General features: G+C 31.9%; 7 protein-coding genes and 1 pseudogene across 20 annotated transcripts; 4 read left to right on the top strand and 4 right to left on the bottom strand.

The window, feature by feature from the left end:
• Positions 1-5,136: 5,136 nt before the first annotated feature.
• Positions 5,137-13,837, top strand: LOC111292122 (COP1-interacting protein 7-like). Of its 4 annotated transcripts, XM_089745140.1 has the most exons (15): positions 5,346-5,545; positions 5,649-5,760; positions 5,899-5,986; positions 6,213-6,392; positions 6,627-6,747; positions 6,815-6,854; positions 7,151-7,203; positions 7,282-7,337; positions 8,273-8,425; positions 8,631-8,854; positions 9,594-11,179; positions 11,310-12,251; positions 12,765-13,182; positions 13,390-13,455; positions 13,588-13,837. In XM_089745140.1, exons 3-15 carry the CDS (start codon positions 5,928-5,930, stop codon positions 13,653-13,655), a joined length of 3,966 nt encoding a protein of 1,321 aa, XP_089601266.1. In that variant the 5' UTR covers positions 5,346-5,545; positions 5,649-5,760; positions 5,899-5,927; the 3' UTR covers positions 13,656-13,837. The 4 variants fall into 4 exon arrangements, with proteins under 4 accessions (XP_022740087.2, XP_089601265.1, XP_089601266.1 ...); XM_022884352.2 differs by having other exon boundaries at positions 5,137-5,760; XM_089745139.1 differs by having other exon boundaries at positions 5,137-5,986.
• Positions 13,838-13,962: 125 nt separating this feature from the next.
• On the bottom strand, positions 13,963-16,341 carry LOC111298547 (putative protein phosphatase 2C-like protein 44). Of its 3 annotated transcripts, none has more exons than XM_089745142.1 (5): positions 16,085-16,341; positions 15,290-15,577; positions 14,896-15,154; positions 14,568-14,689; positions 13,963-14,160 (listed from the first exon to the last, which is right to left on the bottom strand). In XM_089745142.1, the coding sequence occupies exons 1-5, from the start codon at positions 16,115-16,117 to the stop codon at positions 14,023-14,025; spliced, it is 840 nt and encodes a 279-aa protein (XP_089601268.1). In that variant the 5' UTR covers positions 16,118-16,341; the 3' UTR covers positions 13,963-14,022. The 3 variants fall into 3 exon arrangements, with proteins under 3 accessions (XP_089601268.1, XP_089601269.1, XP_089601270.1); XM_089745143.1 differs by having other exon boundaries at positions 14,568-14,668; positions 16,085-16,340; XM_089745144.1 differs by having other exon boundaries at positions 14,568-14,665; positions 16,085-16,340.
• Positions 16,342-18,233: 1,892 nt separating this feature from the next.
• On the bottom strand, positions 18,234-20,224 carry LOC111292129 (large ribosomal subunit protein eL14z-like). The gene is made up of 5 exons (XM_022884362.2): positions 20,096-20,224; positions 19,909-20,010; positions 18,807-18,936; positions 18,611-18,723; positions 18,234-18,499 (listed from the first exon to the last, which is right to left on the bottom strand). The coding sequence occupies exons 1-5, from the start codon at positions 20,096-20,098 to the stop codon at positions 18,443-18,445; spliced, it is 405 nt and encodes a 134-aa protein (XP_022740097.1). The 5' UTR covers positions 20,099-20,224; the 3' UTR covers positions 18,234-18,442.
• A 1,307-nt stretch (positions 20,225-21,531) lies between these two features.
• LOC111298548 (glycolipid transfer protein 1-like) lies at positions 21,532-24,841 on the top strand. Its single transcript, XM_022893265.2, has 7 exons — positions 21,532-21,578; positions 21,951-22,094; positions 22,662-22,717; positions 23,015-23,145; positions 23,279-23,414; positions 23,861-23,992; positions 24,492-24,841. Exons 2-7 carry the CDS (start codon positions 21,977-21,979, stop codon positions 24,522-24,524), a joined length of 606 nt encoding a protein of 201 aa, XP_022749000.1. The 5' UTR covers positions 21,532-21,578; positions 21,951-21,976; the 3' UTR covers positions 24,525-24,841.
• A 1,749-nt stretch (positions 24,842-26,590) lies between these two features.
• Positions 26,591-28,117, top strand: RIC5 (ROP-interactive CRIB motif-containing protein 5). The gene is made up of 4 exons (XM_022893067.2): positions 26,591-26,843; positions 26,973-27,070; positions 27,196-27,274; positions 27,421-28,117. Exons 1-4 carry the CDS (start codon positions 26,798-26,800, stop codon positions 27,807-27,809), a joined length of 612 nt encoding a protein of 203 aa, XP_022748802.2. The 5' UTR covers positions 26,591-26,797; the 3' UTR covers positions 27,810-28,117.
• Positions 28,118-28,244: 127 nt separating this feature from the next.
• FIB4 (Plastid-lipid associated protein PAP / fibrillin family protein) lies at positions 28,245-30,674 on the bottom strand. Of its 2 annotated transcripts, none has more exons than XM_022893266.2 (4): positions 30,300-30,674; positions 29,357-29,593; positions 28,822-28,963; positions 28,245-28,695 (listed from the first exon to the last, which is right to left on the bottom strand). In XM_022893266.2, the coding sequence occupies exons 1-4, from the start codon at positions 30,534-30,536 to the stop codon at positions 28,481-28,483; spliced, it is 831 nt and encodes a 276-aa protein (XP_022749001.2). In that variant the 5' UTR covers positions 30,537-30,674; the 3' UTR covers positions 28,245-28,480. The 2 variants fall into 2 exon arrangements, with proteins under 2 accessions (XP_022749001.2, XP_022749002.2); XM_022893267.2 differs by having other exon boundaries at positions 30,375-30,645.
• A 2,270-nt stretch (positions 30,675-32,944) lies between these two features.
• On the top strand, positions 32,945-37,241 carry LOC111298282 (KIN14B-interacting protein At4g14310-like; annotated as a pseudogene). Its single transcript, XR_016328856.1, has 4 exons — positions 32,945-34,469; positions 34,881-35,231; positions 35,932-36,192; positions 36,492-37,241. The product of XR_016328856.1 is annotated as a KIN14B-interacting protein At4g14310-like (transcript).
• A 973-nt stretch (positions 37,242-38,214) lies between these two features.
• On the bottom strand, positions 38,215-46,694 carry LOC111292138 (phosphate transporter PHO1-like). Of its 7 annotated transcripts, none has more exons than XM_022884374.2 (15): positions 46,335-46,694; positions 44,991-45,080; positions 44,545-44,764; positions 43,571-43,919; positions 42,890-42,941; positions 42,694-42,765; positions 41,892-42,021; positions 41,502-41,622; positions 40,763-41,012; positions 40,580-40,684; positions 40,428-40,472; positions 39,776-39,928; positions 39,367-39,645; positions 38,870-39,006; positions 38,215-38,786 (listed from the first exon to the last, which is right to left on the bottom strand). In XM_022884374.2, exons 1-15 carry the CDS (start codon positions 46,572-46,574, stop codon positions 38,696-38,698), a joined length of 2,334 nt encoding a protein of 777 aa, XP_022740109.1. In that variant the 5' UTR covers positions 46,575-46,694; the 3' UTR covers positions 38,215-38,695. The 7 variants fall into 7 exon arrangements, with proteins under 7 accessions (XP_022740109.1, XP_022740115.1, XP_022740133.1 ...); XM_022884380.2 differs by having other exon boundaries at positions 42,890-42,938; XM_022884398.2 differs by lacking the exon at positions 39,367-39,645.
• Between the last annotated feature and the right edge of the window lie 19,140 nt (positions 46,695-65,834).

Here is a 65,834-nt window from a genome sequence, read left to right as displayed (position 1 = left end):
CTTGGTAAACATGTAATGAAGTCTCAACACCTTAAAGACAAGTTTCAAATCTAAGACATATTCCTAGAGAGTAGTGCTATAAACCAATATATCATTAAAAAATACTAACATAAACTTTTTTAAATATTTAAAAAATACATTATTCATCAATGATTGAAAAGTAACAGGTACATTAGTAAGTCCAAGTGGCATTACTTTGAACTCATAGTGTCCTTGATGAGTCTTGAAGGCTATTTTAGGGATGTCTTCGGTTTTGACTTTGATTTGCCAATATCCTGATCGTAAATCAGTATTGAAAAAGTACTTAACATCTTTTAGTTCATCTAACAAGTTTTCTACTACTGGAATTGAAAACTGACTTTTATTGTTATTGCATTAAGTTGCCTGTAATTAATACACAACCTTCATGTACCATCTTTTTTCCTTACCAATAGACAAGGTGAAGCAAATGGACTCTTGTTAGTCTAAATAATAGATGAAGACAACATTTATGAAATCTATCTTTCTATTTCAATTTTCTAGTGATGAGAGAACCTATATGGCTTTAAATTTACAAATTAAAACCCTTCTTTAAGGGATATACTATAATCATGGGATGGGCCTGATGATAGTCCTGTTGGTTCCTTAAAGATGTCAGAATAAATAGTGAGCAATTCTTATAGTTCAAAAGGAGTCTTTTTTTTCATACAATCTACAATGATCATATAAAGCTTTCTATTTATGTTTGGGTCCTTACTAGCCATTTTTTATAATTTTTTACTTGGAATGAGCCTAACATCTTATTGCTTTTTACTTTCTTTTAATGCCACTTGTTGACCTTCTTTTTGAAAAGTCATAGATAGTTCATTAAAATCAAACATCAAAAGACTATACCTTTTCATCTAATCAACCTTAAGAACCATGTCACTACTTTTCATTGATAGATCTCACAAATCATATGAGAAAATATGTCTCTACATTAACTAGATTAACTTTTTACATCTAGCACTATTGTATAATATCTTTTCATCAGTTACTGTTATAACTAAAAGATTAGTAAGCTCGAGCTCCACTCCTTCTTGAGCCCACTTAAGAGTAACAAAACTATGAGTACTGTCATTGTTGATGAGGATATAAAATGGTTTCCTTTTTATCATTCCTTTAATCCTAAGAGTGTTGTACCCAACATTACCAATAAAAGTATTAATGAAAATCTATAAGTTTTCTAGACTGTCTTGTTCCTCAACTCATTTTGGTTTTCCATTAACATCCTACATGTTGTCATTTTTTTATTGGATTCATTAGCAGTAATGGCATTAAGTTGTTTTGTTTTACATACATGGCCTGGCATAAACTTCTCGTCATATTTAAAACACAACTTTAGTTACAAAAGGGAGGGTAATGTGATGAAGTTAGAAGTTGACAAGGATACCAATAAGGGGCTAAAGAAAAATGGTAATAAAGATGATGCAGAAGAGTTGAGAATGAAGTTATTTGGTGCAAGTTGTCAAGACAATGATTAAGTAGTTATAAGAATAATAGTTATTAAAATAACAACTGTTTGTATTGTGGGTTGTAATTCATGAATTATAAACTATTATGTATATGCACATTTTAAGGCATGAATGAAAAACCCAATTTTCTTACTCTTATATCTTTTTTTTTTATCTTAATCTTCTTCTTTTTTGATTTATTTCTTTCTTTTCTTATTTAGATTAACTCTTAATTAATTCAATAGCATCATTTAATTACAAATTTGGTATAAGAACCCATTAGATCTGCTTTTAATCTAGGAAAATCTAAAAAACAGCAAAGTATAACTGACGAAGTAAAATTGGATGCTCTACAAAAGTAATTTTAGGTGATGCAAAGGCGGTTTAAGATTCTAATGACTACTGAATCAATAATTCTAAGGTGATGAAAAGAACAAAGAAAGCTTATTGAGTCTCAGCTTACTGAAAATTGTGAACGCATAAAAAAATGCTTGAATTTTTAGATCCAATAAAAGCAATTGAAACTCGACCAAAATTAGAAGGGATGACCAGCAACCAACCATCTATTCTTATTTTTTAGTCTAAAAGGAGGGGTAAAGCACCTGTCAAAATCACAGAAATAGATGATCATGAAAAATATGCTTATAAGCTGAAGTAGGATTATTAGCTAGTAAACAACATAAAATCAATGGCAATACTTTTCAATTTAATACTAAACAATCTAAACATGTTAATTTCATATATGGTAGTAGTTCTTTAACTGTTATGAATGCATTTGCACCTAGACCTAATATTGAGTTGTTGGTGTTTGATGGAAGCAATCTTAGCGGTTGGCTTAAAAATGCTAATATACTTTGCCATATTTTCAATTTATGATCATTAAAAATTAGAGATAGCAGCTATGTACTTATCAAAAAAAGGTGAGGTATGGTTTGATGGATATCTTAACCAAAAAAAAAAGGGTGACATGGTTAGAGTTTACTAATAACTTGTGCCAAAAGTTTTTGTGACAAAACCTATTCTGACATAATAGAGAAGTTCAACAAACTGGCCTAAAAGATTACTGTAGATGAATATCAAGAAAGATTTGAAGAGTTAAGCCCTTATATGTTACAATATAACCTATACGTGATTGAAAGGTACTTTGTTTCTAGCTTTATAAGTAGATTTAAGGGTGATATCAAGCCTAAAGTAAAGGCTAATAAACCTGAAACCCTTACTGCTACTTACGGACAAGCCAAACTGCATGAACTATCACTTGAATTTGAAAATAAGAGAAACAAATAGACTATCAAACCTATGTTTACCTTTAATATGGCCCTTATCCTAAATCTATTCACATTCAACCAAAACCAAATCCATCAACCAATTCTATACCAAATGAACAGTAGCTTATTAAGCAAAGAGAGCTGTAAAATATGTGTTTTAAGTGTGGTGAGAAGTTTATGTTAAGCCATATATGTAGAATAAAATAACTTAATGCCATTACTGTTGATGAATCCAATGAGGAAAAAGACAACATGTAAGATGGTAATGGAAAATCAAAAGGAGTTAAGAAACAAGACAGTCCTGAAAACTTATAAATTTCCATCAATGTTTTTATAGTTAGTGTTGGGTATAGCACTCTTAAGATTAAAGGAACGATAAAAGGGAAACCACTTTATATCCTTATTGACAGTGGTAGCACTCATAGTTTTGTTACTTCTAAGTGGGCTCGAAGGGGAGTGAAGCTAGAGTGGACTAATTCTTAAGCTATAACAATAGCTAATAGAGAGAGATTATATAGCAGTGCTAAATGTAAGGAGTTAACTCGGTTAATATAAAAACATATTTTCTCATATGATTTGAAAAGTACTATCAATGTGGGGTAGTAACATGGTTCTTGGGGTTGATTGGATGAAAATGTATAGTCTCTTAATGTTTGATTTTAATGAGTTATTTATGACTTTTCAAAAAAAAGTCAATAAGTGACATTGAAAGGAAGTAGAAAACAACTAGGTGTTAAGCTCAATATTAGTAAAAAATTACAAAAAATGGCTAGTAAGGACCCAGACATAAATGAAGAGCATTATATGATCAGTTTAGATTATATGAAAGAAGTGACTCCTTTTGAACTACAAGAATTGCTCACTACTTATTTTGATATCTTTAAAGAACCAATTGCACTACCACTAGCTCAATCACATGACAATAGTATACCCTTTAAGGAAGGGTCTCAACTTATAAATTTGAGGCCATATAGGTTTCTTTACCACCAGAAAACTAAAATGGAAAGACAGATTTCAAAAATGTTGTTTTCATCTATTATTTAGACTAGCAAAGTCTATTTGCTTCACCTTGTCTATTGGTAAGGGAGAAAAATGGTACATGAAGGTTGTGTATTAATTATAGGTAACTTAATATAGACAATTGTTATTTTAGTAACCACTATTCCTATAACCAACTAATCATTGGCTTGATAGCTTGCACCAAATAACATCATTCTCAACTTCTCTGCATCATCTTTATTGTTAGTTTCCCTTAACCCCTTATTGGTATCCTTGTCAGCTTCTAACTTTATCACATTATCCTTAAGTCCATTTATAATGCTAGAAACAAATTACCCTTCAATCAAGTATGGGTTATATTGCAACATATAAAGTCTTAACTTTACAAATCTTTTTTTATATTCATCTACAATAGTCTTTTGGGCCAGTTTGTTGAACTTCTTTATTATGTCAGGACATGTTTTGTCACAAACCCTTTGGCACAAGTTATTAGAACTTTGACCATGTCACATTTTCCTTTTGCATAAGATATCCATCAAACCATACCTCTACCTTTCCTGCTAAGTGTATAGCAGCTATCTATAATTTCTGGTGATTAGAGATTAAAAATATGACAAAGTATTTTTGGTATTTTTTAAGCCAACCCCTAGGATTGCTTTTATCAAACATGGACAACTCAATCTTAGATCTAGATGCAAATGCATTTATAACAATTGAAAAACTATTATAAAAAATGAAATCAGCATGTTTAGACTATTTTGTATTAATTGAGAGGTACTGCCATTGATTTCATGTTATTTATTGGCTAACAGTTCTTCTCCACTAGACTTATAAGCATATTTTTCGTGATCATCTATTACTGTGATTTCGATAAGCACTTTACTTCCCCTTTTAGACTGAGAAATAGGAAAAGTTAGTTGGTTGTTAGTCATCCTTCTGATTCTGGTTGAGTTTCAATTGTCTTTCTTGGATCCAATAGTTCAAGCACTTGACTTATACGATTTTTAGTAAGATAAAACTCAATAATCTTCATTTGTTCTTCCCACCACCTTGAAACTATTGAATCAATAGTCCATAGAGTCTCGAGCTGCCATTGCATCACTTGGAACTTCTCTTGTAGAGTATCCGGTTTCACTTATGGTTTGTTGTTTCTTAGGTTTTCCTAGATTTAAGGTAGATCTAACCTGGCTGTGATACCAAATTTATAATAGAATGATGTTATTTAATTAATCAATAGTTAATTTAAATAAGAGAATAATTAAATAGACCAAAAGATAAAAAGATTAAGACTGGAAAAGAGATATGAGAGCAAGGAAATTGAGTTTCTCATTCATGCCCCAAAATGTAAATATACATGACAATTTATAATCGATGAATTACAACTCACAATACAGATAATTGTTATTTTAATAACTACTACTTTTATAATCGATAAATCATTGGCTTGATACTTGCACCAGATAATTTCATTCTCAACTCCTTTGCATCATCTTTAATGCTAGTTTCCTTTATGCCTTTATTGATATCATTATCAGCTTTTATCTTCGTTATATTATCTCTGATTTTATGCTTTTTATCTGGGTGAAATTTTTTTTGAATTTGATTTGATTGAATTTAAAATGATTGAAAGAGAGAGAAAAGAGATAGGTGTAAGAGAAAGAAAGATGGAATGATTGAGTTTTCGATGAATTTATGTTTTATGTGTGGGATGTATTGAGTAAAAAAATAGTGTTAAAGCTATGTGATGTGATTAGTAATTGTTACGGTGTGAATAACAGTCCTCTTCTCCTATTGTCGTCACTTCACGTAACTTTCTCATTCTATGCCTTAACGTTTTCTGTTTTTACTCCAACAAAAATTTCCGACCGAAGTTCGATCAAACAAGTAAATATGTTGTGTTTTTATGCAGTTTTCACTTCCTCAACATCCCAAGACTTCAACAAATCAGTCTTTGGATCCTTTGTCTTTCTCTCTCTAGAAAGAGACATTTTCTATTTTATGAGAACTTTCCTTTTTTCGAGGTCTTTCTGATTCTCTACAAACTTTTTTTTCTGTTACTTAACTGAGCTATCTTCAGAACCCAAATGTCAAATTTTTTTCTTTTTTGGAATTATTATGAAAATTGTTGCTTTTTATTTGATAACAAAGTTATTTCACAGTCAAAGATCTGTCTTTTGAGGGAGTAACAATGAAGTCCTCTACTCAGCTTGATTCAGTTGTGTTCCAACTCACACCAACTCGAACCAGGTAATAGTTTTCTTTGATTGGTAGTTAATACTTAGCGTGATAGAGGTATTAACTATTAATCATGCTTATATTTTTTAGTATTTGGATAAATTTTTTTTCTTATAGTTTTATTTATTTATTTATAGATGGTATGCTTTATCAGCTTGAATTTGGTATAGAACTACGTTTGTGTTTGCATATAATCTTTGTAGATATAATTTATTATAGTTTGATTTACTTTCATCAGGTGTGATTTGGTCATATCCGCAAATGGAAAGACAGAGAAAATGGCATCAGGTTTGCTTAATCCATTTGTTGCCCATTTGAAGTCTGCACAAGAGCAGATGGCCAAGGGTGGTTATTCAATTATCCTTCAACCAGACCCCAGCATTGATGCAACTTGGTTCACAAAAGGAACAGTGGAAATGTTAGTAATCCTATTTTGTGCTTCTTACGATTGGATGAGTCTTCTCAGTTGTTTGACAAAGGCCATTTAGTTGTTAATCCAGAAAGAAAAAATTAGCATTGGAGCACTGTTTTTGTGCTTTGAAGGTTGAATCTGTCATATCTACCAAGCTTGTTGTCAAAAATGGCTCTACCATAAATCTTTTCTTTCCCTTTGAAATTGGCATGAGTTACTATTTTGTTTTGGTTTTGGCAGGTTTGTTCGATTTGTGAGTACTCCAGAGATTTTGGAACGGGTGTATACTGTCGAATCTGAAATTTTGCAGATTGAAGAGGCTATTGCAATTCAAAGCAATAACAAGATAGGATTGAGTGCTGTAAGTATCTTTGGGAGTTCTATTATATGTATACCATAGAGAATAATTATAGTATTTTTTTTGACAGGTAGAAGACCCTCAAGTAAAACCTTTGGAAAGTATAGAAGGTAACTTTTGCCAATGTTCTTCACTTCTAACTTCATCTGGATTAGTGCCATTTTTAATATAATTATGGATGAAGTCGTGGATTAAAAAGATATACTATTTCATATTTTCCAGTCATCTCATATCTTTGTTTTCCTTTATACATTCTGGAGTTACTATCATGCTAAGAAAGCTTCTTAGAGCAGTGTAATGCTTGTTCCAGTCTTTCATTCACAATTTTTCATCTGTAGTTCTGAAAAGTTTTGCTTTGATTTTTATTTTTTTTTGTTCTTGTATTACACCTGATGGCTTTGGATAGGCAAAAGGGCCACATCAGATTCCAACGAGAAGAAAGCCATCGTCCTTTACACAGTGAGTATACAGTAAATAATTCTTAGCATGCATTGAATCTTTTCATAAGTTTGTTTAACTCTTTTTTTCTTTTGGCAGCCTGGTGCACAGCCCCCTGAAGCAAATGGGTCTGCTGTACAGGAAGGAAATTCTAAGTATGTTGTGCTGCGGCTGCATGGATAATTTTTAAGGATGTTGAATTGCATTATATCTATAGTTTTTAGCGGTCACTTTGAATTTTGCATAGGTTGATGTATTTTTCCATCCATCTAGTTTCCTAGAAAGCCTTCACTTTAGTGAGTGAATCAGGGATGTAATGAATGCAATAACCTTATGGTAAATACCATTATAGGTCAGCATGTAAAATATCGAGGGGTAGTGCTGTGATACTCACACTGATCTGACAGACAAAACAATTATCCTTTTCATGTTCCTTGGTTGCTTTACCTTCCAACTGTATAAGGTGTACGTTCTTGAACTTGGCTCACTCGACTATCTATGCTACTTAAGCTCAAACTCGACTGAACAGTGAATGAGTTGAGTCTGAGTATTCTTGGAGACTGGAGTCAAGCCCAAGTAGCTTGTGAGTAGGGTTGACTTGGTTACACCCTTATCTGAGAGGATCTTTCCTTGGGGGACAAAGGAATATCGGGGAAGGACAAAAACCATGACGACTTTTGGGGAGAGGGTGTGGAAGAGAGGCATATTAGATTCTTTGCATATTATTCCATTGTTTTGCATAACTTTCTGTTAACTTTTTGTCTCTTTTGATTAACTTTCTGTTTGATTTTTTTTCTCTTGCACTGTATGAATACTCTAAATTTTTTATAGTAAGGGGTAAGAATTCAAAAAGTGATTAAAATGTTTGTAGTTAATTAGCTAACTACCTAGGACAGTGGACGCTTCATAATTTACAGAATCAAAGATTGTTCCTTTTTTTAAGAAGAAAAGGCAAATAAAATGAGACAGGTATCACATTATGTTATGTTAACAACAAAGAACACTGTTGAGTATCATCTCTTTTTATATGTTTAATTTGTTGGAATAATCTTAAGGCCATGCATAACATATTGTTTTGACTTTTTACTAGAGTTCAACTTTTGAAAGTACTGGAGACAAGGAAGACAGTGCTGCAGAAAGAGCAAGGAATGGCCTTTGCACGTGCTGTAGCTGCTGGTTTTAACGTTGTCCACATGGCACCTTTGATGTCATTTGCTGAAAGTTTTGGAGCCTCTCGTTTGAGGTATGTGGAATTTTCAAACAAGCAACTTAGTTCTATGCAACCATATATTGTTATGGGTGATCACATGCTCATATATCGATTGGGTGTTTCTCCTTGGTCAAATGATGTCAGTTTTCCACCACTGAGACCCATGGAAGAATAATTTGCGCACCTATGAATAGTCTCTTAAATTAAGTTTTTATTTATTTATTTATTTTTATTGCAGGGATGCTTGTGTAAAATTTACTGAATTATGGAAAAGAAAGCACGAAACTGGCCAATGGCTTGAAATTGAAGCAGCTGAAGCAATGTCTAGTGGATATGATTTCTCTGCTATGAATGGATCTGGGATTGTTTTTTCCAATATGATCAATAAGCAGAAAGAGCTGAAGGAAGCATGCCCTGAAATTTCAGAAAACAATGGAAAAGCTGGTTTGGAGTCAAGTACAGGTATGTGTTTAGAGGTATCCTCTAGATAAAATGTTAGTTCTTCCTCTTTTCTTTATGACAGGACACCTTACTCTGATATTCTCTAAGTAACTCATCAATTTCCTTCTCAAAGCAAAAGGAGATTTTGTTGTCTTCTACAGGCCACAGTCTAATTTGGTATTATTGCTATTTTCATAGAATGTGAATAGAAATTTCTCTTTGCTGGTGATTTCTTGATATATCTGTTGGCGTGTTCGGCGTATGTGTAATTATGTGCATTAATGTTTTCTCTGTCTGGCCTTGCTCACAGTGTATGAGATAGTCCTAATTTCCAGCAGTTGTAGCAGTGCTTGTTGCTCTATAATTTAAAAGGAACCACTTCAGTTTTTTAATGTAAAAAACATACCATTGTTTACACTTTAAGGAACGCCACTACTATTGTCTGGTTTTGTTTTGTTTTTTTATTTTCTATAATTTGGTTGGGTTATTTAACTAGAGGTAAGTTTTTCCTGTTGACTTTTCTACACCCTCCGTTTGCTTGGACTTGATCCCAGGACTTGCAAACTCCTACCGTCACTAGACTCTTGTGTCATTACTTTGCTGGTTACATGATAACTTATCTTGGTTGAAATATTCTTGCTTTTTGGCATTCATCCATTTGCTTTTCACATCTCATTGGTATGCTTGACAAATATTTTATTCATGCTTGCTACTTTCTCCTAATTATGAATTGAAATAAATAAAATTCTGATATGGCCAGATGAGAAGCATACCATGGATCAACAGACCCCTGGCCATCAAGAATATTACCAGCCACAGCTGCCGCATCCTGTGTTTCCTCCCTGGCCTATCCATTCTCCACCAGGTAGTATGCCAACCTTTCAAGGATATCCTATGCAAGGCATGCCATATTACCCAAACTATCCAGGAAGTATCCCATTCTTTCAGCAACCATATCCATCAATGGAGGATCCAAGACTGAATGCTGGTCAAAGAATACAGAAACGGCATTCAATGGATAGCAGAGATGGTCATAATGGATCGGATACCTGGGAGATAGAGGGAGCAAAATCTCAAGATGAGGAGGATTTGAAGAATGAAACTTTACGAAGTCCAAAACCAAGAAAGAAGAGTAGTAGGTCAGGTAAAAAGCAGTCAGGAAAGGTGGTCATTCGGAACATCAATTATATCACTTCAAAGAGGCAAAACTCTTCATGTAGTGATTCACAGTCGCATTCTGGCTCTGAAATGGATGAGGAAGGTGGAAATTCGGAGCATAAGAACTCTCTGAGATCCTCAAAGGGGAATGGAAGTCGAACAAAGTCTGTTGATGCATTGAATTCATTTGATAGGGAAGAATCAGTTCCAGGGAAGGAGACAGATGGTGGACACTGGCAAGCATTTCAAAATTATTTACTTAGAGATGCTGAAGAGGAAGAACATATAACTGACCAAGGCATGTTTTCAATGGAAAAGGAGGTTCAAGGAAAGAGAAGGCCAAATAGAGTGGGTGAAGACCCTTTAGTTTTTGGTGGACGAGAAATGGGTCAATTCGAAGAAGGGAATACAACTGACATGCATAAAATTAGTGCAAGTAGCTCTCGCTTGCCTAAAGCATCGAATGATCAGTCTTTGATTTCTAGGAGTGGTCACTCTGCTAATGGTACAATTTTCATGGATGGTCAAATGGATTTACATTCTGCAGAAATAGATGGCAGGAGGGTGTATAGGAGGACCACAAATGATGACTATATAATAGGTAAACAACAGAATCTGTCAGATTTTATGAATTCTCCATCAGATCACCTGGCTTTTAATGGGTATGAACGTTCATCCAACAGTTTGGAAAGAAGATTATCAAATAATATAGATGATGATTCCTACATCGTTCCATCGAGGTCAACTTCAGTCACTCAAGTTGGAACTGATCGCAATGTTATCAATATGGATTCTGAGTTCTCGTTGTCACTTCAGAAAGCAGAAAATATATCTAATAGGGTTGGAAGCCAGGTCAACTATGGACCAGATGGTTTGAATTTGATGCCTGAGCGTGGAACGGAAATGAGGCCAATTGGTTATGATCCTGCTTTGGATTATGAAATGCAGGTTCACGCTGAAGATGGTACTTCACTGGATAAGAAAAATAAAGAGGGCTTGCAGGGGTCTAAAAAGTCAAACAAGGACCGAAAATTGAAACTTACTGCTGATACTTCAGATAAAAAGAAGGCTGTAGGGCCAATAAGGAAAGGAAAGCCTTCAAAACTGAGTCCTTTGGATGAAGCAAAAGCCCGGGCTGAAAGGCTAAGAACCTATAAAGCTGATCTTCAGAAAATGAAGAAGGAGAAGGTATGCTGTTTTTTGGTGCACACTGAATACTTTGAATGCTTATAGTACAACCTCAGCTCTCTTAACAGTTAGCTCATGCGGTTTATCAAATGCATTGTTTATTCCTTAATTCATTTTTAACACTTTTCAGGAAGAGACAGAGATTAGACGACTGGAGGCTTTGAAGATTGAGAGACAAAAGAGAATCGCTGCTAGAGGCAGTTCTGTTCCTGCTCAGTCATCTGTGCCCACTCAAGGCCGGAGACGAGTGCCATCAAAACTTTCCCCAAGCTCTCATAAGGGATCAAAGTTTACTGATGCTTCGCCTGGATTATCATCACCACTACAGAGAACCGTCAGGACTGCTTCTGTGGGATCAACTGATTCTCACAAAGCCTCCAAACCTAGCAAATTGAACACAGGAACCCACTCCAGTGGAAAGAGATTAAGCCGGTCAGTTTCAGCACTTCCTGAACTGAAGAAAGACTTCAGTGGTGTAACTCCTAATGCAAAGGCATCTATGGCTAGGATTAGGAGATTATCAGAGCTGAAAACAAGTAGCAGCCCATATGTTTCTTCAGTGAAGTCACAGAACTCTGAACCATCATCTAAAAGAAAAGTATCTGGAGGTCCTGAAAGGAAAAAAATATCAGCAATTATGAACCATGATAAAGGTATGATTACATCTCTTCGACGGCTCAAAATTAAAACAACTAAAGCCCCTAATGTTACCCACAGCAAATCAGGAGGAAATGAAATGACTCAGAAGGTGAATGGAAGTATTTCTTCTACCACGGATGTTACTGAATCAAATAGGAACAAGAACAAAATTTCACTTCATACTGATGGGGATGACAGTACAGTAATTGATAAAACTGTTGTGATGCTTGAACTTGAGAAGCCCTCCGTTCCCACAGTAAACTCATCAGAAGGAACTACAGCAGTACAGAAGGAATATGATGGCATCTTTAAAATAAAAAGGAAAACTGAGATGGTGTCAGATCATGCTGCAATTCGTGCACCAGTTTCTTCACTGAATGTTAATGCATTTGATAAGGAACACCGGATACAACAAAGACCACAAGCTTATGAGGTAGGGTTCTTAAGAACTTGATTGACAAGGGGGAACCTTTTTTTTTTGGTTAATGTAGCACAGAGTTTCTTAGTTCTATATTGACAGGAATATTGGCAGCAAATCAACCGATGCTGATATATTCCTTATTATCATTACTGGTTTGTTGCAAGAGCAGGCCGCTTAATTGTATTTTTTCCTCAACAAATTTAGAATTATATTGCTAATTCAAACATTTTAGTTCATCTTTTATCATTTAATCACAGCAGACCACCAGTAGAAGACTGGCCATCCTTGTAGAGAGCTCATTGAAACCTTATTTTAGTAGTTTTTGCTCAAATAAGCCCATAGCAGTTCCCGTATTTAATTGCATCCTTATTCTCAATTGCTTCCATTGTGATTTCCGTTCAATGCCAAATTGATGAAACTATCTGGTTTAATGAATTTTCTTTTGCATCTTAACCAGAGAATAAATATTTCATGTGCTTCTTCTGAACGTGAGTCTTCTTGATAATATGATGTACAAATTTCCAGGTTCGAAAGGGAAATTTTAGTAACACTGAGAAGGGATCATCAAAATTTAGGAGCTCTAGTGTTACTGAGAAACCTTACGAAGCCCCTTTTGCTCGGGTCTCTTCTTTGGAAGATCCATGTACCGAAATTCCAGAGTATGGCAAAGCAACTCCAACTAGCATGCTGGCTGCAGAAACAGAGTCAGTGAATGTTAGAGCTCTTGTAGCCGATTCTAAGAACTTGAAACTAGAAAAGATTCCTGAAATGTTGGATAAGCCTCAGGTAAAGGAGTCATCTAAAGGGTTTCAACGGCTGTTGAAGTTTGGAAGAAAGAATCATAGCTCAGCTACGAGTGAAGGTAGTATCAAATCAGATAGTGTCAGTTTTAATGGGTCTGAGGCTAATGAGTTGGTTGCAAACACTGCCTCTTCTAGTGAAGGTAATTGCCTTCTAGTTCATCCATTGTGCACTTTGATGGATAGTGAGATACAAAATGCATGACTCTCTCAGGATCTGATACACTATTTGTTGCCTGTTTTTGAAATTAGTGTTATTTGGATTAAATGAGTTATTGGTACTCTTAAGTTTTGGGAAATTTCCAATTGTATTTGTTCCTGAAGCCGACAAATTTTCTGGTTGTTGTCAGTTCATACGTTAAAGAATCTTATCTCTCAGCATGAGACCACAACAGCCAGCAATACTCCACAAAAGTGTAAGTAGTTATTACTGCTCATTGGACCATACTTATGCTTTGATTCCTTTTCTCCCTCAATGTTCACAAATATCAGTATTTTACGTCATTAAGATGAATAATATCTGACATGAAGTACTTGTAATCATGCAGCTTCTCGCTCGTTTTCCCTGTTGTCACCATTCAGAAGCAAGACTAGTGAAAAGAAGTTTACAGCTTGATGATGAAGGTGAAGACTGAAGAAGCAAATTTGTCTTCTTTTCCGTGGATTTGACTGTGAATTGTTACATTCCTTACTGCAATGTAACAAAATAGGTACCATTAAGAATATTTTTGTTAAAAAGTTCTTTCTGCAGCCACTTTTATTGGTTGTTCTGTTTGATAAGAAAAAGAATTTATTTCATCTGCCGCTCGTATCAGATTGTTGCCATTTCCATTTTATTACCACGCAAGATCAACAAAAAAAAAAAAAAAGAGGAATTTCTGAAAGTTCAAAAGGGAAAAAAAGAAAAAAAACACCTTTCACTTGCAATTCCAGGTTCATCAATACATAAACGGACGCCCAACTGTAGATGAAAACACATAGTACTAATCAAAATGGATGATGACACAAGATATACTGCTCTTGCTCATTCTTGATAAAGCCTCCTTCGTTAGGCACTCAGCAGCTTCTTGTGGATCCTCCAGATGCCTGACGAGATTCACAGCTTCTTGATTTTTCATCACCTGGAACAAATGGATGACAGTAAATTAGTTAATTAAAAATCAAATGAAGGATTTATGATGCTTTTGGTGCTGCTATTGGGATAAATTTAATGAGGTTAATGTTATTGCCGGTTCGGGGGTAGGAAGTGCGGAAGTAAACAACTGACAAGCTGTTTTCTTTTTTTTTATTTTTTATTTTTTTCAAAAGGGGCCACAGTTTGAGAACAAGAAAATGAGTTGCAATAATTAGAATTCGAACTCTAAACTTGTTAAATGTTAATTTTTAAAAGTAATTGCACGAACTAACTGAACTAATCCTACAAATGATTTTTTTTTTTGTACAAGAACGAGAAGTGACAAGATTTTCACTTTTTTTTAATGTTTAATGTTAAATATTTCATGGAGTTCCAAAAAAATGGTGATCTTACCTCCCAGATTCCAGTGCTTGCTATGATGATGAATTCAGTGTCACCATCGACCTTTTCAGCCCCAACAACAAATTCTGAGCTTTTGGGGTGCCTTATTGCTGCTGCATTACTTGAGTCACAAACTAATATGCGTAATTTAGGCACAAATATGGCATCCAGCATCAAATAATGTCATTAACAAAATGTTTAAAGATATCCAAAAACATAATCCCCCTTGTATATTTGCTTTGTGGCAGCACTACTCTTGTGCTTAAACACATATTTTTAGGTTTATAGACAGGAAGGTTTGATTCTAGGTTTATGTGGGCGAGAATAAATTGTTCAATACCTGGAAACAGTCTGCGAGTCCAATGTCTTCTGGCTTCAGCATGGTGCTTGCTGCTTATCTGATGAGCCACACCATCTCCACATACAACAGCTTTGTAGCCACCCAGGTTTGCTATCACAAGCTTTTCTCCATTGATCAGCATCACAGATGCTGAGCCAGCTTGCATCGTCTCATCTTCTTTTTGTGCCTCTCTGACCTTTGCTCTTGCACCAAGATATGCTTTTCTCATTGTCCCTTTGGCCTTTCTATTTATTTGGGACTGCAAGAAGAAATCCCAAGACTCAATCTAGACTCATATTTCATACAGATCAGCTTTGATTCAACACTATAATTCATAATCGTCATCATTCTTACAATGAAAATAAAATTCAATGTTAGAAATGAGCTCAAGTACCTCTTTAGGCTTCTTATCGAAGAAAGAGGATTGTACGTACTTGGTAACTCCATCCCCAATCCGAGGATCAAAAACTCCAAAGAACCACAACTCAAGCTCTTCAATTTGCTCTCTCTGTACCACAACTGAATCTAAGTCTGACTCATCCGAACTGTCTTTGGATGACTTATTCTCCACAACATGATAGCCATGTGAGATTCGCATCGTCCAAGAAGGCTTCTTTTTAAACTCATTCTTTCTTTTCTTGCTTCCACCATCTCCTATCCGAAATCGTCTCAGCTTAAATGCCTGCCCCATCAAGCCAAACGCATCAAGAAAAACCAGAGCTATGAGAACTGCTTGATAAAATTTTTTTTTTTTGTAACTTGGTTATGACCATATCTTAATCAAACATGAAAAAAAAAATCTGGGTTTTAATCCTAGGGACACTTATTTCTTTTTTCATACGTTTCAAAATGTGCTTGTGTTGATTCACTGTACAAACTCATTAAAGAGGTGTTAAAAAGCCTGAAGAAAGATACTTTTAACCAAAAACTTTAATTTCTTTGTTCAGGAATGCATATTACCATTCAGAAAATGAAAAAAACAAGTCCAAAAGATTTAAGATAAGAAATTAACAAGATATATGATGCCAAGAAGAAAAAGGAAAAAAAGAAACTTCGAAACTGGAGCATAATTCAGCTGATTCAGTAAATTTGAAATTTGAATTCCAACAATACCAACAATCTGTTTCCTTATCTCCAAACTCCTGCCTCCTTAATAAAAAAGAAAACAGTGTCCGATTTGGCGACTTACCTTGAGCTTAAGGTGAAGATCTTTCAGTCCCATGTTTATCCTTGAAATTTTATCAAAGAACCTTGAAGGACTATATGGTTTTCAATGGCAGGAAGATGATTGCATTGAAATATAAATATTAAACAATGTCAAAAGGGAGAACATGAGAGAGAGAAGTTGGAAATGGGGGATCTTAAATTTGTTGGGAAAATATTTTGTTTGATAACGAGGAGATGTATTTGAAGTCAATAGGAAGTCTAAAGCTGTTGAGAATACGTAGTATGAAATTTAGATTAATGCTTTAAATGAGAAAATTTGTTGCTTTTGATTCTATTTGTTAATGAAATTTACTCATGTAACAGTCATTTTCTATGCTCTGCCCTTTTTTTATTTTGTATTGTCAGAAAGGCAGCTGATACTAATCCAACTCTTTGACTCTTTCCAAGTGGAAAAAATAAGAAATTTCATTTACTTGAACAAATATGGTATGTTTGAATTTCCAGCAATTGAATAGTTCTTAACAACATACTAGTTTACTTAATTAATCTTGTCAATTATGAAACAAACAACATTCTTCGAGGGCTTAGAATAAGATGTCGGGATATATACAGAAAGAAAAACTTAAAAAATTGGACCGACAAAAGTTTATTTTAGTCTTACTGTCAGTTGTTTTTCATATTGATTCATGCCTTTTGGTTTACCTATGTATCTTGTGTTGAAGTCAATGAATGGGAATTGATAAGCAAAAGCAGCATGAAAGAGAACAATATTTGTCATGGCTAATGCATGGATTGTCTTTACAGCCAAATAGCCAAGAAAGTTACACTTCAACTGCTGAAATAAACAGTGGCTATAAGGTCCAAGAGCAGTAGGTGTGCAACCAATTCCAGAAGAAAACTAAGCTAAAAGGCCAGCCAAAATCAATCATAGATAATTTATGTTGCAATTTTTTTTTATCCATTGATTTGAATTCGAAATAGATGCTGAATGATCCGATGCATCCATTCCTGAAGAACCGTTCCGGTTCCTGCTGTGGCACAAATTTTATTCTCTATTTTGACAGTTGAATCCATTAGCTCATTGTTCCCTTACACAGAAACACTGACTGAAGAATCTGGTCTATTATCTGGTTTGAAGTTTGGCCTAGAACCAAAAACATTCTGAAGTCATGAGAGATACCTGATGGGAAATATTTGGTATTAAAAACTGTCAAAAATTAAATTTTAATCACTGAAATTAAGAAGTTCAAGATTTGTTAGTAGAGTTTTTTGGCAATTGCTTAGAGGCTACAAAATTCTGATATATATCTTGGTTAGAAATGTGAAATTTCAGATTAAATAACAAGAATTTAATTAATATCATGCTGCAAAATTGTTTAAAATCTAGAAAATTTAGCAATTGAAGACCTTAAATATAAAATAAAATCATCATTAATAGGAATGAATTGAATTAAAAATGTCACTCAATTTGACAATGAGAACTTTCAATCAAACAAAGGTTGCAGAGAAAAAAAAAAAAAAAAAACCTAACCAACTACTTTTTCGCAATTTGTTTCCAGATGTAATGGATAAGAGATTCAACTATTTGTTGGACCAGACTTCACTCGACCAAAAAAACAAAAAATCTGAAGGCTTCATAACAGCAGATATTGTGGACGCAGCTGCAATCCTCAAGGTGCCATAGATGCAGTAATATCGTTGATCAAAAGGAACAAACATGCTAGATCCTTGTGGGGTTAATTTGCAATGCATGACCACAAGCACGTTCACGCATATCAAGCTTGAATCACATGGCAGCATGTTTAATTTCAGACATGCTTGATACGTTTAATCTCTCCCATATCAAGCTTGTTTAATTTCAGACAACTTCAATCCAACCCAAGTTGACAAGAAAAAGCTATTCCCCTACAAATTCGACCGACTCCTGTGTATAATTTCAGACAACTTTATTCTGTTCTCTTTTCACCCTTTGATTCACCTTCTTAGTAGTTAGTACGAATCACCAGTGGCAAACTACCAACATGTCATCTAAAACATTAACCTTTTTCAATTTTTTGAACGAAAATGACATTTTTTAGGGGTAGAGTGTTGGTGATCGAAACAACAACTTACTGCCATCAAATGATGAAACAGATGATCACCAAAGCTATAGACAATATGGATACCAGAAGTTTGAAAAGAAAAATAGCAGCAAGCAACCAAATTTGACAAGCAACATCTAGCAATGAACTCACTACAAAATCTGTCATATCGCAAAGACATTGCCCTCAACCGATCTTAATCCTTAATTAATAGAATAAAAGAAAAAAAAAACCATTCCAAAAGAACTACTTGCAGAATATTGATGATAAACTAGCAAAATCCATGATTCAATATCAATTCAAGATGCATTCTCCTTTTTCAGCTTAGCAAGCTCTTGCCTGATGACTCCAGATCTCTGCAAAATCAAATGACAGCCAGTCAGCTTGGGTCAGTTTCAAGAAAGCATTTAGAGAAAAGCAATTGGGCATAAAACAGGTAGAAACAATAGTGGGTACCACAAACTGACCTTGATCTTAGCCAACATAAGTTTGAACCTATCAAAGTCATTGAGAGAAGCCCTTCTCTTCTGGACAATCAGCTTTCTACCCCATGAGCTATTCTCCCACTTGTTCTTAACATCTGCAAGCCACATAAAAACAGTTAGAAAGAAAACATAATTTGAGAAACAACAACATAACATCAGCAAAAATTATCATCCTTACCAGCCTTCTCCATAGCTTCAATCAATGTCTTCTTCTTTGGAATGCGGGGAATGTCAATTGTGATATCTGTCAATGTAAGCCTCTTGAAGTTCATTTGGCCTCTGACCATATCTGGGGCATCAATAAGTGCCTGCCACACCAAGATATAAGCAAAAAATTTGTCACTAGCCATACACACATTGGAAAATATCACCTAACTTCAACTAGACTCATGATTCTATCTTTCAATATGACCACTAAAACTCCACATTCTATCCATTCAATAAGTTAACATTGTTCATCATTTACAATGGCATGCATATATACCATAATTAACAAGTCAAAACATCAGTCACAGATCAACACAATGCTGAGAACAAACACATTAACAAACATCCATGCCTAATCCACATAGGGATAGACTGGTGTTTTTCTCCAACTCTTCATTTTTTTTAACAGTATCCTTGTCTGAAACATATCAGACACCTCAAATTGGACGTGCGTATGCAGTCTTGACCCTCCAAATAAAAGATAAAACCTTGCACACATGTCTTTCAACATGCTAATAACCAACACTCTCTCCCAACTCCAAGCAACATAGGGTTAGAACAGTAACTCTAATAAACTTTACAAAAATACCACATGACTTAACATCAGGAAGATTCATTCCGCACTGGTCACAAGTGAATAAAATGTTTCAAACTAGATTGCACTCAACAAGAAAAACAAAGAGAACCCATTTTTAGTCAAACTCACTCGAAACAAAACCACAATATTCCACAGCCATTCATCCTCGTACCAAATTAAATCCAATTAAAATACCCTACAACAACAAAAACAACAAACTAAGCCTTATATCCCATAACTCCAGGATCGACTGTATAAATCACGTTAAGTCACAGTTTTGAATCTTCTTGCGCCAATTAAACTACTCTAAGAAACAAAAACCCATTAGAAACCCTCAAAACCATGCAACATTGAATTTCATCTATTTTCCTCTTAAACATACAACTTTAAGTGAGCCCATTATATATTTACAACAAAAAGTTCCACTAAACACCTAAAAATAAAAAGTTCACATTAAAAATAAAACTGTATTAAATCAGGGGAAAAAAAGACATACTCTGTTCTGGTCAACGACATCAACGATGACAACCAACTTGCCATAGTCTTTGCCGTAGTTAACGAGAGCCACTCTCCCGATCTCAACGTACCTCTTGAACGGCTAAAAAAATCAGAAAAAAAAAATTAAAACCGAGATTCAAGATTGAGAAGCGTGAAAAAAGGTACCATATTGCTGAAAAACTCACCATTTTTGCTGTGAGTGTGTGAGAGAAAGAGAGGCGGAGAGGAAACGAAAGAGAGAGTACGAATTAGGGTTTATATTATATTGGTGGTTCTATAGGGTGTTAATAACCGTTGGATCTAATTATTTTGTTTTTTAATTTTGGTGATGGCTGATGATGGTTTTAGTGGATTTCAGCGCACCACGTTTTGGATCAGCCTTGCATCACCGCTTAGAGCGGCAACGACAAAAAGGACGGTCAAATTTTATTTTATTTTTTTATTTTTTAATTAAGGTTGGGATTTAATGCGATATTTTTAATTTTAAAATCGATGAAAATATTAATAAACTAATATTTGTTATTTTTTTTTTTTGTAAAAAATAGTCCTCATACCTTTAAATTTGTTTCTATATATACGTGTAATTTTTTTACCGCATATATTAATTAAAATTAATTATATATGTATAATTTTTTAACTGTATTTAATTTTAAGATCATTTGTTAGCCATCGAAATAAATGAATTAATTGAAAGGATTTTTATTAGTAATTCATAATTTAAAATTATTTATACATGAAAATATTTAGTAAATGAATTTTTATTTATTAATTTATTTTTAAACAACATGCATTAATTTAAAAATCACTTTAATTAAATAAATATTTAACATATTTAAATACTTAACTAATAATTTTATATTATATAAATAAGATTTTAATAGTAAAAATTAAGGGTGTAATCGATCGAGTTCAAGTCGATACAATATTAAATTTGAATTCGAGTTCGATTTGAGACTCGAGATTTGAAATTCGATCAAGTTTTATTTTTTTAGTTTGAGTTCAATTTTAGATAAAAAATGAATTATTCGAATTCTTATGTAAAAATAAGTTTGATTATTATATTCGACAAAAGCTCGATTATTTATATTCGAGTTCGAAATATTTTATTTATTAAAATAATTAAAATATATTTAAATATAAAAAATAGATTAAATTCACAAGTTATTCAAATCGGGTATAAAAATATTCGAACACGATTCGATCGATGAATCGAACTAGATTCGATCGATGAGTCGAACTATTCGAGTTCGAACTCGAGTTTAACTCGATAATAATTAAGTTAAATTTAAATTTTATTTAAATTGATTCAGAATAACTTATAAATATTAATATATCATTTATATGAATAATAAAAATCGAAACTATCAAGATAATTATAAGATTCGGATATGATAAAATATAATTGGATTATGGTACGTATGAAAAATAGAATGTATCTTAACCGTTACACCAAGGGCGACCGCATCAAATTGAATCAAACCACGTGTCCGCGCTGAAACGTGCAGATGTACAACGTCGCTCGACGTGACACGGGCATGCACCCCAAATGAGTTTCTGTTTTATGAGTCTAACTTGAATAAAACTCGATTTAAAGCATTTCTCTCTTGTTTGTCTTCAATATCTTAACAGAATCCAATTCTCAACCAAAAATTTTTTTTTTTTCTTCAGGTTCTTCTTTTTTTTATTCTCTTTCTCGAATTAGAAGCTAAAGCCTACATTTTAAAATCTTTTATTTCTTCTTTAATTCCTCTTAATTCTCCATTTCTCTTGTTTTTTCAGTTTTTAGAGCAATAAAGCTCCATGTATTGATCTCTCTTTTTTTAATATATATATTTTGATGGATCTGATCAAAATCCATACTTTTCTATACGATCACTTGTATTATTTATGTCATTTTCAAATCGGGTTTATGATTTTTTTAGTAAAAATTAAACTTTAGTGATTTGAGATATAAAAGTGGCTTATGTTTATTAGATCTTAAAGGAGTTCAAATTAAGGGGATGATTTTTAACTCTTGGGTTTTTTATTTAATTGTTGCAGTGAACAAAAGTGAAAGCTTTTGAGCAATGGAAGGAACGGTGTTTACTCCATCATTGGAAGGAATGCAGCATATCAAATCTCCACAAGGGGAAATGCTTACTAAGCCTTTCCTGGAAGTCTGCAAATTGATTTTACCTGTCATAGGTTTGTTTCTATTGTACCTTTGATTATGTTAAGGGTTTCTGATTATGGAGTTCTTTTTTTTTTTTTTGGTTTCATGTTAAGTTTGTTAGATTAGTTTACTTTTAGCATCTAACTTAAGTTGAATCTTCATGGAAATCTTTCTTCAAGTTCTTTAGTGGACCACTTGAATTTATAGCTGCATCTTTGTGAGATTTGCATAAGATTGTAAGATTGAAATGATGAACTGATGGTTGTATCCATATTCCATATCGAAATGATCTTTGATGATAAGATTTAAAGCTTATTTATTGTTAATTTGTTATTGAAGTTGGACAACAATGTGGTAATAGACAAATGCTTGATAATTTAGCTGGAAATCTTTTGGTAGAAGTGTCTAAGATTGCATTTCAAAGTAGATTTGATCAATGTGTGTGCGTGTGCGATAGACAGTGAAGGGCAGGCATTATTTGGAAGCCGGAAGGCTGGCCATTATCTAAGGCATTACAGGCTTTCTTTCTTGATGGATACAATGTCGATACTTAATTTACAGGGAAAAAAATTAAAGCTTCCATGTTGGTACTTTTGCAGATAAGTTTGGAGCTGCTATGGCACTTGTAAAGACTGATATTGGTGGCAACATATCGGTAAGATGTTTATTCTCGGGTAACTTTTCAAGTATGCTAAAAGATGATATTTACTTGTTTTCCTTTGTCCTAGCACATGCCTTGTGTTAATTTCCTGCATTAACAGTGTATGAATTTTTGAGATGGTTATCGTGAGCTAGTTCACCCGTTCTGTCTTCCATAAGTTAGGCATTTTAACACCTTCAATACCTGTTCAATCAAAATAAGTTATCTGTTTAATGAAAACAAATTTTATTCTTCTAAAAAGCTTTACTTTTCAACTCTTAAACTACAATGTTCTGTTGCTTCTGTTTTCAGAGGTTGGAAAAAAAATACCAATCTGATACCACTAAATACAACTACTTGTACAATTTGGTGAAAGAAGAGGTTGAATGTAAAACAGCAAAAGGATCATGTAGTTGTACCAATGGTCTTCTTTGGTTGACAAGGTACATAATATTGCCAATAAGCAATTGCTGCAAATCTCTCTCTCTCTCTCTCTCTCTCTCTCTCTCTCTCTCTCCATATGTTTCATTGCCTGCTATTTAGTATTTTGAAATTTTTAATTTTGATGATTTTCAGGGCGATGGATTTCATCGTAGAATTGTTCCGCAATTTACTTGCACATCCAGATTGGACAATGGTAGAAACTTGTACAGACTCCTATAGCAAGACCCTGAAAAAATTTCATGGCTGGCTTGCTTGTTCAAGTTTCACAGTAAATATTTTTATCCCCACTTGATTAAGTTTTGATTGATTGCTATATCTCTTTTCTGTTAATAATCCATGAATTGCAGACGTTAGACTTTGATGTTTTGAACAATTATATATATATGAAACATTTCTTTAATTTATATCAACATTCCTTAACCTGTTGTCCTTCATGCATCTTTCTTGTGCATGTATGAAGCCAAAAGATTGAGAACATTTATTTCTAGTTTTCCCATATATTTGATAACGAGAAGGTCGTGTGGTAAGTACATTTTCTCCTTTTTAGAAATAAAGGAACTGAGGAGTTTTAAGTACGAAACATAAAAATTTTAGTTCCCTCTTTTATTCTAAGAAACTACTTTTATATTCTAAATTGGTTGAGAAATTTTACATCTGTGGTATGGTTATGCTACTTCTTAAGAATGTTTATCTTGGTGGAATGCTGGATTACAGGTTGCTATGAAGCTGGCTCCAGATAGGAAGAAGTTCATGGAAGTGATAGCGGGCACGGGAGACGTTAATGCTGACATGGAGAAATTTTGTTCGACTTTCCCTCCATTTCTCGAGGAGAATCACAAGTTTCTGGTAAGAAGCTTCCTAAGAGATGAATTCTTGTTTTGCTATGCCACCATTCTGTGCCACACTGTCTGTTTATGGGATCAGCTGTACTTTTGATCTTGGGAATGATATCATACAGTGTCGATATAAAGCGCTTGAGAGAATGGAATGGTTGAAGGGAGAAACTTACATGTTTTAGTAGCAAATAATGACTTAAATAATCATAGTCTTTGTTGATTGTGGTTAGCATTACCCTAAACACCAAAAATAATAATAAAAAGAAAAGAATTTAAGAACCCGAAAATATCAAATATGGGAACAGTGACGACGACCTTGAAAGGATGGAAGTCTATAGATAAATAGGCTATAAAAGTATCCAAGTTCTTGATGGCATTTGGCTTCAAGGAACAAGATTTCTTTTTGATTAACTTGACTTTAGCCTTGCTATTGTTCACATCATAAATATTATTATATAACCAATTTGCATTGTGAAAATTAACTAACCAAATATATTCTCTTGATGCAGGCTAGGTTTGGTTTGGATGGTATGAAGGCTTGATGACGGAAGAAGTTCAACTAAGAGTGGCGAGATGGCCTGTGGTTACTTATACTTTGAACTTCTGGATCTTGCTCTCAGCTTCTAAACCTTCATATTATTTAAAACAATTATGACTTTGAATGCATACCAATGAGTGCGGTTTTTTCAATCTCTTTCAATGAAGCAAGTACTCATTTAGTTATTTTTGTTTACTGAAGAATGTAATGAATGGTTGTGCTTACTAAACCACCAGCTGCTCTTGTTTGTTTCTCCATTCTTGAATGTCATATAGAAGTCTCATTTCAAATGAAACCAAACTTAGCTCCTCTTGAAATAGAGTGGTTTCTCTTCTACATATAGGTGATTGCCAGTTGCCATAATCCTTTAAGCTTACTCTGATATGAGCTTGGTGAATGAAGTTAAATTTCAAGTTAACCACATCGTACATGTAAGAATGGAGAATCTCTATAAACAACTCTGGACATTTGGTTTGGAGAATCTTATATAACTGGTTAAAAAGAACAAAAAAATAAATTTTGTCATTTTTTTTTAATAAGTTTTTATGCTTTTATTGTATTTAAATAAACATTTAACTTTTAATATGTATTTAAATAAATTTTTAATCGTCAATTGTACTTAAATAAACACTTAATCTAAATCAATCTTTTATTTTAAATAAGGGTTTATATGGATACAAATAATAATATGAGAATTTATTTAAAAAAAATATAAAAGCTTATTTAAGAAAAAATAGTATAGTTCATGGTTTTTTTTTTTTTTTTTTTTCAGTATTTTAGCTTACTATGCGAAATTTTTGTTTTCATGAATCTTACTTTACTATCTGAATTTTTTGTTTTCGTCATAAAATCATCCCATTGGTTCGAAAATATTCTTAAACTCAATGTTACATTATCTTCAATGCCAAGATTCGACAGAAAACTTTCTTACATGTTTAAAAAAAAATGTTAACGTCATAAATAATTTTTAAATCATAATAAAATATTTAATATAATATATAAATTTTATAAATTTTTAACGTGACAATCTACCATTTTATAATGTCATGATTATGGTAAATTAGTTTATGTTTATATTTTTTTTTATAGATTTAATCCTATCTATGCTTAAATGTTCTACCAAAATAATATTATTTTGGCATAACAGATTGACACAATTACTTGATAGTTGATAATTATGATACTTGTAATTTTTTTTTTTTTTACCTTTACATGCATAATTAAATGGGGAAGTAATTTATCATAAACTCATATTAAATCTTTTTTTAAAGGTGTAATTTAATAAAAAAAATGTCATTTAAAATTTTATATATCTAATAAATTAAATATAAAAATCGATCAACCGAATTAAAGCAATAATATGTATATGCCAATAATATATATAGGATATATTATTGGCATGTGCCTCGTTAATTTTGTAGGAAAATCCCATTCCTAAAGGTAATGTAGGTTTTTCCGAATCAAATTCTACTTCAAGTAAGACTTAAGAACTAACTATATTTTTAATTAAACTAATTTAAGTTTGGTATAATCATCTCTAAAAATAATGCAACCTCAGCTTAGATGATAAAATGGTAACTTAAATTTGATCATAAGCATTGCCATTGTCAATTTGCCATTAATTTCCTCGACCGCTTTTCCCTCGCATTCATTAAAAAACAGGCAATGCCCCGTTGGGAAGGATCTTGAGCTTAACCTCCCATCCCATGGATTTTCCACCTGAAAATTCTCCTTTGTTTCACCTCCATACTTGGAGGTTTTCCCTTTCCACCGTCTCCCTCTCTCTTTTCTTGATTGGAAAAACCAAACGACAATCAAGAATTGAAGGAGCTCTTACCTCTTTCTCTCCTTTTTTTTTTTTTTTTTGGACATTTTCCCTTTAGAAATTACAGATTTATGAAGAGAAAGTAAGGTTATTTCATCAACTGATGCAGTTTTCCTTGTATGTAACTTCCTTCTAACTTGAGTAAGAGGTTTAATCCAATTTCATCAAATTTCAGCATCTGCAATCTCTTTTTCTATCCACACTTCCTTTTAACTTTTTTGTCCTAATTCTAACATGATTTTTTTATTACATTGGTTTCGTTTCATGTCGTGACAGAAAATATTTTCATTGCAATTTATATTCTCTTTCTTTTATATTATGTACCAAACAGATTGTGGAACATATTCTTGCTTTCTTTTTACTTCACCTCTGAGAGAACAAGCACCTTCCACGTTGGAGAGGAAGATTTCATATTTACATTGCCAAAGGATCCATCATTATTGACAGCGAAAATGAAGGGTCTTCTAAAAAGTTTAAAATACATTTCCCATATGTTTGGTGAGTACCCAAAATTTTCCATGATCCATTTTTTTAAGGGAAATGAGAATTTTCATCATTACTAAATCTACAATTTTCAAATTCTCATGTAAATGATGTTGAATTGGGGACTCATTGACAATTTTGCAGATGAAAAAGAGCCAGAAATGCAAATAGGGCTTCCCACGGATGTAAAGCATGTTGCTCATATTGGTATGGATGGTCCTTCTGCCAATAAGCCTAGCTGGGTATGATTTTTTTTTTCCTTTTCATTACCATTACCATTTCAATGGCTTGTTTGATTTCATCGAGCTGGTGTTTTCTATGTTATGTGAGAAAATATGAAAATTACCTGGTTTCCAAATACATGCAGATGAATGAGTTCAATTCAGCTCCAGAGCTCTCATCAATGCCTCTAAATCGTAATCCACAAGTGACGCTTTCGGCTGCAGGTTTCTTCCTTTTCTGTTTTTTGTAATCATGCTCTTAAGATTCAATTTCATCAGTCAACAAAGTAGATGTGTTTATGGTTAGATCCTGTATATGAAATATGGTTTAGCTGCTTTGCTCCATAGATTTAAATGTCATTTTGGTGCAGGAAATGGTGACTCATTGCCACCTCTTGGCAATGAGAAGCAAAAGAAGTCCAGGCGCAAACAATCAGTAGGCAATGGCTCACCTGTAGTTTCTCCAAAAGACGCCGAGAAGCAATCTCGGCGCCATCGTTCATCAAACCTTTCGATGGAATCCCCTGGTCGAGATCCATCTTCCCATGGAAGGAGGCACAGGAATTCAAGTCGTGGCACTCATGAATCATCGTCACAAGAGTTACCTGACATCCCAAAAAAATCACGACGAAAGAAATTAAAGGAATCATCCGGCGGATCAGAAGGATCTACATCATCAACAATATCAAAATGTTCTAATTCTTTGCCTGATATCATTGAGCTTGAATCTCAAGCAGATATGGAAGCTTCAGAGGAATAGAGTAATTTGTATATTAGAGGTTTTTAAGCATTATCACTGCATCAAAATGTAATTCCCATGGAATTTCTTCTTCATCTATTATTGTTCTCTCCATCATTTTCTCTTGCAGCTTTAGGCTTTGCACGGTTTTCATTGCTTCACTGCTCTTGCAGCCATGGAATTTGGCATTTTTTTTTTTATAGGATCTGTAAAGTAAAAATATGCATAGACAAAGGTAGAACAGTAAACAAAATAAATTTTACGTGTGCTGGATAGAAAAGAAAATGAGAAAGATGATCATTTTTCACTCTTATTCACAAATTAAAATCAGTCCAAATTGAAAAGATAAAGTCACCTTGGATTTTAAGAAGATCATCCCATGCCAAATGATTTATCAAATTAAGCTAATTGACAAGATAAATGAGGTAACATGTCAGCATTCCACGGGCACAAATATCAAGTTAAAAGATCAACTAGGTGATGATAACATGAAAGTAATGAAATTAGCAGGGATTTTACAATTGTGTATGGTTAGCTCATTACTTGTTTAGATATTTTTCGACCAATTTATGATACATAACCACCAAAACTCAAAAGGTAAAACAACAAAAGGAGATAGCAGATGATGTAGAGACACAAGAGAAGATTGATTTGGAATGACGATACATGGACAATGCAGATGTGCTAACTCATTATGAGATGACGAAAACCCTGAGCTCGCCCCTGTCTCCTCTGGTGATGCGGGTATCAGCATCAACAAAGGTAACTTCAAATTCACTGCTCCCTGTATTAGATGGAGGCCTCAAAGCATCTGGAATCTGAGGAACTTCTAAGGGTGGAAGCTGCGATAAGTTTCCTTTCGTTTTCACAGTTATTTTTTCAAATGTTATTTTGATCTTTGCAGCTCCTACCAGCATCAAAAGAGAAGTTTTTATCAGTGTAATTTTTATCATCTGAATCACAATCAAAGAGTAGCATCCAGCAAATATAACAAAACTCTAAGTAAGAGAAACAACCAGTACCAAGTACCAACCTACGAGTTCGAATTTGTGGGCTAAGGTGGCTGTCACTTGAAGTGGAGGTAAGGGAAGTGGAGGTAAGGGCCATGGGGCTCTCACTTCAAGGTCTACTATATTATCAAAATCTTTGCTCAAGACATCAATTCTCTGAAATACCTGAATACAAAACAAATCTTCAATCTTTAGGCTATAAGTAGACTATTACTCTTCACAGATTTCTTGATTAAATTATAAAAGATGGAAAACCCAAAGTAAGATGTGAAAAAGCATAATTTTTTTCTTTTACAAAGGAGGCCGCAATATAGGGATAAGAAAATGGGTTGCAGATTGCAGATATTAGGATTTGAATCCCTAACCTAATGAATGTCACCTCTTAAGGGTAGTTATATGAACTAATTGAGCTAACCTTGGTTTGAAAAAACTGATATTGCCAAGTCTTAACATTAGCATTTGGGTTAGTGCCAAATTTTCAGGTAAACTGCTTAAGGACTGCCCTATGGTAAAAGTCCCAAATAAAGCGATCATAACAGAATCAGAATTGTTGCAAACCTGGCCAAGAGTTATGGGGAGTAACCTTCCAATGGGAGGTCCAGGACGGCTCCCTCCGAGAGTCCGAGATGAGAATGCACTGCTATATATCAATTTCCATCTGCCTTGAAGCTTATCCAGATCAGTAGATAAGTCCACTGGTCCTGCAACAGCTTCAAGCTCCTTCGCAGCAGCATCTGCCTTTCGAAGATCATCTTCACTTGCAGCAAGACCTTTATTCACCCCAGAAACAGCACTCTTCATCCAATCACATTCACCCATATGAGTCAACATACTGTAATAACATAGAAAACGAAAAGGAACCAAAGAAACAATTCACTTGGCCTCTACTTATTCAAAAACTTTGTCTATGTTTTTTAGGAAAGATTTGGCTCAAAAACATCATAAATTCAAGGGGAATGAGCTCATTAGCATTCTAGCTCTCCTATCTAAACCAGACATGTCAACCTTGTCTGCCCTATCAGTACCAAAGTCCACTGATAAAAGATTAGGGAAATTATGAACAATAAAGTATATAAAAGTCCAAAAATTGCAATTCCTCTAATCTATCAATTCCAATGAATAAAAGTCAAAACCACTTATGACATGAAAAAATACCAATGAAAAACCCAAGCTTTCCCACCTTGAGGAATCTAAAAACACAGTATAGCAGTATAGAAGTAAATTCCATGCCCTACTTCAAGCATCCGAAGAAGAAGAAACATGAAGAAGAAAAAAAAAGCAACAAATTCACACAGTTAATGGTACAACTGAATGAATTAGTCTAGCTTGAAGTCTAATTGAATAAAAAAATGGAAACGTATAATTTTTTTCATATACAAAAAACAAGGAACAGAACAGTTGGATAACCTCTAAGTATAAGCAAAAAAACAAAACTGGGTAAGAAAGAGCAAAATCCAGCAAAAACCCAGAAACATGTTCTGAAAATTATTACCGAACATACCAGTAATTTAAACTTCAAAGAAGTAATGAGTTCAATTTTAGCATTTTGAGGAGGTGGTGGGTCAAGAACAGAGACCTCATCAACAGCCGATTTCAAAACAAAGCTTCTCTTCCTTTGAGGAAGCCGGTTAACTTTAACAAGAAAAGGAAATCCTTTTTGCGGATAGAGAGAATTATTAATGGAGGAAGAAGAGAAGATAGAAGTTGGAATTTCAATGAGAGAACTTAAAGAAGCCATGGCTTCTGGCTCTGGGTGCTTTGCTTGCCCTGTTTTGCAACTGTCCTGTTTAGCGGCTGTGCGAGCGAAAGAAAGTTGCAAGTTTATGTGCAGTGGAATCTTCTTTTGTCAGAAAATCAAAATCTATGGTTACGGACTGTTCTGGTCTTTTGACATCTGATTTGTGAATGGCCATTGGCTTTCTAAGGAAATATTAAAACAAAAAAAAATAAAAATCCATTCAATAAAAAATAAATTTTTAGTATAGTTTTCATTTATTTATTTATAATTTTTTAGTAATTGTTAATATTATTATAAATAAAATAATTTATGGATGGTATCTAAGGAAGGTAGTTCAATTTGTATACGCGATTTTGATTCTATTTATTTTTTTTTATTTTTTTTTTTGAAATTAGATTTCAAATTGAGCTAAATAATAGTAAAAAAAAAAATTAGAGTCAGGTTGCAATCAAGTTTTAAGTAAACTCGATCCGATCAATCCGATCTTAATTTTGACCCACCTATATATATATATATAATTATTTTTTAATTACTTATTTAGTTATATATATAATTTTATATTTATATTAAAAAATAATATTTTATATTTTAAAAAATAATATTTTATTAATTTTGAATTGGATGGAATCAGGTTCGGATATAAAAAAATTAAAAAAAAATCAGGTCATATAAAATTTAAGTTTTATATATATAAAGTTGGATCAAATTCAAAACAAACAAAAATTGATCTCAATTTGATCTATTGTTATCCCTAATTAAATCTATAAACAAGTTTAAGTGAAAATTATAAATTTGAATCTAAAATTTTATAATCATTAAATTAATTTGAATATATTTCATCAACATTTGAAATCACAATGATTTGATCCGATAAAAAAAGACTAAAAGAGAAATAATAAAATTTTTTTGGATTTAAATTAGATTTTACAATTATATTTTTATTCACTTATAATTCAACATTTGAATTAAAATTTTTTCCTTCATTCTTCCTTTTCTTTCTTCCTTTATTTATATGTACGAATATGTAAGTTTCCTCTCTTTTTGTTGTGTTGTGTGATATATCTAATAAATATATAAAGTCAACAATGCATATGCCCAAAAAATATTTCATTGCTTTACAATTATTGGATTATAGTTTTTTTCATTTTTTTATGAGTTATAACTTTTTTTTAATTATATTTGGTGAAATGATGAATAATTTTGTTATTACCATAATATATAAAATTTATAAATAAAAATTTTAATTTTATTTAAATGAATTTATTTAATAACAATAAAAAGGAGTTAAAATTTACATTGGATTACTTTATTTTTAGAGTCATAATTTTTAATTAACATTAAAAAGTAAATAAATCTATTTAATAAATAAAAAAAAGTTTACATTAAATTTCTTATTTTTCATAATTTTAATTTTATATTAACATTAAAAATAATAAATTTTATATCAATTTGATATAATTTGCACATGTAACAAACTTTACTTATTAATACAAATTTAGGTTATTATATACTTTATTAGTTTTATTTATTTGTAAATATGCAACTATATGTTTAAAATTAAAAAAATCAACTAATATTCATGTGAGATGCAACTGATAACAAATACTAATGCATGTATAAAGGTAGGATCAAGTTAAATGGAAGTAAAAATTTATTGAGTTTACAATTTTTATAGCTTTTTTGTAAAAATAATGTTTAATAAACCAATTGTTAGATTGAACAATTGCTTCATACTTCTCAATTTATGTTTTGTTAATATAACTAATTAAATTTGCGATAAGTATGAAAATATTATTAAATATAATTGTTAATTTTTAAAATATTATTTTTATAAAATTATAAAAAATGTATAATTAACAAATTTTATACCAATAATTTAATTTTTTTTATATAATTTAAAATATGATATGATAACACGACATAAATAATAACAAAAACATAAAAATGACACGATTTTAAAATTTTAATAATAATTATATACGAGATTAACAAGATAAAATATATTTTATATTTTCGTATCGAGATAAATCGTGATATATAATTTTCATATAAAATATGATATAAATATATAAATATTAATATTTTATACCATATATATATATACAAATTATTAGGTTTATGTATATATAATTAGGGTAGTTTAGTGAAGTTGAATTTACAAGAGAAAAAAAAAAAGAAATCAAATGACAAATACACCCTTAACCTCCAACCTTAGCAAAAATTCGAACTTTACAAATTCACATTCAATTCCCGCCAAAAACCCAGGCAATCTTTAAACTGAGAAAGATTATATTCAATTACTATTTTCGACGTTTCCGTATTAATTTATTGGTAATTTATTTAATCCCCAAAACAAACAATGTCAGCGTCGGGGGTTCGCTGCAAAGAGACTTAACCACCGGCATTGAAAACCGGCAACAACCCTAACTCCAGTCTCCTATCCGACCCTTAAAAAATCATTTTCCGGTGAAGAAAACCCGAGGACCGGAAGTCTTTCTCGGGCTTCCATGCTGGCCCATAAGCCCATGATCCGCTCCCTCCCACGCGTTGAAAAGGCGGCGGGGCTTGATGGCTCTCACAATGAAGGCCGGGTGCAGTGGTCCACGCCATCGGACCCAAGATGTAGGAGTTAGAGCCCATCCGAGTTTATTAGGGTTTTTTCTGATTTTAAGAAAGATAGGATTTCAATGGATAGCGAAAAGAAGGGTTTTAGGGATTTGGGACTTAAATGTTGCGAAGAAAGTGGCGGGTTTAAGGAGAATTTGGTGATGAAAGTGAAAGAAAATGAGAGGAAATCAAACGGGGTTGGCGTTTTGGATGGGAACTGTATAAATGTTAAATTTAGCTCTGATTTGGGAAAGCCAAATGGGAAAATGTTCAAAAATTTGGGGCCTTTAATGCATAGGGTGTTTCAGATTTTGGTTCACAACGTGGAGCTTGTGTTAGGGTTGATGAGAAATTTGATGCAAAGTTCCTAAAAGAGAAATCTTTGAGTGATGGGAAGTGTTTGGAGGTTTAAAAAATGAGGACTTGAGTTTACATGAGAGTGGAGGCAGTGGGGTTGGTATTAAACATTCAAGCAAGCTTCATGAAAAGCTTGCTTTTCTAGAAGGGAAGGTGAAGAGAGTTGCGTCAGATATTTATAGGACTAAGGAGATGCTTGACATGAATAATCCGGATGCATCAAAGGTGACACTTTTAGATATTCAGGACAAGATTTCGGGCATTGAGAAGGCCATGAGTCATGTTGTGAGTGATTCGAATGGTAAAACGAGCGCTCCAAAAGCTTCTTAAGATGAAGATGTGAGTACGAAAGGAATTGAGAGGAGTCAGAGTAAGTAGGACGGTAATGTTAAAATTTCAGTTAAAGAATTGAATAGTGAGGAATTGGAGGCTAGATTGTTTCCTCATCAGAAGTTGCTTAGAAATAGAACGTCACTGAAGGAATCATCAGGGAGCTCACAAAGTCTGGAACCCTCTAATGCCGAAGACTCTAGTATCGAATTAGGGGAGGAAAATAAGTCATTGTGTCCCATTGAGGGTAATCTGATAGCTTTGGAGTTCTTTGCTTCACTTTATCAGAAGCAAACTAAAGTCACCAAAAGGAATGAGCAGGATAGATTGGAGAATTCTTATACTTAGGAGATGGATGGTAATGGTGTTTCAGGAGCGCAAGGGCCTTTGAAAAAACTTGATGTGAACCATGGTGTAGAGTTCAATCTTGAATCAGATGAGAGACTTGAAGACTTTGTTGATCAGGAGAATAGGCCAACTGCTGTTATTGATGAGGAGACTGAAGATACTGGCATTTATCAACTGAATGAAATTGGCCGCAAGACTTCAACTGGAGGATAGTTTGTGTCAGAAGGAGAGGCAGTTCTTCTTGCTCATGATGACGGGTCATGTTCCTTTCATGACATTACTAACTGTGAGGTATTATTTATTGTTCCTGTTTAAAGTTCGATTTTTGTTTTCCTTTTTATTTGTATTCCTTAATCAACTGACAAATTGTTTGATGTCTCTCTCTGTTGTTTCATGATAGTGATATAAACATCATTTTGTATTTTCTCGTCTCTGTTTCATGATTTGTGTTCCTTCTTATTATTTGAATGTCCCTATTGCTTGTTTCGTTTTGTTTTCCAGAAAATTCAATGGATTTAAACTTGGAATTGGATAAGTTATTGAGTTTGTTGAAAGCCTGAAGATTGGTTTGGCAATAATTTTTACCAAAAAGTTATATAGCAATGTCATTGATTAATTCAAATCTTTTTGCAACTGTATACCATGTCAGACTGTTGATTGAAAAATGGTCACAGACACCACTGAAATCCATTGTTATTTCAGTAGATGGCTGTGTGCAAGTCTCCAGCAGGTGTCTCACCTAATATATGGAGGGATTGTTGGATTATTCGTGCTCCTAGTGCATATGGTTGCTCAGGGAGATATGTTTTGGCTGCATCTGCCAGGAATTCTTTAGAATCAGGATTCTGCTCATGGGATTTCTATACCAAAGATGTGCGAGCTTTCCACATTGAGTGTGGGGAAAGAGCTTCAAGAACGGTACTTGGTCCCTTACAGAATAACACTTTGTATAGAAGAACTGCTCTGTGTAATAGTTTATCACCAGAAACTCAGCAGTGGTGGTATAAACCTTGTGGCCCTCTTATCATCTCAACTGCCGGCTTATAGAAGGTTGTTCATGTTGGGAATAATGACTCAAATCTCATAAGAGATTTTTTTGGGATTGATTAGATATTGCTTGATGGATAAGAAAATTTGCAAAAGAAAAATTCTAAGAGAAAAAAGATTCTTAATAAGTAAGTTTGACTTGTAAGAGGATAATTTTAAGAGGAAAAAAATTCTTAATGGGCAAGTTTGTATGATTATAAATATGTGAAATTTTTATAGGATTAAGTATGAAAAAAATATGTAAGAAAGTTGTAAGATTTTATAGGATAGACATCCCATAGGAGTACTGGGGCTTTACGTTTTTATGAGTGTGTATTTTTGTTTGTGAGTAAATTAAAGGAGATTGAGAGTGTCCACGTAGACATGATGTATGGGTGCATATTGGTACGTGTTTGGTTGTATTGAAAGGATACACATAAGATGTGTTTGTTTGGGTTGAAAATATTTCATAGAATTAAAGGAAATTAAGAGGGTCTATGAGTATTGGTTATAAGTGTTTGATTTGATTTGATTTAATGTATATTTGTAATTTTTTACAATTAGTGAATCTTATTTTTCATCCGTGAACGTAGGTCAGTTAGATTGAATTATTGTCTTTTGTGTGATTCATTGATTGTTTGATTATACTTCCGTTAGTGTGATTGAATTGAGACTTTTTGATCTAACAAGTGGTATCAGAACTGTGATAATTTCCTAACAGTCCAAGTATATGACATATGACATTCGTGATGGTGAGGAAATTATGAAGTGGGAGGTACAGAAGCCTGTATCAACAATGGATTATTCAAGTCCACCGCAGTGGAAAAACAGAGGAAAGGTAGTTGTAGCAGAAGCAGAAATTATTTGTCTGGGATGTGAACTCTCTACATCCTCAGACATTACTATCTATCTCTTCATCTGGTCAGAAAATCTCAGCTCTTCATGTAAATAACACAGATGCCGAGATGGGTGGAGGGGTTAGGCAAAGGTTAGAACTTTATTCCGTGTTTTTGTTGATTATCTCAAGTTATTTCGACATTGGTTGTTTTCTAGTTTCTTAACATATTATTTCTTGCGGATTTATTTTTGCTTTTATTGATGTTAACGAATTTAAGTTGTCATTCACCATTTTATTATTGTTTTATCTCATATAAACTTATTTGCTTATAATTCCTGCTTATTTTATGTAAGTTGCCTTGCTTATACCTTTTATCATATCATGCAAGAAGAGAAGAAAACGCAGAAATTTTTGTATGGGTCCTAATGTTGCCAACATCTGAATTGCAGGGCAAGTTCCTCAGAAGCTGAAGGAAATGATGGTGTGTTCTGCACTCCGGATTCTATTAATATCTTGGATTTTCGCCACCCATCAGGTATAGGTGCGAAAATAGCAAAAATTGGTGCTAATTTGCAGTCAGTTTTTGCCCGAGGCGATTCAATCTTTCTTGGCTGCACAAATGTGAGATCATCAGGAAAAAAAGTAGCAGCCTTGTTGTCAAGTGCAACAGTTCTCATTGCGTAAACAAAGGCTGTTCAGTACGTATTCTTTGCCTGAACCCAATGCTCACTCCCATTATTCAGCCATAACACAGGTTTGGGGAAATTCAAACCTTGTCATGTGTGTATGTGGGCTGAGGCTTTTCGTATTCGATGCCCTGAATGATGATGGGATGCAGCCTTTCATATATGATTATGGCAGTGGTCAGAACGTCAGAATTTAAATAATGAATTTCTTATTTTATCTTTAAATTTAAAAATTAAATTTTAAATTATCAAATATTTAAAAATATTCTCCATTCTCCTTTTTTATTTTTTATTTTTTTGTTTTCCATCGATTGAGAAAACCTATTTCTTCTCCATGAAAAAATGCTCCAAAGCAATTCTTGTCATCTCTTTCCATCAATTTTTCTTTTAGATTTTTCTATCAAGTGGAATTTTCTTAATTTTTTTTCAGATTTTTTAATAATAAAAAAAATCTTATCTTTTGATTTCGTAGATGAAATATGAGCTAACTTCGATTTCAAATTTTAAATTTTGTTTGTTTGAAATGCTTTTTTCACCTATGAATGAATATGATTAAAGATTTAAAATTATAATTTTTTTATTTTTATTTTATCGAGAATCAAATAAAAAAGTAAATTTTAGATTTGACTTTGAGAAAATTTAGGTGTTAGTTTTTAAAACGTTCCATATATTTAAATCTTGCATACGTAGAAGAAAGTGCTATTGCGAATTAAAAGGTTCTAACTTTAAAATTAAATTAGTATATAAAAAATATTTTTAACTAATAAAAAATATTTTTTTATCTTAATTTTAATTTTACACATAATAAATATGATAAATGGTAAATTGATATTTTATTTTGTTTTTAATCTTTGTACATATTAAATATAATATAAAATAAAATAATTTAATCTAATTTTATTTATAATCTTATATTATCTTATTTTATTATAATTTTGTATGTTAAACATAATCATAAATACTTATGTTATTTATTGATTGCAGAGTTGTGTTCGGTTAGAAAATTGGGTGAGTGCAGCATCAATCTGGTTTTTTATGTTTTGATGCATTTGGAAGAGTAAAGAAGTTTGATCATGTGATCATATATGTTTAAGAAAATGAATATAGAAAGTTGGTTTGATTAATTTTATACCATCTAAGTGTTTTTTTTTTCCTTTTTTTATGAGAATTTGGTAGTCTAAAGAGAACAACTTGACAATTTTAGGTGCGATCAAGGTTGTGCTTGTTTATTTCATTTTTAACATATATAAAATATAAAATTATTGTATTACAATTTGTATTCATATGGCCAACGCAAAACAAATATTTTGATCTTTTACTAAATTTATATATAATTTTTATTAAAATTTTAAGTTATATTTTTTTTATATATTTTTTTTAATATTTTTCTATCATGGCATTGTATTGTGTCCGGTCTAATGATAGAAGAGGTTCTAATTAGCCTGACTTTTACATGAAAGAATTGCAGCATAATTTTGCTAATTCATTAGGGAATGGTATAATATTCTCATTAATAATAATTTGGAAAAGCCGTACAAATAGGATCAATTAGAATATTTTATTGTCCTTGATGTTGGACTAGAGCTATTGCTTCATATATCAATCGTTCCCATCATTATACAGTCTAATATAAATTTCAAGCTTCAAAACAATATTAAACTTCGTTCTTCATTATCCAACAGAGAATAGGGGGAGGAAAAAAATGCCTTTGGGTATTGGCTAAGACATCAGATTGATTCAGATATCAGCAAATCCAAGTTAGAATTGCAATTTGATGCTGATACTTTTCTTTCACTTGGAGCTCTACGATTTGGATTGGATTTGTGATTGATGATTGATGATGAGGGAGATTTTCCACAGAAATATATGGATCCCTGGAATCTTTATGTATATGGTAACAGAACTGCCGAAGGTATCGGTTGCTCTCTGTCAGGTTGGTCAGGAACTTCCATGAATTTAACAATCTCTCAGCCCTCCGAATCAGTCTCACGGAATGGCAATGGAACAGTCTTTACTGCCCGGAACTTGCCAACATTGTTTAGATGTTCATTCTCCAACCTGTTCAGAAACAGTTTCTCTAGTGTTAGAAGAGTTCATTTAAGAATCATTTGGCTCGTTTTGGAAATTGGGATGGAAAATACCTGTAAAAATTCCAATGCCCTCGTCGGATGACCTCTAAGGAAGCCAAGAAGAAGTCTAGCAAATGTGTCTGAACTGGATCGATACGAAACCGCATGATGCTCTCTATCCAAGCAACTCTTAGAACTACATTCAAGGCCTACAGTTATAGATTTGATTTGTGTCGTTAAGAACTTCTTTGGGAAAAAAATTAAGTTGATGTCACGAATGATTTCATTATAATGAAATATTCAATATAATATTCAGATTTTAAAAATTTTAATATAATATATGAATTATAAATTTATTAATTAATATAATATATATTTTTATTATCGTTTGCTTCAAATAATAACACGTGCTTGATGAATAACTTTTTAAATATTATATTAAAAATTTTTAAAATTCAAATATTATATTAAATATTTTAATATAGTTTGAGGTTCATTTGTGATATTGTCCCACAAATTTATGAACAAGAAAGTAGAACTAGGATTGACTACGGTAAGGGAAAACTCACAATGGAGAGGTAGTAAATGCTCTTGTTCTTCAGAATTAGATCATCTCTAAGCCAAGGGTTTTTGGAATTGGGATTAAGAAGCCCCCAGTCCCTAACAAAATCCCAATATAATTGGTAAACTGTAGCCACAACCGAAGTCACCAAGACTACAGAAAACCACAGGTGGTTGCTCTTTGTAGCATATGTTAGCCTGGCACCAGCTGCTACCATGGCAGAAACATACTTCCCCATGTTAGCCAAGTGGTTCAGGTCATTTTCATCAAACCATCTTCTTGCGCACTTGAAATTAAATTGAACAACAGTGTTAGTTGAACAAGTTTTTCAACTGATGTCATGTAATGTGTTGACTAGTAAATATACAACTTTTCCTGGGAAAATAACGAATGCTAAGGGTTCCATGAAGTCTTACCTGCATAGCACGCCAATAATATGGCAGAAACGAGATGACATATGCAAGCTGCCTGTACAGCTTTCCATTTTTGCATGTTGCATATTCGTGGGTTTTGAAACTTCCAGCAAGAAAGTAGCAGGCTGTTGATTCCAAGTGTCTTAGCAATGGAATCTGCATAATGGTTGATAATTGTAATTGGTCAGAAGGGAAAATGAAACTCAAAACAATGTACCGTTGATTCCACAATAATTCTGAAATGAGTGCTAAATCTGTTCTGTCTTAGCCTACATTGCTTGTTACTGAATAATAGGATCGATGTATACAAAAAAAATGTTTGACAAACAATTAGTGAACAGCTCGATTTTTATTTGTTTATATTTTTTTATTAAGTACAACAAATAATCATGAATAACGTTTTGAAGTTTATTAATTAAACAAATATAACAAAGTTCGTATATATTTGATTTGTTTATAAAGTAAAGTATAAACGAAGAGAACTTTTTATAAATACTTCATGAATAGAATCAGTTTTTATTTGTTTATATTTGTTTATTAAATTTAATAAATGATTACAAATAATATTTTAAAATTTATTAATTAAACGAAAAGATTAAAGATATAATAAAATTCTTTCATTTTCAGTTCGTTTACATCTTTATTGAATGTTTACCTGACTAGTTAGTTGGTCAGCCATGAAGAAGTCTACCATCAAAACCTGCATACATGTAAAATAAGAGAAAATCAAGAAAATTCTCAGTTACAAATTCCTTTTATACTCGAAGTTGTCAGGATCTAAATTTTAAATATTGAAAGTAAATTTACCTTATAAAATGGAGAGCATATTATGTTACGAATTATACGAAGGAAGCAGAAGCGAGTTGGCCGATAGAAGATGTCAAGTGGGCATAACAGCAAGGCAATGAAAATCTGATATTGAGATTGAAAATCAGTTAAAGGCACGAGGATACAAAAATAATATAGAAGTAATGGAGTTGTTTGACCAACCAGGAGGAGAATTCCAGGAATACTGTCAACATGAGTAGGAGAAAAGCCCCCAATCCTTAACAGGAGGTGGATGACCATGGCCCCAACCACAGAAGTCATGAAAGTGGTACAAATGAGGAAGGCATCTCTATATTTAAGGGCTGTGTTTGGTGCAAACTCAAAAATGAAGTTGTCGTTTATTCTTGCATTCTTCCACATGAACAAGTTGCACCCATACAAAAACAAGTGCAAGCTTAACAATGCAAATACACTGCAGCAAATAAAAAAAAATGCTGCGATTAGTAATTGCAACCAATCTAAATGTCTCATTTTTTTTTAATAACACATCAATTAGTAAAATCAAACTTGATAATCATTTTTAGTAGGTTGGTTGTAGGATTTGATTTGTTGCAAAGTTGACTTGACAATTTTTAATACGATACGATGATATAATTCAAAAATAATAAAAATAAAGACATGAAAGTGGTGAGTTTAAAATTTTAATAAAAATCATAAACGAATTTGATAAAAAAAAATTATGTTTGACATGTCAAAATGAAATATAACATGACAATTTGTGTCTTACACGTATTAAATAAGAAATAAAAAAAATACAAATGTATGAATTGTTAGATCTATTGTGAAGCCCCTTGTTATATGCTTTTCTGGTCAATTAACTGATTATATATATGTGAGAATTGAAATCACATGGAATGTTAAAATGGTGAAAATTATAGAGAGGCAAATGTAATTGGAGCACCTGAAAACAGGGTAGACAGTTTCCATGTAAGCTGTTTCTGTGCTAGGTGAGAAAATACCAGACAAGTGTGCCAATATTATATATACACTAAACAGTGATACCAAACAACCTGTAAACAATCCTGCAAAATGAAAAAAAAAAAAAAAAAAAGGTAAAAAGAAGGAAATTCAGTGAATCAGTGACAGTAAAATTTCTTGAATGTCAGCGTTACTGCTTGTTGGGTCACCGACCATGATTTATTTCCATTTTCAGGATTTTTACCTGTCAAATTTGCCTATGATGGAGGATTAAAGTAATGGTTTTCTTGGCCAAGTGACTAATAACCACATCATGCATGTTGAATTTTAGATAAAAATAGTGATTATGAGAGAAAAGCAAAGGGTTTATTACCAACAAAAAAGGTGACCATGTGAGAATCTCTCTGCTTTTGTGGTCTCAAGAACTTCATTGCCTTTTTCCTGTCATTGTTGGCGAAGTGCTTTGTGAATATGGACTCCACTTCATCCATTAGTCTAACAACCTTAATTCCCAAGCCATTTAAAATTCATGACAATAATTACTGTTAGAAACCATTCATTTCTCATTTAATCACAAAAAGGTAGTAAAGAGAAATGGTGTAAATGAGATTTCAATATCATTATCATGGATAAATTCCACTTTTTTTTCATCCAATTGCCTTTGCTTAGTAAAATTTTACTCTACAAAAGGGTTGAGAAGAAAATAAAAAAATAAAAAAACGGATCCCAAACTATATTATTTGATTTGGTTTGGATCTTATTTGTTTAGTTGGTTCGATTGGGACAGGATAATAAATATTTAAATTAAGTTTGGATCCATTTTCAGGTAATGAAATAACATAATCGAAAATATACGAACAGAATTATATTTTAATTTGTTTTTAGATAAAATTTAACTTGTTTATAAAATAAAATAATTATTTTATATTTAAATTTATTTAAATATATTAAAATAACATAAAAATAATATCAACAAATTTAAAAAATTAATTTTTAAAATCAATACACCAAATCGATAGAATTCGTTTTAAATTAATTCAATTTAAAAAAATCAATTTGAATTCGAAGAGAATTTTAAAAATTTAAAATATTATATATTAGTTAAAATAATTAAATCAAATCCCATCCGATCTGATGCGTTAACACCTGTGCTGTGCATGAAATGGGTAGCTTGCCTTATCAGAGCTAATGAAATGGGATCTCTTCACTGCTTTCAAATAACTTGCTGATGCCTGTTGGTTTGATACCTGTGCACATCAGAAATACACCAATTTTAAAAAAAAAGGTGGCTTACAGAAAAGTAGTAATAATAACTGTGGCATGTATTCTTAAAAAGGGTTTGTGTCATGTGCAATGAGGCAGATAGATTACCTTGTCAAACTTCTTGAGTATCTTTGTAAAAGCCACCATATTTAGTGAGCTGCTACAAATGGTTCATACATATTAGAATCTCATCAACACAGAAAAGATATCTTTCTAGCAACTACAAAAAGGCCTCACACCAAATAACCAAATTCACTAGACGAGTGAAGGTGATGAAATCTGGTAAATGGCCCTTCAAGCATTACATTTATCGCCCATTTCTCAATTCCTTTTGAAAATCTCAAAATAATCGTGCCCATGTTTCAGTTGGTGAATCCAATGGCTGTTGTTGGTTTTTTGTTCTTGGGTGTTTTTTTTTTTTTTTATGGTTAAATTATTGAAGCTTTCATCCCAATTCCATTACCTTTTCACAGTTCAGAAAAGTTTAGACTTTAGGTTGAAATCTCAGTTGAATCAAACAGGGCCTAAATCTTTCTCCTATATGTCTCGCGTGTATGACTTTTTGAAAGTCGACAAGTTGTGGTCCAACAAGAAAATTTGGAATAAATTTCAAAAACAGCCAAATTATATCCATCACTTTCACCACCTATCTGGAATTGTAAATGCAAAAAGAAGCCTTACGTGTGTTAAAATTTTAGTTGCCATGCAGCTGTATCCTCCAGCTTTCAGTTATTACAGCTGAAAAATCCCATATTCAATTTACTTGAATAAAATTCTCAAGATATTAACCTGTAAGTTTTGAGCAGACCAAGGCCCCTGTAAAGCTCCACAAATGCACTCCGAATCATCTTTTCAGCACATTGGATCTTCTTCCTATTAATGAAATCCCCAGGGGCTTCTTTCTTGGGGTTGTTGATGACTAGATCTTCCCAGAGCATGGATGTAACAGCTTGGATGGTGCGAGTCGGTGTGGTAGCTGGGATGTCGATCCTCATAGCCATTTTTGGCTTCCCTTTCTTTGTCATGGCCCTGCTGCTTGCTGAATTGATGAAATTCACTCCATTCCTCTCCAAAGCTGCGATCACCTCATCTGTTGGTGAGATTTCTTTGGAAATATCATTCATTTCTGTGGGGCTCTCTGCATTAATCGTTATCATTAAAACATCAACAATCATGTGGTCCTTTGATAATAAACTCAAATACGACACCTATAAGTTCTAATGATTGTCATTTGTTTTTTTTTTTTCGGCTATACAGAAGTTTAGGTGAGATGGACCAAAACTGAGATACACAAGAATTTTTAAGGCATAGCATGGAAATAAGAGAAAATGTTATATGTATTTGGATTCGAATCCAAATCTTTTCGATAATATCTCTTAAAAATAAATAAATAAATCAATTGAACTAAACTTTGAATTCTATTATCTTTAAGAATTTTAACGATCATGTTAGGAAAATTCGCTACAATTTGTCAGCCTACTATTTTTTTCATGTATAAAATTGAGCTGTGCATGCTAATTAACAAGAACCAATAAAATTCGTGAAAGAACAAAAGTCTCTGAATTTCAGTATTGCAAGAAGCAACCATTCACATCATGCCATACCAGACCAATGTTCCATAAACTAATCAAAACTACCATATTGCCCTTGAGCTCACGAAATCGAATACTACTTGTTATCATAAAGCTGTTAGCACATGAAGGGTATATATATAGTTCTACTTCATATTTGGAGATACAGAAAAGCAAAATACAAATTCTCACCTGAGAGATCAGAGTTGCAGGGAGAAGATGACCATGAACATGGAAGAATCCCTGCATTTGGCTTCCGTCGCCGGTCACTGAGGATCCGCTTGAGGTCGACCAGGATTTGAAGTTGCTTCTTCAGTATCTCTCCTCTCTCAAGAAACTCACTCTCTTTAGTCTTGTAAAATTGGTTCACTTTGTTTAACTCTCCATCCAACCTTTCAAAAAATACCCTCACCTGGAAAATTAAATAGACCGAACGCAAAAGTCGTTACAAAAAATGGCTTCATTTGATTCCAATTCTTTTTCAATGTTTTATATATACATAATTCATTAGATGAACTCAGAGCGTAGCTCATTCACGTGTCCGGCGAGTTTGAATTCAAATCCTAGCACTTGTAAAGCTATAACCTTGACTTATCCTCGGATAATTACCTCATTTGGAAAAAAAAAATCATTAGTACCTCATCTTCTTCAGAAAACAATTGAACAAGCTCAGTCTGATAGAGTATTTCTTCTTCATCACTACCATCCTCCATGGTTTTACTCCTTACCTATAACACAAAAAGTAAAATAAAAAACTGATATTTGTTCAACAGCTTCCGCTTATCTTCGGTGTCTTTTGCACTGATTTTTTGGGTATAAGTTATTGTTTTTCATCCTCTTATTCACAATAGTTTCGTGATACTAGCACATGCAACCGTTTCTTATTTGATTTCTAGCACATGCAACCGTTTCTTATTTGATTTCGTGACAAAATGTGAAACTCCCAAAGAAAAAAAAAGTACCCAAAAAATGATCATGAAAAAACCCCAGCTATATTTCACTATGTCTTCAAGATTACATCCAACATTATACTAAAAATATCCAAGAATGTAGAAAGCACGAGTTTCCAATAAAGAAAAAGATAATTTGCAAGAAACGAAAAGGTGACGAAATTTTCTATAAAGAACACCGAGTACAATAATTAAAGTTTATTAAATCATGCACACAAACAAGATATATGGTAAAAAAGGGTTATCACCATGAGTGAAAGAAGCCAGGACTTTCAGTTTGGTGGTTGAGATAAATACGTGTACTATGAATTTTTTTAATTATATTATATCAATGTAGAAAGAAATTGTTTAAACTCTTAAAAAAAAGGAAAAACATAAAAATTGTCACAAGCTTTGATTAGAATAAAATATGAGATATTAAAAAAATTAAAAAAATTTACATTCAAATTGATCAAATTAAAAAATATATAAATATAAAAAAAAGCCTTAACAATTCATTAAATTTATACGATCAAATGAGAAAGGTGCAATCTATAAATTCTAGGATGGGCAAATAATATTCTCTTCATTTAATAACAACAGGATTAAGGGCCCCGAGCTTCGCCCCTGGTACCATAACTTTGTTTTTATTTATCAACTTTTGATCGTGGGGGTTTTGATATGGGACCCATTGATCAAACGGTGAGAAATGTAACGAAAACGAAATCGTTTTCATATCATGATCGGAGAAAAAAACAAAACCTCAACTGAAATTTTTTGAAGGCAAAGAAAATGATAAATCTGGTACGTGAGCAAAAGGACCAGAAAGGACTTGGAACAAAGTTCAACAAAAACATGAGGGAAAATAGGAGATACTGGCTCAAAACATACGAAATGAAATCCCATTTTTGAAGGAAAATTTTAGAACTTTATGTCAAAATCATTGAAGAAATGCAAAAATGATTGCAACCCATTTTCTCAAACACCTTAAAACGTACAAAAATAATAATAATAAAGAAATTCTGATTGATTTTACAGTTATAGTTTTATTACCTGAATGATCTCAGTATTGTTATTGGAGCTGAGGAGCTTGGTCGAGAGTTTCATGGCAATGAAACGAATGGGGTTGAAAATTGAGCGACAAAAGTCTTGGTTAAGCTCAGGTGGAGGCTGTCTATTTTTTCTAAAGAGCTTAATCTTCTTCACATGTTTCTTGAGTTGCCAGTAGTTAACAAAGGCGTCTTTCCATTCTGGTATTAGTTGAGCTTCAAGCTCCTTTGAGAACTTCACCATTGTTTTTACTTCCTCTTCTCTTATTGTATTTTCTTCCTCTTCTTTTAAGAAAAAAAAAAAGAAAGAAAAAGTTGGTGGGATGAGTAGTGGGAAAAAGAAAAGGGAATTGAGAGAGGGCTTAAAGGGGTTTGAGAGGGATTAGTAAGGTTTATATATAGGGAAAAGAGAGAAAGAGAGAGAGAGAGAAGGAGAGACGTGTGGAGCAGTGGAGAGTTTGCTTGTTGTTAATGGAAATTAAATCGTTTTTTTAACTTGCATAATATTTGCACTACCGAAAAGAAGGAGAAAAATATGAAAAGGAGATAGCACTAATGGAAGTATTTGAAATATTGGGTTTGTTGAGTTGTTGGTTTAGTGGCTAATGGAGTTTTATTTTGAATGTTAATGTAATACTTGTGTGAAAAATTGGGTTATGATTTGTGAAGATAACCAGGAAAAAAATTAAATAGATAGAAAATCCCCTCGCCCAAAAAAAATACCTTGACGGAGCATATTTGTTCTGTAGTCTAAAAAGTAAGGAAAATATTGGCACATTAAACACATAGAAAAAGAAGAAGAACAGATTTTGTGGAGGACATTGGTGCTTCAAGAATTAATAATGGACTATTTCAAGATTGGGTCAAATTTTAGAATTTAAATTGACAAAAGGTCAACATTGATAAACTTTTAAAGAAATTGATGGACTTAGAGATATGATCAAAATGGTAGATTATTTATCTGTGCTTACAGGGAAGGTAATGCTTTTGCAGACTCTCTTGCGGAATTGGGTGTGGACGAATCAAATATTTTCTATGCTTGGATGTAAAATCTTTTCAGTTATGCATTTGGTTTATTCTTCTGTAACTTGCCTTTTTTTTTTTTTTTTGGCAAAAGAGCAGTTAAATCGCTTACACTACACATGTACAGGCTCTAGTCGTTGCAATACTCGAGAGATACGTATAACAATTTACTTAAGATAAAAAGAGGAGAAAATAAACTTAACAACATGAAAATCATCGTCACGAGTGTTGAGATTTACTTTAAATCTTTTAATTTTATATCGAAAATTGAATGAAGTTATAAAAATTGAGAGTTTATCTTATATCTCACATCAAAAATTTAATAAAAGTATAAAACATTTCACTTTTATAAATAAGATAATTTGTTTTTTAATTTAAAAATCTCAAATAGTTAGATACTAAAAGAATAGCTAAGTGAGTGAGTTATTAAAATGATGTAATTGAATTTTGAATTAAGTTTTGAGTAAATAATTTTTTAGTGAATTTTCTCATTTCAAAAGTTTTTATATATAAAAAATTTGTTTGTTAGTAAATTGAGTTTGGAATAGGTCATTCTGAATTGACCTAAACAAATATATTGGTATGCTTTTTATGGATTTACTCTATTGTTTATGTTAGTGAATGCTGTGTGTGTTTATTTCTCAATAATGTGCATAATTTAATTTGCTTTGCTTTGCTTTAGCTTCATTTCTTCTTTGCTTGTGGATTTTGATATATCAGGGATGAGATATTAGTATTGCCGATCTCTTATTAATTAAAGTCTACACACATTTGTACTCAGGGATGGGTTTACAATGGGTGCAATGAGGCAACTGCCTCTAGCGAAATCCTAAAATTCTTTTTAAATATATTGTGGAATTAGACAAAACTTTAATAGCTTTACATTTTGCCCCCACTAGATTTGGTTTTAGAAAAAGAATGAATTTTTAAAGAGAGAGTATGAATTTAGATAAAAAATAAAAAAACAAAAAAAGTAATGATTTTGGGTAAAAAAAATAATAAAACAAATAATAAGATAATTAAGTATCATATTTTAAATCTCAAAAAATATTTTTATTTCAGCCTTAACCACAGAGCATATTTCTAAAGTTTACTTTTAGAAGAATAATCAATACAAAGGATTTTAGTTTACTTACTTTTATAAAAAAAATAAAATAATAATAAGAAAAATAATAAAAATGATGAAAGGAAAAATAATCCTTTTTAATAATAGAATTATATATAATAAATGAATATTATTTGCAGTAATTAATTTTTTATTTTTAAAATAGGTGAGGAAACATAAATGAAAATCTTCAATGATCGGATTCTAAGAAAGTTTATTGATTCTTAAGAAATTCTTAAGTAAAAAAATTCTTCTATAATATTGTCAAAGTATCGGGGTGTCTAGAAAATTTTTCAATAAAATATATATATATATATTTTTTTTGTTTTTAAAAAGAGAATAAAAATAAAACAATTAGATAATTAAAACAAAGATAGATAAAATAAAATAAATAACAAATCAAAAGAGATTAAGCTAGATGAAAGATAATATAAGAAAAATAAGTAAGATTATTAAGATAAAAACTTTTGCATGCATATCACATTTCATTATCTGCATTTCATACATACACATTAATCTTGAAAGTAGACGAAAATCTTCGATGATAATATTATAAAGAAGTTCAAGTAGTGATTTTTAAAAATCTCTAAGTGATAATATTTTTCTAAAATGCCACCAAATTTTTGAGGCATTTAAAATAAATTTCAATAAAGATTTCTCATTTACTTTTTATTTATTAAAAAGATAAGAAGTGAATTTTTATAAAAATGAAATATTATTTGGGTTAAATTATGAGTATCATTTTACTATTCATATTATAAGTATTGATATTTAAGATGAATATAAACTACCTGCCAAAGATAGGATTCACGAGAAGTTACATAGTGATTCTTGAGAGATCTTTAAGTGAAAAATTTTCTCTTAATATTACTAAAGTATTAGAATATTTTTGAAAAATTTTCAAAACATAAAGTTCTTATTTATCTTTCAAAAAAATTAGAAAAACAAATAGATGTTTTCTTTTTGCAATAAGAAAAATTAAGAAAATTATTTTTAAATATCAAAAGTAATATTACTTTTGTAGACACCCATCTGTGTTTGGGGTCAATCGGAGTTAATTTTTATTATTGCTATTGCTATTATTCTTTTTGTTATTAGTATTAGTATTATTTTATTATTATTATTATTACTAGTATAGTATAGTATGATATATTATATTATATTATTATTATTATTATTATTATTATTATTATTATTATTATTATTATTATTGTTATCATCTTTGTTTCCTTTTTTTCCTAATTTACGATTGAATAAGGGAATCGATTTCCAGTCAACTGAATTAGAGATCCAATTTGCAGTCAAAGGTCTTAGTATAGAATCAAATCAAAAGACTTTCAATTCAATTCAAAAAAATCAACAAGAATTTATGCCTAAAATTAGGCTCGGGTAGAATTCAATCCCAGGGTTGAATGTTGGATTGGTTCTATCATATCCCTAAAATTTTTATTGAGGATAGCTTATAAATTAGATGCAATATGAAAAAACACACACAATGAATTTTTTTAGGAGAAAAAGTAGTGTTTAAAATTCTAAAAAAATTTTTGGGTGGTCTATTGCTGAAATTTAGTTTTGGAGATTCTGGACTAGAGGTTCTGGTAGTTAGGAAGGGTTTGAAATTTTTGGTTTTTGTTCTAGGGTGCAAGGATTGAGATTTTGGATTTCTGAAAAAATTTGAAGAATCTGGGAAAAATCTAAAAAAATTTTGGTTTTGGGAAGAATTTTTGAATTTTTCAGTTGAATTTTTTCGCAAGATTTGAGTTTTTCGATTAGTTTCCATCCAGTTTTTCAGAAACTAGTGGATTTTTCAATTTTCGATTGAATTTCTGAGTTTTTCTATAGAGAAGTCAGAGAATTTTTCAGGCCTAGAAAGAGAGCAAAAAGCTTTTGAAGAACAACATAGGACTTTGGTTTTTATAGCATCCCAAAATGACACCGTTTTAAAGGTATCAGATCCGCACATAAACCCGTGACCTACGTGCTAACCCACGCTTTGACCCAACTTGATCATATGTTTTCTTTTTTTCATTTTATTTTTTGATTTTGATTTTATATTTTAAGTTCTTTTCATTTCATTTTTTTATTTCTTGTTGCTAATTTTTTTTTACTAAGCAATTTATTATTTATTAAATATTTTATAAAAATTCTTTTTTTAGAAAACAAGAAAATAATAAAAAAATAAAAAAAATTTTTCAAATAAATTCATGAATCCTACCAAACTATTAGATAATTTTCACGGATTTAAATTTTATGGAATCCACCAAACTATTGAAAAATTTCATAAATAAATTAAAAAAAAAAATTTATCTTATCAAACTATTGAAGGATTGCATCTAAAGTTAAATCCTACCAAACTATTAGATGATTTAATAAATTTTCAAAAAAAAATAAAATTTTATAAATATCTTTCAAATAAAATCTTATCAAACTATTGGAGGATCTATCTTAAAGTAAATATTACAAAACTATTAGAGAACTTTACTAATTTTCTTGAATAAAATATTTTAATAAATTCGACGATGAAGCTTCTTCAGAATGGGACATTAGTCTCCATGAATACTCTTAAGATGATAAAATTATCTTAAATTGCTATCAAACTATTAGGGTACTTTTAAGATTAATTCTCAATAATAAATATTTTGGTAAAGCATAAACATTTTTAAGGTTGAATAATTTAAAATCAAACTGGTACCATCTTTTAATGGGCATTGTGAAGGTACTATAACTTTTCTCACACGTAACCATATTTCTAAACATAAAATTTAGTTTCGTAGATCAGAATCTACTATTTAAAGATACCAAGTTAATCTTGTGACTCTTCTTTAAATATGACAAATTTGATCAGGTGATCAATTACACTGAAATAAAAAAAATTGATGTTGACTCGTCCAATTCATGTATACTGGGAGGTCTACGGATCTATACGTTATGATAACTTTTATCAATGTTAAGGAATAACACATGATTAATTGATATCATTTTTAAAATGGACATTATAGGGGTATTAATATTTCTTTATACGTAACCGTACTTTAGAACTCAACTTTGTTTTTGCAAACATAAAACTTATCTTTTTAAAAAGTTATAATTAACTTTAATGTGTTATTAAAATGATAAGTTTTTAGATGGTCAATCGTACCTAATTAAAAAAATTGAATGTGGCTCGTTATTTTGATCTGTTTTAAAATTCGTCAAGAAGTCCCTTAAGCCGTTATGACATTAATAAATATAGGCTTGTAAATAATTTAATTTATATAGATCTTATCCTAGCTAGCTAAAGTTATAACCTAGCATCGCTTTTTTCCTTCGTCCTATTTATTGTAAATAATTTAATTTATATAGATCTTATCTTGGCTAGCTAAAGCTATAACCTAACGTCGCTTTTCTCCTTTGTCCTAGTTACTGTAAATAATTTAATTTATATAGATAAAGTTATAACCTAACATCGCTTTTCTCCTTCGTCCTATTTATTGTAAATAATTTAATTTATATAGATCTTATCTTGGCTAGCTAAAGTTATAACCTAACATTGTTTTTCTCCATTGTTCTATTTGTTGTAAATAATTTATTTTATGTAGATCTTACCGTAGCTAGCTAAAGTTATAACCTAGCATAGTTTTTCTCCTTTGTTCTATTTGTTTATTATATTTTCTTTCTATTTTCAAACTTCATTTTTAATTTGTGAGAAATACCCATTTAATGTAAAATTGTCGAAGTCAAACATTAAAATATTTGTAAAATGAGAAATAAGTAAAAATTAAAGCTAAAAAACTCTTATAGTGTAAAACTACATAACGAGTGAAATAAAACAACCACTAAAAAGTCTATAACATAAAATTTTATTTTTAATATATTAAAGTACATTATCTTTTATTGTTTTTATTTTATATGGACAATGTAGACACTTAATTTTATCTGAATTTTTTGAATTGGGCTCAGTTTCTTCAAATGGTCTTAAATTTCTTTGTTTCTTCTCTTTTTTTCATTTTTTCTCCATTGAACAACTTTTTCTTCTTCCTCTCAACTAAATGTCGAATATCTCTTTTTTTTTTTTGTTATTTTTTTTCTCCTTCTATCCTCTTTTTTTTTCTTTTTCTTCTTCTCCTCTTCATTATTCCTTTTTTTTTCTCTTTCCCGCATCATAGCCATCACCCAAATGCTTTTCTCTTTCTTTTTTTTTTTTCTTTCTTTCTTTTTGTTTTCCTTCTCAAATAATTGCTTCTTCTATTGCCAAACTACTGTTTTGTTCTTCTTTCTTTATTACTTTTTATTTTTTTTATTCTTATTTGCTGCTAACTGTGTTTCTCACACAATGAAAACTGTGACTTTTGTGATTTTCTTGATTAATTTTTTTTTTATGATTTCTAAAAGGAAAAATGATAAGGTTTTTTTTTTTTTGGTGGGACTGGTCGAATAGGTATTAGGTGATGGTAGAAACAATTTTGTCTAAGTCTCAGGGATGCTCCGTGTGTTGATGGTTTGGGTGTAGGAGGTTTTGGTTGTTGGGTGCTTTGGGTGTATAGGTGTTGAGGTGCTGGAAATGGGTTTTGGGTCTCAATTTTTTTTATGTGTGTGTTGTTTTCTTCTTCTAATGTGAATGTCCTTTCTAATCCTAAATGTAGTGAAAGTTTTATTCACAAAACCCAAACCATCCTCTCGCCTGCTTTTGTGAGAATTCAATTTAGGTATGAAAAGATGATTATGGTTTTTGGCTTATTATGGTGAACTAAGGTGGCATAGAAGGTAAAAACATGGGAAAAATTCTAATATCTTGTTTTTTAATATTACAAGCATGTTGGCAAAATTTAGGTTCTTGTTTATTTTATTAAATTATGTTAGGATTTTATGGATGAGTAAAATGATATGGAAGAATAAAGAGCTTAAATGGGGAAATATCAAGAAAAGGAAGGAAAAGTGAAGGAAGGCTGCATTGGCAATGACTCTTCAAAATTTGATATTTAAACTTTCAGTCTCAATATTATAAGCTTTTGTTGTATTTGTTTTAATGGCTTTTAAAAAAAATTGACTTAAATTTTATATTATAAGAAATATTTTTTAAAGCTAAAAAGTATGTTTTACATTTAGAAAACATTATTTTTACATTAAATAAAAATTTTTAAGTAAATATATTAAATAGTAAGTTTACCCCATTGAAACAAAATCCTAAATCAATCCCTAATTGTATTATATGATATAGTACAAAAATATATCATCTATTTTATTTTTAATGGTTCATGATAATAATATGTAATTTATTTTATTATTTAAAATTTTTATTAGAGAATAAGAAATTTGAATCTTATTTTTTGAGCATAGATATACATTAACTATGAATAAATGTCCAAATGCATTTTTTTTTTTAAGGTTGATTGCATAATCCGAGTTTATAACTTAATTAACATAATGCAGCATGTAAGAGAAAACAAGATAATTGCCTATGATCAATATGATTCAAACCAATGAAAATTACATGAGCTTTTTATCTTCTTGGTAACTTTCAATAATACTTATGAATGTGTATAATCAAAGTATAAATTGCCAAATCTTGCTATGCATTTAGAACGAATGTATGTGTATTAATATTTTCACTCAATATATATAACAATTGTTTTAGGTTTGGGTGAGTGGGATTTTTTTCTTTTTTTTTTTTTTTATGAGAGTGGAATGGGAATTATAAGATTATTGACAATGTAAAACCAGCTGTTCAATTTATTTCATCCAAAAGAAAAATTTTAAGAAAATAGTATTAAGAAAAAAAATAAAATGATAATCTACAAATATTTGATAAAATTTATTTTGTGATTAATGTCATGATAATGTTGTTATGAAATTACTTTTATAGCCTGTAGACATCGGTTTTGTCCGGATCTACTGTTTTAATTTTAATAATAATAATAATAATAATAATAATTAAAAATAGTTATTAATTTTAAAAAAATAATTAAAAAATAAAAAAAACAGAAAAAACAGAAAGTAGGGTGGCTGGCATTGCTGCCGTCCCCGACCAGCCACCCTACAGCCCTCTGACCAGCCCCTTGTCTACCCACCAGCCTACAGCCACCTTACAGCCACCTTAGAGTTTTTTAAAATCCCCAACCTCTCTCCCCTTCAACTCTCTAGAATCCCTTTCAACCTCTCTCTCGAACCCCCTTTCAAAAAAGCTATTGGAACCCCTCTGAAAAACCTCTAGACATACTACTCTCAGCACCCTCTCATTTTCAGCTCGAACACCAAGCCATACTCTTCCTTTAACAACCTCAAACACAACACAAAATACCTAAAACAGAAATGTAAAAACAGAAACAAAAACCAAAAACAACACAATCCTCGCCTACGGTGAGGAACCATCGGCGTCGAGCTCCCTGCAAGAACAAAAAGAATCAGATCAGCCTTCGTTTTACAAAAGAAAAGAAAAACAACAAACTCAGAAAAGTTCAAACCTCGATCTACGCCGATCGAGGCTTATTCTCTAGAAAAAGACCTCGGATCTGAACTTAGAAGGTCGAGAGGAGCATCGCGGTGAATTTTGGTGATTTTTCAGCCACCGACGACCATCGCCGGCGACGACCAGGCAACGACCGGTGTGGTGCTCCGACGGTCGGACAGCGAGACTGCCGGACCTCTCCCCCAAAGCTCTCTCTCCCTCTCCCCTATTTTTTTTTCTGAAAACAAAAACCAAATGAACAAAAAAAAGTTTTTTCGGTTATATATAAAAGCCTAAGGAGCAAAACAACATCGTTTCGGCCAAGGAGGATCCACGCGTTAACCCGAATCTGACCCGAGATTCGCGCAACCCGACCCGTGGACCCGCTCTTCTAATCGCTGCTGATCGGTCCAATTGAACCGATTTGAACCGAACCGAACCGTAGACCGTTTAACCGAACCGCGCATCGAACCGACCCTTTTTTAGTTCAGTCGAACCGATCGTTGATCGGACCGTCGACCGATTCGATTCAGGTAAAAAAAATTTTTTTTTTTAATTTTCTAATTTTTTTATATTATTATTTTTGTTATTTTAAGTATATTTTTATATTTATGCATGATAAATTTCTAAATTTGTTAGAATAAATGTTTAATTGTTTTAATAATAATAAAATTGAAAACAAGTACTAATTAAAAATATATATTAAAAATGCTAAAAATTATTATTATTATTATTATTATTATTATTTTTCTTGCCTAGATGTTGGAGGGAATAAAAAATATTTTTTAAAAAAATAATTTCGCCTAAATGTTGGGAAATTATTATGAATAAATTTTCGTAAAAAAAAAAAAAAAAACACATAAGAAATTTTTAATTAGTGTTCAAAAATTATAAAAATTTGAACTTGCTCCGAAAGTCCCCCTAGATGATGGAGATTTTTAGAGATGTTTATGTTTTACTTAAACCTTAAACACTAATTTTTAATTTTCAAAATCCTAAGTTTTTAGACCCCCTAAAAATCCAAAATCCCTTAAATCCAAACTCCCTAAAATCCAAAACCCCCAAAATCCAAAATCCCAAACTTTTAAACTCTTAAATCTAAACCCCCTAAAAATCCAAAATCCTTTAAATCCAAACCCCATAAAATCCGAAACCCCTAAAATCCAAAACCCCCCAAAATCCAAAATCCCAAACTTTTAAACTCTTAAATCTAAACCCCCTAAAAATCCAAAATCCTTTAAATCCAAACCCCATAAAATCCGAAACCCCTAAAATCCAAAACCCCCCAAAATCTAAAATTCCTTTACTCAAAACCTCCTAAAAATCTTAAGGACACGTGTGAAAAATTCATTTGAAGCAATTTGTTCCCGAATGTCTCTTAGATGATGGGGCATTTAGGAAATTTTACTTCGTTAAGTCTTTTCACACGATTTCTTAATTCGTATTAATAATAAGATTAATAAATAAATAGTATAATAAAATTGGGATCTTAAATATAAATAGTCGCACCTAAGCTCTGCTTAGATGTTAGAGAGTCGAGGTGGTCTCATTATACTTAAGAATCCAACTCTTAAATTGCATTTCATTTTACATGACATTCATTAGCATGCATACGTTAGCATGTTATCATCGATAATTGACTGCATTATTCTTTCTTTACTTTACTGTTCAATGATAAAATATTTTATAATAAAAAAAAGAATAATACTTTAAAAAAATATATTTTTGTGATATTATAAAATAAAATAAAAATAACATTCCGAAAGAAATAATTCTTGGTACTTTGCCTAGATGTTGGAAAGTTACTAACAATTATTTTCTATAAAGATTGTTATTTCATTTTAAGGATTATTGTCTTAAATCTTAAGCGAAAAGAGTTATTTTAAATTCCGCCTAGATGTTGGAAAATTTTAAGATAATTCTTTAACTTAAAGATTTTCACAATATTTCTAAATAAAAATTTTAGCAAAAAAATATTTTTAAAATGAAAGGAATTAATATTAAATTTCAAGTCAAAAATCATTTTTATCCAACACCGAAAATAGCGCATAGTTGAATAGTACCAATTTATGGGCGTTATGGGGGTGCTAATCTTTCCCCACATGTAACCGACTCCCGGATCCAACCTAATTTTTCGTAGACCAAAAATTATTATTTTGATAAACTTTAAACTCGTTTTTATAAGTTTTATTAAAAGGATAAACTTTTGGGTGGGCAATCACACCCTACCAAAGATTGATTGTGACTCATTTTATTTCTCTCAATTTTAAAACAAACTCATTTTACGTCTGACGATCCCAAAATCATTACGACAGCTTGGCGACTCCACTGGGGATGAGTTTGAGAGTTAGGCCAAATTTTAATTATGCGCTATTGACAATGGTTGGATTTAATCGATTTTATTTGATACTTAATTTAATTTTTTTTATTTTTTGAAAACATAAAAGTTAACAAATAAAATAAATTGCTTGTTAGCTATTACTTTATTTTGATTTTGTGTTTATGATTTATTCATGTTATTTTGATTAATACATTACTGCGCACACACTTTGCATATTTACTCGCATGCATGAGCTCTAGACCCGGTTTTTTCCCTTTTAGGAGGAAGTGAAATAGCTACGCTCTCGTGAGGTGATAACCTCCGTATTTGCTAGTGAAACACTTTCACTCAGATTGAACAATTTTCGTTAGTAGCCTATAATGGGTGAGGATCGGGGAACCTTACTAGTCTATAACGGGCGATGATGTGAGGAATAGTCTGGGAACTGTTAGACACATAAACCTTAACCCAGCATATCGTAAGCTATATGAACCTTGCCAATCTTTTTATAGAAATAACCAGAAATGGATGATAAAAGAAAAGAATTTTCTAAAAATAAATAAATTTTCTCTTTACATGCAGTTCATTCATTTATTGTTCAAATTTTACAATTTCATAAAATATTTTAGAATAAAGTGATTTTTTTTAAGCATTATCCAACAAGCCAAAAAAACAAAAAACAAAAAGGTTTTCAGAAAAATTAAAGATTTTTCTTAAATTCTTTGTTCATTGGCCTAATCAAAAAATCAATTTTCATGCCTTAGTTATTTTTTTTCCCTCTAAAAATTTTTTTTTTTGTTTCATCTTTTGCATTTCATACATCATAAAAAATAATACATGTATCCCATCCCATATAAATCATAAAAAGTAGTGTCAGTTTCACTAGTTTGGCATAATACAAGCATTGCATTCTATGTAACATGCACTTGATAGGTTCATACATTCCATACAAGTATGTTGTATTAGTCATAGGAATACATCTCATCATTCATGTAAATATGTCATTGCATTTCATGCATATATATTCATGAACTGTAGGGTCGTATGGAACAAACGTTACATTTCATATCCCGCTATCCCTGCAACATTACATTCCTTACATACACATTCATGGTTGATAAAAATTTTCATTTGGCTCATTTGTACATATAAAAATTCATTGTCATAGGCATATATGCATTTCATGACATTCTGTAGCCATTATATTCATGTGTTCATAAACATACTTTATGTGTCATTGTTTTTGTAATATTCATTCAATAAGGGTAATAATCTAGAATTTTTTGTCTTAGTCCCGAAATAAAATGTCTGTCTTGGTAGAAATTAGGATGGCAAAAATGAAAGATCAATTGGAAGCAATGATTAGTGCTTTGGAGTTGAATCAAGAGGAATTATGGCTCGAGCTTTGAGAGATGAAACATCATATGGCTCAATAGATAGAAATGGTTAAAAGTAGTGGTGGAGTTGAGTTTGTTCCTCTTCAAGGATCGTTGTCATTTTTGATTCCATCAAGTCAAGATCAATCAGCTCCTGTTAGTCTTAGCACTTTTCCAGAATAAACTAAGGTATTGGGTGATTTGAATAATGATCAGAGTTTGGGCAAACTTAAGAGAGGAATGGGTGAACTAGCCATGCAAATGACTGAGCTCAAGAGTTTGATTTCCAATAAGGAGTCACCTGGCTTCAAACAACCATCACCAACTATCTCAAGTCCTAACCCATACCTAAATCCTTCTTATGACCATTTTCAACCTCCTTTCCAAGCACCTACCCCCAATTTTCATGCAACCACCAAGAATTTCATACTTGAACCTATATCCACCATCTCATATTTCACAATTGCCTATTCAGCATGCTATCCCATCACTACCTTTTGAACCCGATCTTCGACCCAAAATTTTTTAATTCACCTTGAAACCAACTATACCAACACCTTTTCAGCAAAGTGAACCAACCATAAGATAGAAAAACTCTGGTAACACCAAAGAAAAAGCCCCTATTGATCCAATACCCATGTCCTACACAGAGTTATACCCACTGCTCTTAGGGAACTACCTCATTGCCCCTATCCCTGCTAAACCTTGTAAACCACCTTTCCCTGAATGGTATGACCCTAATGCTCGATGTGAATACCATTTTGGCATCATTGGCCATTCTTTGGAAAATTGCACAGCTTTGAAACGTAGGGTGCAAGGACTGATGAAAGCTGGATATTTGAGTTTTGATGCCAAAATGAAGCCAGTTATTCATGAGAACCCTTCTTTGATCCATGTCAAAATGGTAGGCAGTACTGTAGGCAACAATAAGATTGGTCATGATGATGAATAAAAAGCTTTTTAAGCAAAGAGTTAGCCTTCCTAGTAATCATAGTCAACTATTTTTTAAGAAAAACAAAGGGAAATGAGAGCAAGATTGGCACTTTTTGACCCCAGTCCTAGAATGGTTTATGATGTGTAAACTTGATACTTTTGGAATGAATGAAAACTTCTTTTAACCTAGATTTTCTATGAATTGATGCTTCTATCCACCTTTAATAATTAGAGCCAGTGAAAGAATGATGGTCGCAAGTATGTCTTCATCAAATTTTTGAGACAGAAGGGATATATCTAGATGACCCATTTTAAATATAAGATGGAATCCAAGTTTCCTCTTACCAAAATAATAAAATTTGACTTGCATATCATGCATCATTTGCTTGAATTCATTGCTTTTCATGCCAGCTAAGGATAAGGAATGATAATTGTAAATATATTTTCGTCAAACCTTCAAAGCAATTTTTTTATATAATAGAATTCATGCCATGCATTTCTGACTTCTGGTAATTAATAAAAGGTTCAAGGATAGCTATCCTAAGAAACAAGGTCAGTTGAGTCTGAACACTTATGGCACTTGAGTTAGTACCAAAATTATGAAAAATAAAAATGCCAGTCGAATAGACAAAGTAGAAAAGGCCCAAGGAGAGATCGATGAAATAGTTATGAGAATGCAACAAAACGTGAACAGATAACAGGCAGAATTAAAACAGATGATAGCAGAGTTGACTAAAGGAAAAAGAATTGTTGAAACACACAGGGCAATGGAGGAAATAGCTATTGAGACACCATTGTATCCATCTGGGTTCACATATATTCAAGACTCTCATATCCTACAGGAACCTCCAGCAAATCATCAATCTTATATTGGCCTTTCTGCCAAGATGCCATCAATTTAGACAAATGTTGATCTCAAGTGCACTTTTAACGACTCCACTGCTGTGCCTAATGGCGATGATCCTAAAGAATCAAAAAAATTAAATAGGGTGCCAAATCTATCAAGAGATACGATAATGAAAGATAAATTTGATCTGTTGAAAGAGAGATTACAGGTAATTGAAGGCCATGATGTGTACAAAAATGTTGGTGCCAATGAGCTTAGTCTAGTGCCTGATCTCGTTATTCCATCAAAATTCAAAGCTTCAGATTTTGAAAAGTATAACGAAACTGAATGTCCTAAAATACATTTGACTCAATACTGTCACAAAATGGTTGGGTATACTGGTGATGAAAAGCTGCTTATTCATGTCTTTCAAGAAAGTTTGACTGAGGTAACAGCTAATTGGTATCATAGTCTAAAAAGTATTCAAATTCGTACTTGGAGAGATTTATCATAGGCATTCTTAAAGTAATACCAATATATGTTGGAGTTGGCTCCAGACTGATTAACCCTTCAAAATATGAGAAAGAACCATAATGAAAGCTACAAAGAATATGCTGTTAGATGGAAGAATATGGCATCGCAAGTATAACCACTTCGTACCAATAAGGAGTTGGATTCTTTGTGGATACCCTTCCTTCTCCCTATTATGATAAGTTGATCAGCAATACTTCATCAAAGTTTACGAAATTATTGTTTGCTGTGGGTAAAATTGAGAATGGGATAAGAAGAGGGAGAATTATAGATACTGGTGATGAAAAAAGAGGAGATATTTTTACAAAATAAGCCCAAGAAATAATTTTTAAATGGTAAAATAAGAGAAATCTCACCATGATGCAGGAAGATCTAACGGATGATTATTCACAATGGCTACCATATTGTCCTCAACCAATATTTTCGATTGATGATTTTCCTCGACCACTTCATCTGTGTGCTTAAATTCCTTCACCATGAACAGAACCAATGATCAACTTAAGCCATTCACAGAGTCGTAAGTGAAAGAGAGCCAAAGTTTATCATTCACTTTCAATAACTTATGCTAAGCTCTTTACTTTACTGATAAAGAATCATATAATCTCTTTTATTCTTGCAAGACCTAGAAAGCCTCCGTACCCGAAGTGGTATGATCCTAATGCTGAATGTGAATTTCATGATGGAGTTAAGGGGCATTCCATAGAAGATTGTACTACCTTCAAGGATAAAGTTCAAGCTTTGATCAACATAGATGCTGTAAAGTTTAAAGAGCTAGTTGGTGATTTTGATGATTGATAGTAGTAAAGTTGTAAGTTAGTGATGCTAAAGTTAAAACATCAAGGGGAAAACTTTTGTTTGTGTAACTTTGAATATCACCTCAAGAGTATGATCTAGATATTAAATTCTTTTTGGTTAAGTCTTAAGGTTTGCATTGCATGAGTAAACATTGTGCATCATAGTGTTTTATTTCGTGTAAGTTTTGATATATAGTTGGTTTTAAAAAAAAAAAAGAAAAAAATGTTAGATATGAATAAAGCTCCATGTGGTTAAGTACCGAGCCTAAGGAAACATCTTGAAAAAAGAAGCAAAAAATATGAAAAAAGAAAAAATGAAGTTTTGAGTCTAAGATGAATTGGCGATCACTATTAAAAATTTTTCAAATACTTAAATGCCAATTTTCTCATTCAGTTGACCCCATTTCATCAGTCATGACCCCTTGATAGCCTTGAGTTTGAATCTGTGAACCTTATTTTCACCTGATATTGTTGACAATATTCTTTTCTAAAGCAATGAACAAATGAAATAGCCATTAAAAAATGTGTGGTTCCTAGAAAATCAAATCTATATGACTTTTTTTTTAGAATTCAAATGCGATAATTGAATATGACAAGATTATGCTGCAGTTTCAAAATTTTCAAATCCAAAATACACTTAAACATACTACCATTTCAGCTTTTTATCCCAAAATTAACTCGATCTTTTATCTTGAGGTATGTTTGTTAGAAAAGAAATACCTCATTACCTCTAAGATAACTTAAGTTATGATTAACCCTTTTGTTCTCTTTTTATGGAGTAACTTAGATCATTTGATACCTTAAACATGTTTACCTCACATAATCTTTTTCTTATCCATTTCATATAACCTTTCTCTTGTAGTTACTTTCATTATGGGTGGTGTTATTGGCAAAATGAATCTAGGTGTGAGCTATGAGGGCATAAAAAAAAACAAAAAAAATAAAAAAAGAGAAAAAAAGAAAAATTGGTTATGACATCATGTACTAAAATTTGAGTAAATCCAAAAAGGTCATGACAAAGTCAAGGTTTTAAAAAAAAAAAACCAAAAAAATTTTTTGAGATTAAAAAAAAAAAAAAACCTTTTTCCAAGTTTATTTTCCTGAAGAGTAGTCTTCAATTTAAGTGTTTATGCTTGGAGTGACAAATGGCCATCTTTCATTATCTCTTCACAAAAAAAAAAAAATTTATCTCTTGTTACTCCTTTGAATCTGATCGAATTCTTTCAAAATAAACCATGACTAAGGATCACCTTTCATATTGGGGGTAAAAAAAAAGAAAATGCGTTTCAAGGATAAGAATGAGAATGTCTAATGGAATCTCATGTGATAGGGGCACAAACCCAATATAAAAGTTAATAAAAGTTTTGAATCCACTCAGTGAAAAGATGTAAAAAAAAAAAAGAAAGGAAATGAAGAATAGAATAAAAAAAAAAGAAAGAAATGAATGAGTGGAAGGCATAAAATAAAATATACCTTAGAGTGTATCCTTCCAATGAAAAATGATCCTTAGTTTCAAATACACTTAAATACTTGTTTTGGGCCTTTTTATCCTTTTCTTTGGCAACCATGAACCTTAACCTACATTATAACCTTTGAAAAGTCTATATTGGATCAAGTATGAAAGCTTAAACTTAAAGAGTTTCTCTTGAAAAAATGAACATGTATTTTTTTAGTTTTCCTTTTATTACCTAATCTCTTATTTGAACCGTTAAACTTTTTTGAAAATTTTTTTTCCTCTTTTGGATTAGATTTGAATTCTCAAGTGCATGGTGTGTAAAAAAAAAAAAGAGAAAGAGAAAAATAGAAATAAAAGTGGCTCTAAGGTGAAAACCCTCAAAAGGGCAGTCTAAAGCCAACCCTGAAAGGTCACTCCTGATGTTAAGTATGGTGGATGCTAAACAAAAGTAAAACCAAACCTTTTTGAAAGACATGAAATAACAAAGCCATAGAAGTCTGAGATGGGTTGATTATTCCTGAATAACCCTTTAAAATCTCAAGCCCTTACAGCTGATCTTGACATATATCAAAATGTCACATTTGGAGACTAAGAAAAATGTTGAATATGTTTGATTTTCAAGGAATTCATGCTTTTAAAAAAGCTTGTGTTTCATTTGTGAGCATGCATGCCTCTTTCACTCCCTTCAAGGATTGGAACCCTTTGAATCAACATCGTTATCTACAGAACTATTACATCCATTTGGAAAGAAAATTTTTATTTTTTTTCTTTTTTGATAGGGATCGCGAAATTCTAAAAAAAAAAACTTTAAGCCCAGTTTATTTGATCATTAATGAAGCTTTAAGCCCAGTTTATCTGGCCATCAATGAGGCTTTAAACCTAGTTTATCTGACCTCAAATGAAGCTTTAAGTCCAGTTTATCTGACCATCAATGAAACTTTAAGTACGGTTTATCTAGCCATCAATGAAGCTTTAAGCCCAGTTTATCTGACCATCAATGAGGCTTTAAACCTAGTTTATCTGGCCTCAAATGAAGATTTAAGCCCAGTTTATCTGACCCTCAATGAAACTTTAAGCCCAGTTTATCTGGCCAACAATAACTTTAAGCCCAGTTTATCTGGCCAATAATAACTTTAAGCTCAGTTTATCTGGCCAACAATAACTTTAAGCTCAGTTTATCTGGCCATCAATGAAGCTTTAAGCTCAGTTTATCTGGCCATCCATGAGGCTTTAAGCCCAGTTTATCTAGCCTTAAATGAATATTTAAGCTCAGTTTATCTAGCCAACAATGACTTTTAAGCCCAGTTTATCTGGCCAACAATGACTTTTAAGCCCAGTTTATTTCGCCCTTAATGAAACTTTAAGCCCAGTTTATCTAGCCATCAATGAAGTTTTAAGCCCAGTTTATCTGGCCTTAAATGAGGTTTTAAGCCCAGTTTAGCTGGCCTTCAATAAAATTTAAGCCCAGTTTATTTAGCCCCAAAAGAAGTTTTAGAGTTTCAAAGTTCTATCCAGAATAAAAATTCTCGATGCATAACCTTTTGAAAGATCTTGCATTTGCATTACTTGTATCATGAGAAAGACATTTAACTTATAAAAAAAAAAAGAGATATTCAAATTTGCATCGCTCATCTGTGCATCATGAAAGGGATATTTGCATTTACATCACTTACATCTATACCACAAGAAAGACATTCACATTTGCATCACTTGAATTTGCACTTGCACAGGATATTTGCATTCGCACCATAAGAAAATTCGTATTTGCACTCTATGGCATCCGTATCCTAAAAAAAGAGGTATTTGTAAGAGCATTTACATGAAAAGAATATTGTCATTGTCAAATATAATTGCATTAAGCATTCGCATTCTTACATTTACATTGAGATTTGTATTTTTATCAACATTTCCATTAGCATCATTTGATCAAGATGGACATTTGTATCATTGATTGCATTCATTAACTCTGATTAGGGAAAAAAACCATTTTTAAAAAAAAAATTTAAAATTTAAAATTTTTAAAGTTTCATTGCCTTTGATTATGAAGAACATTCAAAGATTTTGAGATTTGTAAGACCTCCGAGCATAATTTCCAAAAGCCTCTGCACACGACTTTCAAGATTAAAAGATTTTCAAATTTTTAAAGTTTCATTGTCTCTGATTATGAGAAACATTCAAAGATTTTGAGATTTATAAGACCTCCAAGCATAATCTCTAAAAGCCTCTGCGCACGACTTTCAAGATTAAAAGATTTTCAAATTTTAAAGTTTCATCGCCTCTGATTATGATGAGCATTCAAAGATTTTGAGATTTGTAAGACCTCCGGGCATAAATTCGATTCACGATTTTATCCCGATCGATTTCTTTATCTTTTGACTTGTGGTGTTATCCTAGTCGATTCTATAAGACCTCCGAGCATGATTTGTAAGACCTCTGGGCATAAATTTGATTCGCGGTGTTATCCCGATCGATTCTTTTATCTTTTGACTTGTGGTGTTATTTCAATCGATTCTGTAAGACCTCCGAGCATAAATTTGATTCACGGTGTTATCCCGATCGATTCTTTATCTTTTGACTTGTGATGTTATTCCAATCGATTTTTTAAGACCTTCGAGCATAAATTCGATTCGCGGTGTCAACCCAATCGACTCTTTATCTTTTGACTTGTGGTGTTATCCCAGTCGATTCTGTAAGACCTCCGGACATGATTTTGTAA

The sequence above is a fragment of the Durio zibethinus genome, chromosome 16 (genome assembly GCF_047325235.1).
Source record: "Durio zibethinus cultivar Kanyao isolate XHJ-2024 chromosome 16, ASM4732523v1, whole genome shotgun sequence".
Classification (NCBI taxonomy): domain Eukaryota; kingdom Viridiplantae; phylum Streptophyta; class Magnoliopsida; order Malvales; family Malvaceae; genus Durio; species Durio zibethinus.
This window is presented reverse-complemented; position numbering and strand designations above follow the sequence as displayed.

What these genes read in the sequence shown, in the direction of transcription:
- LOC111292122 (XM_022884352.2), top strand. Translation starts at nt 5,928, where the DNA reads ATGAAGTCCTCTACTCAGCTTGATTCAGTTGTGTTCCAACTCACACCA. An exon ending in GTACAGGAAGGAAATTCTAA is followed by an intron (nt 7,338 to 8,272) that starts GTATGTTGTGCT and finishes ACTTTTTACTAG; the next exon opens with AGTTCAACTTTTGAAAGTAC. An exon ending in CAGCAATACTCCACAAAAGT is followed by an intron (nt 13,456 to 13,587) that starts GTAAGTAGTTAT and finishes GTAATCATGCAG; the next exon opens with CTTCTCGCTCGTTTTCCCTG.
- LOC111298548 (XM_022893265.2), top strand. Translation starts at nt 21,977, where the DNA reads ATGGAAGGAACGGTGTTTACTCCATCATTGGAAGGAATGCAGCATATC. An exon ending in GGTCTTCTTTGGTTGACAAG is followed by an intron (nt 23,146 to 23,278) that starts GTACATAATATT and finishes GATGATTTTCAG; the next exon opens with GGCGATGGATTTCATCGTAG. An exon ending in TTGCTTGTTCAAGTTTCACA is followed by an intron (nt 23,415 to 23,860) that starts GTAAATATTTTT and finishes GCTGGATTACAG; the next exon opens with GTTGCTATGAAGCTGGCTCC.
- FIB4 (XM_022893266.2), bottom strand. Translation starts at nt 30,536, where the DNA reads ATGGCTTCTTTAAGTTCTCTCATTGAAATTCCAACTTCTATCTTCTCT. An exon ending in CTTTGAAGTTTAAATTACTG is followed by an intron (nt 29,594 to 30,299) that starts GTATGTTCGGTA and finishes GATTGGATGAAG; the next exon opens with AGTGCTGTTTCTGGGGTGAA. An exon ending in CCACAAATTCGAACTCGTAG is followed by an intron (nt 28,696 to 28,821) that starts GTTGGTACTTGG and finishes TGATGCTGGTAG; the next exon opens with GAGCTGCAAAGATCAAAATA.
- LOC111292129 (XM_022884362.2), bottom strand. An exon ending in TGAAGCTATGGAGAAGGCTG is followed by an intron (nt 18,724 to 18,806) that starts GTAAGGATGATA and finishes TGTGGCTTGCAG; the next exon opens with ATGTTAAGAACAAGTGGGAG. An exon ending in TTATGTTGGCTAAGATCAAG is followed by an intron (nt 18,500 to 18,610) that starts GTCAGTTTGTGG and finishes TTGATTTTGCAG; the next exon opens with AGATCTGGAGTCATCAGGCA.
- LOC111298547 (XM_089745142.1), bottom strand. Translation starts at nt 16,117, where the DNA reads ATGGGACTGAAAGATCTTCACCTTAAGCTCAAG. An exon ending in ATCTTCACCTTAAGCTCAAG is followed by an intron (nt 15,578 to 16,084) that starts GTAAGTCGCCAA and finishes TTGATGGGGCAG; the next exon opens with GCATTTAAGCTGAGACGATT. An exon ending in CAAGCACTGGAATCTGGGAG is followed by an intron (nt 14,161 to 14,567) that starts GTAAGATCACCA and finishes CATTTGTTCCAG; the next exon opens with GTGATGAAAAATCAAGAAGC.
- RIC5 (XM_022893067.2), top strand. Translation starts at nt 26,798, where the DNA reads ATGAAGGGTCTTCTAAAAAGTTTAAAATACATTTCCCATATGTTTG. An exon ending in ATACATTTCCCATATGTTTG is followed by an intron (nt 26,844 to 26,972) that starts GTGAGTACCCAA and finishes ACAATTTTGCAG; the next exon opens with ATGAAAAAGAGCCAGAAATG. An exon ending in AGTGACGCTTTCGGCTGCAG is followed by an intron (nt 27,275 to 27,420) that starts GTTTCTTCCTTT and finishes ATTTTGGTGCAG; the next exon opens with GAAATGGTGACTCATTGCCA.
- LOC111292138 (XM_022884374.2), bottom strand. Translation starts at nt 46,574, where the DNA reads ATGGTGAAGTTCTCAAAGGAGCTTGAAGCTCAACTAATACCAGAATGG. An exon ending in TACTCAAGAAGTTTGACAAG is followed by an intron (nt 42,766 to 42,889) that starts GTAATCTATCTG and finishes TGATGTGCACAG; the next exon opens with GTATCAAACCAACAGGCATC. An exon ending in CATGGTCACCTTTTTTGTTG is followed by an intron (nt 41,623 to 41,891) that starts GTAATAAACCCT and finishes TTCATTTTGCAG; the next exon opens with GATTGTTTACAGGTTGTTTG.